The sequence below is a fragment of the Erithacus rubecula genome, assembly GCF_903797595.1.
Source record: "Erithacus rubecula genome assembly, contig: scaffold_612_arrow_ctg1, whole genome shotgun sequence".
Lineage (NCBI taxonomy): Eukaryota > Metazoa > Chordata > Aves > Passeriformes > Muscicapidae > Erithacus > Erithacus rubecula.
The window spans coordinates 1-57,835 of NW_027635726.1; the positions used below are offsets into that span (position 1 = coordinate 1).

General features: G+C 48.7%; 2 long non-coding RNA genes across 2 annotated transcripts; both read right to left on the reverse strand.

The window, feature by feature from the left end:
* Window positions 1-24,237: 24,237 nt before the first annotated feature.
* LOC306816465 lies at window positions 24,238-25,549 on the reverse strand. The gene is made up of 3 exons (XR_013777678.1): window positions 25,529-25,549; window positions 24,353-24,447; window positions 24,238-24,271 (listed from the first exon to the last, which is right to left on the reverse strand). It is a non-coding gene; the product is annotated as an uncharacterized lncRNA (long non-coding RNA).
* Window positions 25,550-28,217: 2,668 nt separating this feature from the next.
* Window positions 28,218-45,812, reverse strand: LOC306816464. The gene is made up of 3 exons (XR_013777677.1): window positions 45,553-45,812; window positions 44,607-44,677; window positions 28,218-28,928 (listed from the first exon to the last, which is right to left on the reverse strand). It is a non-coding gene; the product is annotated as an uncharacterized lncRNA (long non-coding RNA).
* Between the last annotated feature and the right edge of the window lie 12,023 nt (window positions 45,813-57,835).

Consider the following 57,835-nt stretch of genomic DNA (forward strand, 5'->3'; position numbering starts at 1 on the left):
GCTCAGACCTTCAGCAGCTCATAGAAAACAGGTGGCCAGGCATTGGGGGAAATACAGCCTTTTGGAAAAAGCTAATAAAATAAGCAGATGATTATAGAAAATGGAGATGAAATGGCTTCTCTTTCAAAAACAGAAAGTTGGAGAAAAATAAGTTTAGACTGAGCAAATGCTGGCTGAAAACACACCCTGCTACCACCTCTCTGAGTTTTAATAGCCAACAGAGTTTCCAAAGAAAATTAAAAAAAAAATTAGGAAAAGAGTAATCATCCCCTCAGGCTGACCATCCCCAAGCCACAAAGCTCAGCTTCCCTAGGCTAGCCTGGCTGTTGGCTTAACACCAAGCAGGCTGGGGGCTTGGGAAAGTCAGGTTTAAACAGACCTTAATCCTGCCTTAATCCTCATCTCCCCATCAGACAACAGCACGCAGCACTTACATGAAAGTTGAAATTTGGTTAAGTCCCAATCCTTTAACTTTCCATGGGGAGAATGTTAGGAGGTACCTCTCCTGCACACTCCAGGACCACTCTCTTAAACTGTTGGTTATTTCATGGTGGAGAGTCACCCAAAAAAAAAAAAAAAAAAAAAGAAAGGAGAAGGGGAAAAAAAAAAAAAAGCAAAAACCCACCCCAGAAAAATAAATGCCTGTATCCCTAACAGCAGGGTGGAGCCAGCACACCCTTATATTTAGCTGCAGGCAAAGCCTTAAAGTTGTAGTGCATTTATTTTCCATCAAGCACATCCATGTACAAGATTAAAAACTCCCCACACTCCTGCTATTTGCCCCGTTCTGTCTTTCATGGGGCACACTGGGATTGTTATCACTGTTTCATTTTTATTTTCTGAACTCAGGAGCCTTGGGATGGATCAGGGATTTCAACAAGCTCAGCTGAAGTTACCTCAAGCTCAAGTAAGTGCAATTTCCCACTACCCTGGGAAAATAAATTACCAATTTTACTCTTTTTTTTTTTTTTTTTTCCTTACAGTGGAAAAAGGTAGCTACCAGGCATAAATCAGAGCTCATATTTAGAAAATGCTCCACGGGCTGAGCAGTCTCCAAGGCTCTGAATCCATTCCCATCCCTACCTGCCCCAGCAGAGCTGGGTGGCAGCCAAGGTCAAAGCCCATCTGCAGAGGGCACAATTTGCCGGCACATCCAACACAAACACAGAGGAATAAGGGGAAAAAAAAAAGCCAGGAACATGCTCCCAAACCCCTCCCGAGTCTGCATCCAGCCCAGCTTGGCCTTGCAGCTCCCTTTCATGCCCTGCCAGCCCCCCGGGCGCTCCGGCAGATGCCGTGTGTGCGTGGAGCTGCAGCTTTCCTCTGCCAGAGCTGGGGAACAAGGCTGGGCCAGCTCGTAAAAAAAAACAACCCAGGAGCATCTGCACTTTGCCACTTGCACAGCTGTACTGTGACAGCAGGGCCTGGAGACCTGGAGGTGGTGGGGGGAAAGGGAAATGAGTCCATCACGCTACTGCAGGAGCTGCCACTGACCTTGCAGGGAGCTTTCCTCCAGCTCCAGGGAATGAGCTGAGAGGACTGAATAGGAAATTTCATCTTTCTCAGCATTTTCCTTTAAACTTGCCCAGCAAAGCTAAACACAGAGGAGCATGTGAAAGCCCTCAAGAGGAGAAATCAATCCTTTGCTTTCCAAGCAAGTGCCTACAGAACTTGTCTGGAGAGTCATCTGCTCATTTTCTCTTTATTCCATCAGAAGGGTTGTTCTCCCAGCAGCCCTAACCTCTGAGAGGACAACCCACAATCCCTTCCATGAGGATCCAAATGGGAGCCACCACTGGGTCTACCCTGCCTTGGATTAAAGCATGAAAGCACCCACCAAGCCCATGCTCCCCCATGAAATCCTGCCTCCACTTCCAGCAGTGCTCCCTGTCACTGATGCTTCAGCAATACTGACCCCAATGTCAGTTTTTATCATGCATTTTAAGAAAATTTGGAAAGTATTTCTCCTCAGGCATTCTGTGAACAGGAACTGCCATCCTTCCCACCCCTCTCACCAAGGGAGAGGGAGGTGCCCTGAATAAAGGCAAGATGCTGTTGTGGCTTTTCCCTCAAACACATCAATCCCTACAGAACATGAGTAGGTAGGAGTGAAAAGCCATTTACTCTATCCATCTGAAATTTCAGACTGAGAGGTCATCTGGGATCTTTTTTTCCCCTGCACTCTGTAATAGGAGCTGACATTTATCCAGTGGCAAAGAAGGAGCATCATCATGGATTTAAGGGCATCAGATCAGCCTTTGGAATTCTGTGCCCAACCCATCCCCAGGAACAAGCTGGCCAGAGAAAGGGTTCACATCCCACCATGGAAACACTCAAAGCCAGGCTGGATGGGCATTTGAGCAACCTGCTGTTGCTGAAGGTGTCCCTGCCCATGATTGAAACTACGTGGTCTTGAAGATTCCCTCAAACTCAACTGTTCCATGACTCTCCTCCAAAGCACTCCAGGAATTTTTGCAGGAGTTCCTTAGGTTTGGGTTGGGAGGGACCTTAAGGATGATCCAGTCCAAACTCCTGCCATGGGCAGGGACACCTTCCACTGTCCCAGGCTGCTCCAAGCCCCATCCAAACTGGCCTTGGACACTGCCAGGGATGGGGCAGCTGCAGCTGCTCTGGAAAACCCAGAACAATGAGCAAGTTCAGCCTTTTCACCAGTGACAGAGAGGACATGGCCTGTTAGACAGCCACACCAGATGTGATTAGAAGTTGGTAATTAACTCATGATGCACAGTGCAGAGCAGCTTCCCTTGCTGCACAGCTCAGCTCTGAAGGGACACCCTGAGGAAAAAACCTCACTCTGTCAATGTACAGGCATTTGGAGCCAACCCAAAAGCAGATCCCTGGACTGAAGGGCATATTTTTTGTTTGTTTGTTGTGAACCACTGGTTGCCAGTGCAGGACCTCCACTGGGCATCTGTCCTACCACACAATTTGCATGACAGATGCTCTTTCGTCTTTCTAATTGTTGAAACAAAGTGGGTACTGAATGAGGGCCTTTGAGGCCAGCAGGGGCTTCAAACAGTCAATGTTGAGCTAATTCTGCAGGGCAGTGTCTCCAGATTTCTACAGTCCCTCCATATTTATGTTACAGCCATTCAGATCCGTTTTTGCTGACTGTGTCCCTGCCCTCCCTCTGCCCTCTGCAGAGTTTCATTAATCCCGCTTTGCTGGCTAGGGGGGACAAACATTCTCTTATTTTTATTTAATTCCTCCCCTCTCTCCCCTTGACTTCAAAACACCTTCAGGGATCTCCCCCGAGTATCCACAGATAACATCCTACAGCATGACCCAGGGAGAGGCAACATTCTGGGGCCAAAAGCTTCTGCTGGATTTTAAGCCTTGTCACCACTCCAGCACCACTGGAGCACATTGAGCATTTGGTATCTGACTGCTGAGGACCAGGAGCCCAGCTGGAACCATCATTACCACAATACAAACCTCTTGTAGGGAAGACACAGCCCTTGCAGGCAGCAGGGTTAGGAGCCAGAGCTGCCAAAATAGAGTTCAAATCCTGCAGCCACCCTGGGGCGAGTCAGTTATCGAGGAAAGCTGGGGATAGATCTCATCATCTTCCTCCTCCAGCACCACCTTGCTCTGCACAGCACTGGCAAGATGACTTTTCCCAGCACATGGGCTCTGGGGTGATGCCTAAATGCTCCAAAGTATCAGCAAGAATGGCTGTGAGGAAGCCACCCAGGCTCCAGCTGCCTCCTCTCCCCACACAATCAACCATCAGCAGAGACACGCTCCAAGGAGTTAGTCAAAAAGGGAATTGGAAAGAATAACATGCTTAACTCTTATTTACCTGGGTGGGAGTTCGGCACTTCATGCCATCAGTCCTCTCAGAAATTCCAGCTTAACTGCTACAATGAAAAGGAAATATTTTTCTACACTGGGGTTATTAGATGTTGCCATAGTGGCATGCGTGGGTGTGCACTTCAATACTAGCTAAAGGCCCAGATCTGCAAAGATGCACATAAATCACTTGACTCCCATGCAAACAGCAAGAACAGTCATAAAATGACCCAAGCACTGAGATCAGATTCACCCAGACAACTTCAGTGTGTGCTACCGAGGCATAAAAGAGGGAGAAAGAAAAAGAAAAGACACATAAAAATTTTATTTCACCTCATGATGCTTCTGCATCAAGAATGTTTTTCTGTGCTGATGTAACACTTACTGAGCACTTACTAACACTTACTTACTCTCCTTGAGTCCTCACAGCTGTGATGGAGGCATGTGGATGCTGGCTGGGGCTCCCCATGCTCAGCCTGGTGTCCCTGTCTCCCCTCGGGGCAACAGCAGGGATCTGAACACTCACTCCAACAACTGTGATGCTTTTCCTACCCAAATCCTTCTCTCCTCTTTGCCTCTTCTCCCACCTTCCCAAATAGCTGCAAAACAAATCAGCAAGAAATGTACAAGCAAAGAGGTGAGGCTGGTCATGGAGACCAGGGGTTTAAGGCAGAGAAAGGTGGGAGGCACAAACACATCTTTTTATGGGATGGAGTGGTTGTGGGGAGGAGGGAAGTGGCTTTGTTGAGAGATTTAAAGGCTGCCCACCCCTCACCTCCCACCCCTGGGCTCTGCCACTGCAACCTGGTCTAGTGGCAGGTGTCCCTACCCATGGCAGGGGCATGGGACTAGGTGATCCTTAAGATCCCTTCCAACATAAACTATTGTAGGATTATAGGATGGCTGGAGAAAACAATGGGAAACTGCTGTAGGGAGGATGCTCTTGGCCTCCTCTGTGTCACTGCCCAACTTCCATGGCAGCCCTGGGGACCTGTGGCTCAGCCCATGTGTCCAGCAGCACTCAGCTGACATGGATCTGCAGGCACACAGACAAACCTCCCAGCCATCAGCACTGACACAGGGGCTCTGTGCCACATGGCACACAGCAAGATTGTCACCAGCACACGGTACCTCATTTGGCAAAAAATCCCCCTGTATAAAGCAAATGTGTTAAAAAAATTTTTTGAACCACAGCACCCCAGGCCAGCTACCTCCTGCAGCTGCTCTGGCACCAACAGCCCTTACAAAAAAAAGCTTCTTAGTTTTATATTTTTCCTAAAGTGATGCTGGCTTATCTACTCCCTCCCACCCCACAAGCACCCAAGCGTCACCTTACACACTCATCCCCTCCCATTGCCTCCACAGCTCCTCCATGAGCTCTTTAATGCAGGAACAATTAAGCTCTGCTCAACTTTTCCATTAACCCAAGCAGCCCTTAGTCATGTCTAACGAACTCACAAGTTGCTGTGTTTGTTAATTTGATTCTAGACTCGCGTTTGCCTGGCTCAGACACATGCAAAAGGTCCAGTCCTTCAGTGCCTTGCAGTCAAACACCCGTGAGGCTGCTGCCTGTCCCTGCTCTGCAGAAGCTGGATGACTACATGAGATGCCAGACAGCTCAGAATTAGGTCCAGGATTTATCCCAGGAGTGTCTGGCTGCACAGAGATTGCAGGCACCCTCAGGATTAATTTGTTTAAAAGCATCCACCCATCTGCAGTTGGGTGGCAACCACATGGCATGGCTCTACCATCACTGGTGTGTCTCATGTCACTGCAGATGTCTCCCCACTCAGGTCATTAGGGCCTCTGGAAAGATATTTATCCTCAAGAAATCTTCAAATTATTCCTAGTCCTCTAACAAATTTGACCCTCTCCACTTCATGGTTCAATAATTACTCATGGGATACAGAAAGAGCCACATCTCAGATTTGTTTCCTGGAGAAGCCAGATGAAAAATTTCACATGCAAACATGGCTTCAGTCAATTAATTGATGATGCAATCAGTGCAAACATGGAAAAGTATGGTGATGGCAGGCTTTGGGAGATTTAGAACCACAGAATCAGAGAATTGTGTGGGTTAAATGGAACCTTAAAAGTCACTTAGTTACAACCCCACACCACCCCTCAGTCCATTCTCTTTGTCACTTAAGACACCAAAATAACCATCAGAGAAAAAGTTACTTGAAACCAATCAAGGCAAAGTCACCAAGCTGAGCTTCCTGAAGCATCTGGTAAGAGGCAGAAGTGCTCACCCATTATTTTACTGTCTCAGGCTACCTGCAGACTCAGGAAGATGCTGCTACGCTTGGATTCATGGGCATAATTTTGCAGTCACAGTCGTTAGGGATTCATTTAGAGCCTACCTTTGTAAACCAGAAAGCTTAATAAAAAAAATGCATGCAAGTCTCTGCACCTACAATTTTCAGTACATCACCTGCCCAGGGCATCATCTCCACTGTAGTTTCAAAGGGAGGCATGATGATAGGAAAATATGAAGCTCATGAAGTCTTCATGAAAACAAGCGACCTCATCAAGCAAGAGCACCTAAGTGACACCACTGCAATGAAAGCTGGAATGGGAGCCTGACACCTGACAACACCAGGCAGGAACAGTCTTCTGAGAGCTGCTCCCAGCCCTAAGCCAGCTCCATCCCAGCACTCTGCTCAGCATGCCCCACATGGTATGAATCACCAGGCCAGAGCTTCAAAGTATTTGCTCCTTCAAGCACTGAACCCCATGTCCATGAGGATGCTTTACAGGAGGTTGCCTGAGTCTCATCCTCAGCCAGCAAAGCACAATCCAGCCCTTCATTAATGACCTGAGGCTGTATGGGAAACATCAGGGTATGAACTAGAATAAACTCAGGAGGAGATGGCAAAAAAGAGGTGACCAGCAGGTGTTGCACCACACAACCTGCCCAAACACATCTGGAACAAAGAGACTCTAAACCCTGAGTCTTCCCCCCCTTCCTCTGCCTTACCCCACTCTGATCCTCTCTCCCTTGGTCTCTCTCCAGTCTGCAGCATGTGGTGACTGTAATTATGGTTCACCTCACTGCTGCACAGCCACACCACCTCCAGGTACTTAACTTCTTTTAATCTTGCTTCATGTTTCAGTCCCTACAGCCCACTCGTGATGTCTGCTACTCTTCTTCCAACATCCTCAATTCATCAATAGCCATGTCAGGCTTTGACCTCCAATTTTCCAACTGCTCAGTTAAACCACTCTGCCACTGGCCCCGCTCCTGCCTTTGTTGAAAACGAGGGGGGAGCCTCATTTGCTTTCTTATTTGATCATCACTTCACTTTTGTGGTGTGCACTCTGTTTCCCTGTCTTGAAAACACATAAACCAGTCCCAGCCCAGACTGGTGCTGGGGCTGTTGTTACCTTTAATGAGAGGAAATTATGGTTAATGCCTAATTTTAATTTTTCCTCCTCCTTTAATTTTTTTTTCAATAGCTTTCCCAGAAAAAGCAGCTTTGGCAGAGTGCTGCACCTGAATGCTAATGAACGCCGAAGGGACCCGACGTGTCTGCCTGCCTGCCAGACATCAAATTGATTTTCAAATTGCTTTGATGACATAAGGTGGTTTCACAGTTTGGACCTGTGTGATTACCTGAGCATTTATCTCAGTGGGCTCTTCCACTTACCTGCTTTAAAATAACCCAGGCTGCAGGATTGGACCTTTGTGATGGAGGTTATCGTCCCACAGGCTGCAGCCAGATCACAGGAGCCCAGTCTGGATTTGGATAATTTAGATATTCCTGAGGCCCACAAATGAGTGTGGAGGCCAGTTTGTAGATGAACACTAATCAAACCTTTTGCCTTCCCGTTCTGGAGGACAAAGAAGACCCCAAAGAAGGTGGCTGTCCCATCCCTGGGAACACTCAAGTCCTGGTGGGATGGGGCTCTGAGCATCCTGATCTGATGGAAGATGTCCAGGCCCACTACAAGCAGCCTTCACAAACCATTTTATGATTCCAAAATATAAATTTGGTTCAGAATTAGGAAAAAGTTTTTTTATGTCTAATCAAATTTAAAAATTTATTTCACTTGGGGAATTTCAACTACTGTGCATGGGCAGCACCTGAGTTACTGATGTTCTCTCCCAGGCCAAAAGCATGAGGATAAGGATGACGAAGGAAGGACAATCCAGGAGCTAGAGGATGTTCTGAGCAGCCAGGAGCTCCCCGTGGAGACATTGAGAGCTCAGGCACACTCATCCCTCCTTCCAAAACACTCACCCTCTGAGTGGATACTGGATGGGGAGGAGCTGCGGCTGACAAGAGGGAAAACATGATTTAGGGATGGCTGAGACTCTCCTCCATGAGCAAAGACCCAAGCCCAGGAGGAGAGGAACAGTGCCTGCCAAAGGGAAACCTGAGCATCACATCACGCCAGGCAGCAGTTTTAAATCCATGGGACAAGGCAGCAAAGCAAGGCCTTCAAAAACATAACCCTGTCCCATTTTTTGGACAGCTGAACACCTGGGATTCCACTGAGCCTCAATCTACTGCCTGGTGAGCAGAGACCAGGTCACTGACTCTGCCAAGACCAGAGAGATGCAGGACAGCCACTGTGACAGCTGGTACTAGGACTCATCTGAGATAAAGGCATAAACTTGTGCAGGCTGAACTCAGCCTCCAGATCAACATGGATCAGAGACTGGATTAAGGGGGAGTGAAGGGAAATACAAACCACTTGCATTAACCTGTGGGTAACATCAGCAGTGACCCCAAAGGTAGTATTTCTTTTATTCCCACGCACGGCTGTGTCTCGGTACGCACAACAGCTGGAATGCAGGAGGCTGGAGTGCAATTTATGGAGTGCTTTGTGATGACAAGGGATGAGGGGAACAGCAGGACAGTATTTATTATTACTATTTTACATTAAAAGGAGCACAGTTCATCGGTGGTTTACATTTCTGGGGCACCTTTCATCTCAAAAGATAACAGAAGCATCCTGCTAACAAGGGATGGGGGATGGCAAAGCCAAAACCTCACCACTGGATCTATCCAGGCTAATAAATAAATATATATATTAAAAAAATATAAATAAGATATATATATATAGGGACTAGAGAAATTCAAATTACCACCTTTGAGTGCAGCCATTTACAGAATCACAAAAACACCATTCTCCCCAGACCTCTAAGTGAACCCTTGCTGTGCCCACATGAAGAAGTAATCAGCACTTAGCAGCATTTCTCCTCCTGCTTTGTACTGCCATACAGGCACCCCCCATTTGCACTGTATAAAGAAAATAATAAATCACAGGCACCCTAAATAGGCTCAAGGGTGGGTTGGGGATTTTTTTCAGCCAGGCAAGCATGTGCTGCTTTGGCACAGATACTGCTGGGTTTGGAGAAGGATAGCTATGGCACAGGTGGCAAGAGCAAGCACTGACCAACCTGAAGACATTGACTCAGAGCACAAGCTGATGGATGGGAGATCCCAGTGTCCATGAGGGCTTCACACCTGCCTGTGGGTGTGGGGTAGAAAATGCTCTTACCCAGATTTATCTGGTTTGTGTGGCCAGGCTTTGGTAGTTGCAGGGGTGGCTTCTGTGAGAAGCTGCCAGCAGCTTCCCCCATGTCCAGCAGAGCCAAGGCCAGCCAGCTCCAGGATAGGGACCAAGGCCAAGCCCATCAGGAAAGATGGTGATAGCAGACTTAAGGAGAAAAAAATTGTTTCCCAGTTTTAATTGTGGCCAGAGAAGAGAGGGGTGAGAAGATGTGAGACGAACAACTCTGCAGACACCAAGGGCAGTGGAGAAGGAGAGCAGGAGCTGCTCCAGGTACAAGAGCTGCGTTAACCCTGAAGCTGTGGAGGGCACAGGGATGCTGAGATGCACCTGCAGCCCCTGGAGGAGCCCACACAGCCTGAGAGGAGACTGTGACCACACTGAAAGCCTGTGGAGAGGGAAGCACATGCTGGGGAGCTGAATCTGTTTTGCCCATGATGGTATTTGGTGAGGCACTTCTCACGGTTCTTAACTCATGAATTCTTCATTATATTTTCTCTCCCCAGTTCAGCTATGGAGGGGAGTGAGAGAGCTGCTTTGATGGGTGCCTGAAATGCAGCCAGGGTCAACCCACAACACCAGAGGATATCTGAAGAGATATTACCAGCAGCTCTAGGGAGAGGACTCTGTCCCTCTGTTCTGGTACAACTCCATCTGGAGTCAGCACTGGAAAGACATGGACCTGCTGGAATGAGTCCAAAGGAGGCCACAGAGATGCTGCAGGACTGGAGCCCCTCTGCTCTGGAGCCAGGCTGGCAGAGCTGGGGGTGCTCAGCTGCACAGAGAAGGCTCCAGGGAGAGCTCAGAGCCCCTGGCAGGGCCTGAAGGGGCTCCAGGAGAGCTGCACAGGGACTGGGGACAAGGCAGGGACAGGACACAGGCAATGGCTTCCAGTGCCAGAGGGCAGGGCTGGCTGGGATATTGGGGAGGAATTGCTGGCTGGGAGGGTGGGCAGGGCTGGCACAGGGTGCCCAGAGCAGCTGTGGCTGCCCCTGCATCCCTGGCAGTGCCCAGGGCCAGTTGGATGGGAATTGGAGCAGCCTGGGACAGTGGAAGGTGTCCCTGCCCATGGCAGGGGGTGGAATTAGATGGGCTTTAAGTTGATTTTTGCATCCCTTTCAATCTAAATCATTCTAGAGGTCTATGATATCTCCCCACTGTGCAAAGTGGAGACATCTCCACCAGCAATCAGCTGCAAGCTGTATTGCAGGAGAGACCTGCACAAAATAGCCCAAGAGTGACAATTCAGCCTTGTTTTGGCATTAGGGCCACAGCAGCTAAAACAAAACAAAAGCCACCATACAGAGCAGGAATAGTTTCACACCATCAGCTATTCAAAATATTTCTAGACCCCATCTAAAGTTTGCCACTACCACAGAAAATGAATTTGCCTTGCACCCTGTAGTAAAGAGAGCTGCAGGTTGCCTTTTCCAGACACAGCTGCTTGCAGTATGAGTAACTGAAAATGTGTTTTCTCCACATATGGGCAACCATCTGAAAGCCCTGCTACACCAACCTGACGGCAGAACCAAGCAAATGTTTGGTGACATTTCCCTATTGCTGTCTCACAGTTAAATAAGTTTAAAAAAAAAACCAAAAAAACAAACCCTTTGCTTTGGTGCTGGCTAATTCTATCTTAACAGCATGAAAATCCTCCAGAGCTCAGCAGCAGAGACTGAAGCAAGCCAGGTAAAAGTAATAGAAGAAGAGAAATATAAACCAGAGCATCTCCCCTCTCCTCCAGAGAACAGCAGTGCCTAGCTGTTAGCAATTAAAGAAACAAAAGCTACGGGGCTGCTGCCATCCCCCTGTACACAGCTCTTCCCAAACCTCAGATGTGGATGACAGCTACTGGATCCACTCTGTGCAGAATGTTCCTCCAGAGGTTTGTGACCTCCATCTCGCGCGCCGCAGCGCTGACAGCTCCCAGTCGCCAGTGGGCACGGGAATTCTCCAGCAATTCCAGAGGGATCACTCACCCCTCCATGCATCCCAACTCCCTCTGCCTCCCCCACCACCACGCACTTGCTTTTGGGCTGCATTTGGAAGCTTAGCCTGTTAATTAGGGTAAAGGAAGTCAGCGTGTCCAGCCCTGACCTCCAGTGTCCTCAGCTCCTCTGCTGGGTGGTGCTGCCTCTGCAGAAATCCTGCCAGTCTCCTGGCAGGAGAGGGCTGCTCTCTGCTTCCTGGGAGCAAATGACAGCACAGCAGAGAATTACAGCCCCTAGACTGCTGAGAGATGGTTCAAACAGGGGAGCAAGGTGCAAAGGATTTCATGCTCCGGTCTGAAAAATCAGCAGCTTTTTCAGAGTAATTTCTGGACAACCCTGTGATTTTTATTTTTTTTTTCCCCCAATTTTCCTGCCTATTGAATATCACACAGTTTCCTCCAAAACACAGAATAAAATTAGTTGAGACTCACTGCGATGGAAAACTCTTTTTTTCATACCAATTCTTCAGACCCAAGGGAACGACTACAGTGGAAAGGAGCTGAAGACAGAAACGAGCTGGGGGCTGGTCCTCAAAGACCAATTAAGCCTCTGGCATCCTTCATTTTGATGATGCTCCTCCCTGGGCTCCAGCAGGCAGCATGATGCATCTCCTGCCCAAAATGCTAAGGAAAGAACACACATTACTGCCTGCAAAGAGGGTACATCAAGATCAATGGCTGACTGCAGACCCCAGCGTGGGAATGATGTCACTCCAACGCCAGACGTGGGGGAACCAGCCCTACAAAGGAAAACATTTTGCATCACTGAGATGTCTGTTGAGCTTAACCTCCAAAATAAAAAAGAGCATTGACCTGAAAAAAGAATCACAGACTTTGCTTTTAGGAAGGTGGGAAGATGGTGCTGAGAGAGAAGGGCAGCACAGCAGCTCAGGATTGTAAAATAGGAACAGTTTGGGTTGGAAAGACCATCCTGTTCCACCCCCTGCCATGGGCAGGGACACCTCCCACTATCCCAGGCTGCTCCAAGCCCCATCCAACCTGGCCTTGGACACTGCCAGGGATGGGGAATCCACCACCACCCTGTGCCTGGTGGGCTCAGTCAGGACAATGCTCCCCAAGCTGTGGTGCCAACTGTCCAAGGTGTCTCATCATCTCCTCCAGCCCTGGAATGATCCCTCAGTAACTCCTGCCAGTGGATTAATCAGAGCCTCACCTGCTTTACTGTGGAGTCCAGGATGGCCAGCAAGGGCTGGGATGCCACCCTAGGCATCATGGACAGCCCTACAGCTCTGCCATGAAATTCAGAATTTAGGATCACCACACATAATGGGCTGGTTTACATATTCCTGCATGAGTTTGCCACCAGTTGTTTTCAAAAATTCCAATCCAGGACGCTCCAGGAGCTGGAAAAGGTGAATTAATTTTTTTTTTTCCTGTTAATCTAATGACATCTCCTACTTGTACAAAAAGTAGGAGGAAAATGTCTTGAGTCAATGAGAAATAGATCTGGGCAGAAGTGTAAGAGGTTCAGAGACACAGAAAGAAAAGCTCATCATCCCTCCACGTTCTGCTTGAATCAAAACTAAATGTCTTAGTCCACTACTACCAACTCTTGTTTAATCTTTCCTTCTTCTAACTGTTAACTGTAATTCCCAAACAGAAAGTTGAAAAGCTTCATTGAGAAGCTGTCAAAAAGAAAATGTTTTGGCATTTCCAAAATGACACATTTCATTCTGACATTTCACTTGAAATGCCTGGACATTAAAAATAAATTAGCTCCCCCTGGGGATTTTCAACATATCCAGTTGCCAAATTCAATTTAAGCTTATGAATAGTCCAGGCTTTCTGAAATCCAACTTTTGAATCCACAGAATCCCAGAATGGTTTAGATTGGAATAAGCCTTAAAGCTCATCCCACCCCACCTCCTGCCATGGGCAGGGACACCTTCCACCATCCCAGGCTGCTCCAAGCCCTGTTCTTGGACACTGCCAGGGATTTAGGGACAGCCAGCTGCTCTGCAAAACCTGTGCCAGGGCCTCACCACACATTATGAAATTTCTTCTTAATATCCAATCTAAATCTTCTTTAATTAACTTACACTGGAAGTTCAGTTCAGTTTTGGTCCAGACAGTGATGCTGATACCCAAAACTTGATCTCCAGCCAACATCTCAAGCCTAGAAATATTTACACCTTATGAAAATATTATATATTAAAAGAATGAGTTAGCCTGTGACCCAACAACAGCCTCTCAAATTATTTTAACATGTGTTTTGCTCCTAATATACTGCTGTCATTCATGGGGATTAATGGTTGTTATTAATCACCTCATTTGAAGGCACAGGAGAAAACCATCTCCCTGTGCACAAGCCAGAGGGGAACATTATTTATCTGCTATCACCAACACATAATAAAAACAATTTCTGAGTAGATCTCACTTCTCATACACAGACGACCATGTCACACCGTGAGTGATTTGCAAGGCTTTGGAGGCATGACAAAAGCAGCAATGACAACCAAGGGTATCATCTCACAGCCCCTCCTCAGATGAGTAAAACTCATGCAGATAAGCACATCCATCAGCCTGAGGCCTTGGTGAAGACTTGTGGGGTCACCAGGGTGGTCACATCCCCTCTGGTTTTCCAGGAGGCTGCTGGTGGGACTCAGCAGGGACTCCAGAGCAGCTGCAAAGCTCACCTGGGCTGCCCAGCCTGGTGGAGCTGTCCTACAGCTGTGTTTCCAGAAGATGTCACACAGAATCACAGAAGGGTTTGGGTTGGAAGGGTCATTAAAGATACTTTTGTTCCAATGCCAAGCACCATGGGAATGATATCCACAGTGCCAGGCTGCTCCAGGCCTCATCCAGCTGGCCTTGGACACTTCCAGGGATCCAGAGCAGTCACAGCTTCTCTGGGAAACCTGAGCCAGGATCTCACCACCTTCACAGCCACAAATTCCCTCCCAATATCTATTCTAAATCTCTCCTCTTTTAGTTTAAGACTAAAACTGTTCTCCTCTGGTCATACTCAGTGGCTCCAATCCAGACAATGGCTAAGGGAAACTTGCAGTATTAGGCTTAAATCCAACACCATGCTGGTGTCACCTCACTGGGTGACTGAGGGACCAAAGTCAGTCTAGCCCAAAAGAACCTGTCCCAAGCCTCCACCAACAAGGTTTAAACTTTTTCCAACAGCAAGGAATCAGAACACAGGATCAGCATCTTGTCCCACTTTGCTATAGTGGCTCCAGGGGCCTGCTTTCCCTGTTTTTACTTTTTAGTATTGCAGTTTACTCATACTGAAAGCACTTAGCACCAAAGACACATCTGAGAACGGGACAGACAACAAACCTCCACTGTCCTGGATGTCTGTAATACCAGGTCTAAGCCAAAATATCCATGCACTCTCCTGAGCAGGGCTACGGTGGGTGTGAAATGCTGACTGCTCCAGCAGATGCTTCAATTGAACTGCACACTTAAGAAAAACTTACATGTTTATACACCTTGTTTGCACAGCACGGTGCTTGTAGGCTAGAGGCTCGAGTTCCTTCTTTTGATTCACTCCTTGAGTGAGTCAAACTATTTATTTGAACTCAAATCCACATGAGGTGCAGAACAGCTCCGGCTTCGGCTCAGTGCCAGCTGCACTCCCATTGTCCACCATATAAAAGCAGGTATCCTGGTATGGACACAGGAGGTATGAAATACAGAACATGACAAAACACTGCTTTTGTAAGACACCTGCAGAAAAAAAGAACTACTGCAATAGGAAAAAAAAAAAAAAAGGAAAAAATAAAATAAAGAGAAAGATCTATATTTTCCTTTTCTCTCCTGTTGTCCTTTCTCTGGATCCCTTTACCTCTTGGTTAGTTGGGTTTTTTTTTTTTTTTGAGGTTAGGGACAGAAGAACCAGCCTCTTTGCATTCAGCCTTTTCTCCATTCCCCACACACTGCTGTATTTAATCCATGCCCTGAAGCTCAGCCAACATCCCTTATTAAATGAAGTTGGCTCTTCATCTGCTGAACTACAAAAAAAAAATTAAAAAGCAATCTTATGAGAAATACAGGGCTTCTGGGAATCCTAAAATGATTTGTGTTGGAAGGGACCTTAAAGCTCATCCAGTGCCACCTTCTGCCATGGCAGGGACACCTTCCACTGTCCCAGGCTGCTCCAAGCCCTGTCCAGCCTGGCCTTGGGCACTGCCAGGGATGCAGGGGCAGCCACAGCTGCTCTGGGCACCCTGTGCCAGGGCCTGCCCACCCTCCCAGCCAGCAATTCCTCCCCAGTATCCCACCCAGCCCTGCCCTCTGGCAGTTTAAATATTCCTAAGGAGCCTATTCCTTTTCTCTGGACTCCTAAACTAAAAACCTGTTGGTATAAAGTCAATCTGGGCTTTTCATCAACTCAAATCCTCCAGCTGAAAACCAAGGGCACAAAGGAAATTCTCTTGAGCACACCAGGTGTGTTAGTACTGGAGCAGTGCACTAAGGTGGCACATCCAAGGCTTGATGCACATACACTCTTCCAGGCAAGCTGCTTTAAAGGTTCCTTGACTCTCTTCTGCAAGAAGAAGCCCTGGCCTTGTTGATTGGCACAGCAGATAATTTTGGTAACTATTTTGCTCAGGTAGAAGTTCTCTGTCATTCCAGGTGAGTGGAGTATCCCCTGCATCCTACTGCACCAGGGGATTTCTCCCACCAATCCCACATCCAGAAGCACCCCGTGCATGAGCAGTGGCTCACCTAAAGGAGTAATGGCAAGGGAGAGCTCCAGGCTTTGGAAAAGGGGTCCTGGACACACATTTTTGACATTTAAGGAATAACACAAATGCATTTTCTCACAAGCAGTAAGTGATGAGCTCTGCTCAAGATCACATCCAAGGAACAGCCCCTGGAGTACAGCAGAGTACAAATGGTCTCTAAGAGAGTATTTGGCTGTTACATCAGTATTAATCCCCCCAGCAGCTAAATTGTGGGAGGCTCATGAAATCTCTCTCTTTTCCCCACTGTACCAGTGAAAGGTCTTCAGCAATTTCTATCCAAACAACTGTCCTTTGTGAATAACAGGACCATTCATGGAGTGTAATTTTATGACCTCATTCAAGCAATTTTAGCCAAATTGTGCTTCCTCTTTTGAAGAGCTGCCTTTGGTGAGGAGAGATTGTTCACAACCACAGAAGCAACAAAAATACACATTCTTTACTTCCACAACCTGGTCTTTTTTTTTTTTTTTCCTGTCATTTATTTTCAAAATACCTGCTGCCTGTCAGAATGATGCTTCTCCTCTGACAGAGCCTATAACCATCACTCAAAGATCACAGCATCTCACAAAAGTTCAGTGGAAAACAAGAGGAAAAACTCCCTGGGTACATAACTGAAGTCTTCATTTGAGGATAGGGGGTGGATTAACTGCAAGAAAATTAAATCAGCTCTAAGGTCTCAGGTCTCTGCTGGCAGGAGCAGGTGCAAATTCCTACACAGAGCCAAAGCCACACCCATCTCTCTGAAAGCAGCAGGAATGTCACTGCAGGAAATAACATCACAGAGTGCTTTGGGTTGGAGGGGACCTCAAAGCTCATCCACTCCCACCCCCTGCCATGGCAGGGACACCTTCCACTGTCCCAGGCTGCTCCAATTCCCATCCAGCCTGGCCTTGGACACTGCCAGGGATGCAGGGGCAGCCACAGCTGCTCTGGGCACCCTGTGCCAATGTCTAAGTGCACACCAGGATGCAGGGAAGAGTGCTTTAATCACTAGGCTGACAAGGGACAAAATATACTTTGAAATTAAGGTGGGACAGGTGGTTTGACAGGAAGATGAAGAAACAGCTATCTTGGATCTATGCCCCATTGCTTTCCCAGTGTTCTCCCACATCTGCATCCTCTCACATGCTGAACTCTTCAGGATTTTGCATTCTCTCAGCCTGGAATCCCACCTACTGCCAGGACTTATCTACAGGGAAGAGGCTTGCCCCCCACCTTCTATCCCCTTTCCATCCCCAAATTTAACACTGGGTTTTACTTTACACCAAGGTCTGTATCTTAAGTCATTCCATGTCATCCCATTCCACTTACACAAATACTGTCACAATCAAAGCACAAAAAACAAGGGAGAAATAGAGGTGGAGAGAGAGATCCCCTCCAGCATATATCTCTGACAGGAACCATTTCTGTGCCTGTAGACCAGCAAAATAAAAAATAAACCTACTAGCTGAAGAAGGGACACCAAAATGACAGCATGAGGGATTTTTAAGAACAAAAAGGAGAGGAAAACCATGGCCACGATACAAGCCACCATTTTCCAGGCTACTGAAGACAGAACAAAACACAAGAACAGCTTCTTGTCTGGCCTCTGCCTGCAGTAGGCCAGCAACAGACTTGAACAAAACCCTGGTTGCATTCCAGGTCTGATGCATTTAGGGAAGATGTGTGCTGTCCCTAAAAGACCCTGCCACCCCAGGCACAGCACACACTGTCACAGACACCCTTTGGCTCTCACTGTTACTAAATTTACTCAAAAGACTAAGCAAAACTGCACTTCCCAGCAATAAAACCCCTTCTCTGATAGCATCACTGGAGACCTTACTTGTGCATTAATTCAGAGGCTGCCCATTACCTATTAATTAGAGGACACTCTTATGCAAATAATGACAATTAATTAAACCTTCACTTATTAATCTAAGGCAGTCTCTTCCTTGCTGATCTCAAATATACCCCAGGCAAGCAGCTACAATTTTTTAACTGCAAAAGTGACAGTCTATGGGCTGACACTTCTTTAAAGAATGTCTTTAATATCAAAATAAAGTGAAACTGCCTCGTCTCCTGAGTGCAACTGCAATAATGAGATGTTAAACCCAATCTCTCCCAGCCTGCTGGGTTGAGGGAGATGGGATGTTTCCCTCCTAAAAACCTCATCCTTCTCCTAGGAGACTGCTTCTCCCCACTGAGTGTATCTGGGCACACACACTCCTAGCTTGATATTTCTCTGGCTTTCACCCAAATCAGCTTTATGGGAAACACAAAGCTCCTGGGAATCACAGAATCATTGCATTTCAGGTTGGAAGGCATCTTTAAAGGTTATCTAGTCCAACATCCCTGCCATGGGCAGGGACATCTTCAACTGCATCAGGCTCAGAGAGTCCTGCTTGAATTGTCTTGAGTATTTTCAGGGATGGGGCATCCACCACTCCTCCAAGCAGCACTGGGAGGCAACACTGCATCCCTCCTCTTCCTCCTCCAACAGCCACATATTTGCACTGCCTAACAGCAACCCATTTAGCAGGGAGCAGAAGGTACCTCCTGCACCACAGCCTCCTTCCTACATGCTCACCTCCTCTGACTGCCACGTGTCTCATCATGATTTCGTGTGTGCGCTCTACACCACACCTTGACCTGCAACACCACCCTGAGACAATTTTCAAGAGCCACCCTTACTGTCACCGTGGCAAATATCCCTTTGGCTTGCATTTTACCCCTGGAATTTCTTTTTCCTACCAGACAGGGCCCTCGTTTTTGCCCGGGTTGTGTGTGCAGAGCCAGGGCTGGGAGTGCTCTTCCTCGCCGATGTCATCGTCCGCCAGCGCCAGGGACGGTTCTGCAGCTCCTGGTGTGACTCAGAACAGCCTGGGAATTACACTTGGAATAAATGATTAAAAACCCTGACTTACTCCTCCTTTACCAAGCAGGGGCAAGGCTCTCAGCAGCACCCATCAGAGCTGTGCCCTTCTGAATGGGAGCAAAATGAGGAGAACCGAGAGCTGGTACACCTCCAGACTGGTCTCTGGGTATGTGGAGTGAGAATAAGGGCTTGGAAAACCCTCAGAAGGGAATCACCAGCAAACATTTCATCACCCTCTGAACCCCAGCACGGAGTCATCTTCAAAAAAAGCCTCGTCCTCCTGCCCAGTGACTGCAGGCAGTAACTCTTTGGAAAAAACAAAGAGGCACTGCAGTCATTTTGAAATGGAGGTGCCCAGACCCTCAATCATATGCTATATCTACCTCAAACATTAAAATAAGCAGCTTGGATTTTCTTGGTAGGGAGTGAATCCTGGTGGGAAGAAGGAAACAGGATTTCAGAGGAGGAAATGCAGAGCAAAGGGAGGGTTTGAAGGGAAGGGAGGAGGCTGCTTGACCAGAAGCAAAAAACTAAAGCAAAATAAAGTTGCTCAGATGGTCTCCTGGGGATTTGTGACCTGAAATTCCAGCCACCTCCACCCACAGACAAACTAAGAGCTGGAGCAGCAGAGACCTGAAAGATCCACCCTTGGCAGTCTGTGATCAGGGGCATCAGCTGGCCTTACAAATCTCAATCACAAGGAGTACCTTGGCCAATCCCCTCTATTTTTCCTGAAAACCTCCACACTATTGCAGCCCCGTATTTCCAGGTGCTTCATAAACCTCCCAGAGCTTGGGAGAAATGTCCTGTCTCTGCTTTCCCCAGTTGGAAAAAAGAGCTCAGGAATTCAATTAGCATCTAAGAATGCTCAAGCCTATGTGCTTGAGTCTCCCACAAGGAATTAACTTATGGGGCTCACAGCTGAGGACCAGGTAAACAAGAGATTCCAGCCCTTTATTTAGGTACCCACCAAAATTAATTTCATGTAGCTCAGCCTAGAGTGGTTTGCATGGAGCAAGGTCATGCATGGAGCTTGAGCAGAAATTAATTGTGAAGAACCCAAAGAAGATTTAAAAGGGAGAATAAAAGCACTCTCCTTTCCAGAACTGAATTACTTTGCATTAACCCAAGCCTGTTCTGTCCTGAAGCACCAACCTACCCATGGAGCAGCTGGACCTCAAGCCTTGCTCTTTGCTCACCAGCAGAAATGAGCCCAGCACAAAATTCAGCTCCAGCCTCCTGGCAGAACAGAATGAGCTGTGTGTCCCTGCCTTGGCTGCAAATTCCACAGCCCAACCCTCTCTTTGTGGAGCCACTCCCATGTTCCACCAGCTACACTGTGTGCAGTGATGGTACCACAATCCAGTGGGATCACAGAATCCCAGGAGAATTCGGGCTGGGGAAGAGTTCACAGACCACTCAGTGCAACCTGTGCCTGACCCTCATCTTCTCACCAGCCCAGAGCACTCAATGCCATGTCCAGGCATTCCCTGGACACCTCCAGGGATGGGGACTCCAAACCTCCCTGGGCAGCTCCTTCCATGGCCTGACCACCCTTTCCATGAAGATGGACACTTTGGCTATAGTTAGGTTAACTGGATGACCAGCAGTCTAAGGCTCCCCATCTCCTTTCCCCAGCCCAAAAACTCCTTCATTTACCTCTTCCCTTCCAGGTGACTGTCACACCCATTCCAATCCATCACTGCCTTCTATGCGTTTTCAAGGATGAAAGTAACAAGCTTTGGGGCTCCTTATATTTGAAAAAAAATGGAGAAGAATCCAAGCCATTTGTTATTTTGAATTTGGTATTTTGTGTAAGCTTTATGAGGCAACTATCTAAAGGTTTGCATAGTTAGTGTAATTCAGGATTATATCCCTGCTGACCTTAACATCCTCCACCTACTTAAGGACAGAGACATCAGAAGAATGACAGGTACTGGCTTTGGGCATTGCCTGGATGTTGTATCCTTACAATTCCCTGACCATATCACAGAGCGATCCACAGACCTTGCCAGGAGGGCACATTACCATGCTAGGATAGCAACTATTGCTTCACTTGCAACATCAAAAACAATCCCTGCCCTGGAAAAGGAGAGAGATGCTCCACAAGCAAGGCAGTGGAAACACAAAACGTGGAGTGACCTGTTGTGGTCACATAGGCAGGGAGTGGCCAAAGAAGGGGAACACCCCAGTGTCCCCCACAAGGGAATCCTCACCTCCAGGGATGAATTACAGCCCTCAACATCAGCTTTCTGCCATTTGCCCTCATCTTACCTGTCTGTAGTTACCTGTTCTGCAGCAGTGTGGAGATCAGCAGCATTCCCAGCTGCAAGTGAGAGCTGACTGATCTAGGAGGATTCATACACAGGTTAGAGGTGGAAGGGGCTTTTAAAGGTCATCTAATCCAACCCCCTGCCATGAACAGGGACATCTTCAACTAGACCTTGTGGCTCAGAGCCCCTTACAGTATAGCCTTGAATAGTTTCAGGGATGGAGCAAGCATCACCTCTCTGAGAAACCTGTGCCAGTGTTTCACCAGCCTCACTGTAAAAACCTTTCTCATTTTGCCTGCTTTACACAGTCTCTCTTAGTTTAAAACTGTCACTCCTTGTCCTATTGCAAAAGGCCCTGCTAAGCACTCTGTCCCCATCTTTCACACAGACCCTCTGGGCAGTGGAAGGGGCTCTAAGGTCTCCCTGGAGAGAGGCTGAACACTCCCAGCTCTCCCAGCCTTCTCCCAGAGCAGAGATGCTCCATCTTATCCCAGTCCCCTGCATGCCAAGGTGATCTCAGCAAGCTCCAGCACGTGGCAGAGGGACACATTGTGGTCCCACATAAATATAAAAATGTGTGCAGTGGTGCTTGTGTGTGCCTTTGTGACTGTGAGAGCACAGACTGTGCAGACATCTCCTCCCAGTCTCACACCAACACCTCCCCAGCTCCTCCAACACCAAGCACAGCCCTGCCAGGATGTAAATCCACACCAACTCCAACGCCTTCACTCCTCAGCCCTGTCCTGCCTAACACAAAATGGGAAACAGCCTTGAAATAATGACTATAATTACACTTTGGTAACTCTTAAAAGTAGCAGAGAAAGACAGCCCTCCTCTTCATGACATTCCCAGTATAACACGTCACAACAAATAGCCCAAGGGAAATCTGTGGAGCTGGATGTAAATATTTTGATGTGCTCATGATAAAGCTTCTTGGTACTTACTGTCCACTGCCAAAAAATTGGGTTGTTCCCCATGTTTGCATCTCAACCCAGGCGTGCACCCTCATCTGCTGCACACCAGGGGCCCCACAAAATCCACCTGCTCCTAGGAGTATTTATGACTACCCACTGAAGGAGGGATAGGTTCCTTTTCTGTTTCATTTAAAATAAAATAAAAAATTAGAGAGTGGACAGGCAGCTAGGCATTTCTGAGGTTTGACAGCCCATAATCAGAGACGAACTCGCCTGAAATAGAAGGAAACAAGAAGGAAACAAGCCCCTGAACTGCTCCCCGTTCATTTTTAGCAAGAAAACCAGGTGAGCACAGCAACTGCTATTTACCCTCTGAGTCACGGGAAACAGCACCCAGAACAAATGCTTTCCAAAGCTTTGCAAGGCTTAAAAAAAAAAAAAAAAAAAAAAAAAAAAAATTATACAAACGATTTGAGTCAAGTCTCAGAGCTTGCAAATTCCCTGTGAAATCCAGGCTTGGGATAACGAAGAGCTCCAGGGCTGAGGTCAGGCTGCTGCTGAGCACCTGCACTTAGGAATGCATCATTGACCGAATTCTGCTCGGGGCATCAAAGCCCCACAGACGTCACTGGCTGCACAGGCTGGCCCAGTAACCCGTAATTTCCCTGTAATCAGAAGCAACAGGGTGAGAGTTTTAGTGGCCATGCATAATGCATGTCCTCTGGCACGGCTGGGGGAGCAGGAGATGAGCACCACAGCTGGCAGCACCAGCCACAATTCACAGTGGAGAACTGGACATCACAAAATCCACAGAGCAGCTCCAAGTGCCCTGTAACAGCCCAAAGGCTCACCCCTCTCTCTGCTCCCAGCTTTTTTCCCTTTATTCCCCATGCAGCAGCCACACACAGATGTTTTCACTGTGGCTGGTACCTACCTGCTCATGGGCACCTGCTTCTAATCCTGGATGAGGGCTGAGCATGTTGCTCAAACACATTACCCTTCTCTCCCAGAGTATGGAAAAAGCCAGTGCATACCTTATCAGTGCAAGCACCACTCACTTTTCCAGGTATTACACGCCCCACACAGACAAGTCTGTGGTGGTTTGACAGCACTCTGTAGAACTGCTCCCTTGCAGCCTGTTGCTGCTACTTTCCTTCCCATTCCTCCTTCCAACCCACCATCAACCTCAGCAGCAGCAGCACAGACATGTTCCTGCCATCCAGCCTCCAGTACACATCCCCAGACATCAAGATCCAGCCCTCACCCCAGCTGTGGCCTCCCCATCCTTATCCCCACATGAAGGAATTTTATTCTGCTTTTTCCTTTATTTTCCCTCATATATTCTTCCCCAGCCTTCTAATCCCTTGTTTGCTGTACCACTGGTCCTTCCCTAAAAATCCCAGTATGTTTAGGCATACCTGGAAACCCCTGAGAGTATCTTACAACAGCAAGTTTTACATAACCCCAAAACACTCTTCTCCCTAAATCTATAATAAACTCATCCCACCCCACCAAGGCAAACCATGCCCTTTGGCTTTCCAGAAAGAGATTTCCTCACCTGGACACCCACAGTGGGTTTCATTCCATGGTTCTACCAGGTCCCTTTCCCATGTAGAGTCACAACTCCACTGACACAGAAGCCAAACTGGGAGCACATACCAGGGACTCCCTCCTGAGTTTTATATCAAAAAGGCACAGGACTGAGCCCAGAAATCATTCAGGTCCACCTGTCTGGGACTCCAGCTGCAGTGCCACACTTGGCCACACCACAGTGAGGCAGAAACTCCTTCAAAAGCCTCCTGCAAATCAAGGATGCTCACTGTGGCAGCTGCAAGCAGCAGGAACCTTCTGCTGGAAAAGGGCAGGCAATAAAACTCCCCAGGAGTGGTGGTCAGGTCCTGCTGCTGCCAAAAGATCTGGGTTTGTCTGGCAGGAGGGCTTTCCCTGATCACAGAATTACCAGCCCTTCATTTATCATCAGGGTGCGACCTTTAAATACACCTCCTTCAAGTGATCAGTGCTGAGCACACCCCGTGCCTCCTGGAAGAGGACCAAGAGAAATCATGACAGACCTACCAAAAAACCACAGGAGCAGAGCACCTGGAGAGCACTGGGTGCTTCTCAGCCCAACCTCGAGCCAAGACCAGCAGTGGGAGCGAGGAAAGAACCAAGATTTGAGGTTGCTGAAGCAGAGCAGACCAGGCAGTCAGCATCAAGTGATGTTTGCTACTTTAAACCTGCCAGCAAAGAAAGGGAAATCCCACCTGATGAACACCTAGGGCTGTGAGACTCAGCACATCTGGGGAAGGTCAGCAGACAGCCAGCAAGAGAGAGGAGGGCAGATGGCACAAACTGGGACCTATTGGAAAATGTCTTCAAGAACTGGTTTCCTATAGAAAACAGGGTGTCTAAGAACAGTCCTCTTTGTAAAGACAGCTCTAAGTTCTGCTCAGGAGATCTGTTTTCAAAAATTATACTCGAAGTCAAGGTTTGCTGTTGGGAAGGAAGACTGATGTATCTTGTATCTCTGCCCTTGATCAGGAGACATCCCTCTGTTCAGAGAATGGGACACAAGAACCTTTCCACACCACCATCAGCATCTTGCTCTCTCTGCCTTTCTCTATTCTGAACTTGTGCTACCTATCTGGCAGGTATCACATATTTCTTCCACCCCACTCCCCCATACCCAAGCTGCAGTAAGAGGTGAGCCCCATCCACCAACTGGGTTGCAAGACCCTGGAATGACCCTGTGGCATTGCCTGTGTGGTTTGTATAAATAAATTGATGGGGACCCAAGGAGTAGAAGGGGATTTCAGAGAGGAAAAAACCCCATGACAGATCTACAGCTTGAGTAATCTTTACCAGGCTCTGCCACTATCACCAGCCAAGAACCTTCTCTCTGGATATGGGACCACCAAAAGCTCTCCCCTCCCTTGTTCCTCTCCATTTCAGGAGCAGAGAGGTTTACAGTCACAAACACCTCTGGCTCCCCAGAAAATAAATGCATTTTGGGAAGTGCACCACACCTCCAAAAGACCCCCATCCTTCACCCCACTCCATGTCCTGGCATGCCAGCACCCAACACGCACAAAATACAACCTCAAGTCCCAAAACCACATAATTACCAAAACCCTCCATCCCCGCCCCACACACACTGAGCAGATCACAGGCATCACTCTCCAGGGCATGTCTAGTACTGGGTTAAACTTCATGGCCTCAAAACCAACATTTTAAACCCAAAAGAGGAAGCAGAGGGGTGTGACAACATGCCATGCACCAAGCTGTGCGCTCCTACACTCAGGGAAATCTCACCTGAATTCTTACATAAACCCAGCCAAGCCCCGCAGGTGCACCAAGGAAATTAAAACAAAAACCGAGAAAGTGAAAATAAAACCAGAGAAAACGAAAATTAAACCTAAGAAAATTAAAATGCAAACTACCTCCTGCAATATGACGGTTCCCTGGATCAGTTGCTGTACGTCCTCGGGAGTTTTTGAGGAGGACACCTCCACATCAGCAAACCAACAGTACCAAAATGACTGCACCCCATCTTCTGCCTGCAAAAGCTCCAGCTGGTGGGAATTTTTTATTTTTTTTTTCCTACAGCAGTTTGACTCGGAGGTCTGGCCAGACTCACAGCTCTCAAATTCGTTTAATAAATCATCTCCTAACCCCGCCCAGAAGCAAAAGGCAAATCTCTGTCTCCCAGGCACCTCCTGATTGGACTAACGTGCCTCTTGCTAATGACCCTGCGAGGAATAGCACGGCTCGAGTGACGTGTTTATGAAGATAAATATTTTAACTTCACAGTTTAGCGCTGTAAACTCGTTCCAGCCAGAGAGCCTCTTTAAGTTGGTTCCAGGAGAAAAATGCCTCGATAATTAAATTTTTATTTTTTTTAATTCTCTCTCTTTTTATTTTTTTTAAGCTATGAAATATTAATTGCAGTGAAATACGTGGCGTGTCTTTCAGGTGCAATTACTAGCTGCTGGTGGATGAAAAAAAAAAAAAAAACCTGGCTGGTGAAGCCCAGGGAAGGGATGGGAGTGATTTCTCCCCTCGGCAGAGGGAATGCAGCGCTCTGCCCTATCTAATCTCACTATAGCAACGGGAAGACCTTGGCAACCCTGATCTTTACAGTTATTAAGATGGGAGAGCGGGAAGAGTCGGGAGCAGGGTGCCGAGGGATGCTCGGCTGAGAGCCCGAATGCCAAGGAAATAAAGCATCCTGTCTGCCTCGGGGGATGCAGGGTCTGCCAAGCTCCCAGGGTGGGGCAGTAGCCCAAGGCTGGCTCCCCAAAACTTTTTTTTTTTTTTTTGAGGTGGCTTTTTATGCCAAAGAAGAGACATGCATCTCCTCATCACACCCTGGAGAAGGAGCTCCAGCTCCTGCTGCTTGGACCTGCTGGAGGAAGCCACGGAGATGTTCCAAGGGCTGGAGCAACTCAGCTCTGGAGACAGGCTGGGAGAGCTGGGGGTGTTCTGCACAAGACAGCCCCTTTTGCTCTCTCAGAGCATCTGCCTGTAGCTAATGGAGGTTCCTAAGAAAGATGGGGACAAACTTTTAGCAGAGCCTATCGTAATGATGATTTTAAATTTAAATAAGGTAGGTTTCGACTAGGTGGAAGGATAGAATTTTTATGCTGAGGATGGTGAGGTCCTGGCACGGGCTGCCCAGGGAAGTTGTGGCTACTCCATCCCTGCAAGTGTTCAAGGTCAGGCTGGGTGCTGCTCTGAGCAACCTGATCTTTTTCAAGACATCTCTCCTCATTGCAGGGGGTTGGAGAAGATAATCTTCCAACCCAGCTATTCAATTATTCCCTAATTCCCCCAAAGATCTAAGAAGATGCTGCTCTTAAGACCAGGGGTCAAGTCTGCATGTAGCTGCTGCCCCTCAGCCCCATATTCAGCCACAAGGACATGCCCAGAAAGGATGGGGACAAAGAGGCTCCCCCACAAATGCCACCCAGCCTGGGGCTGCCAGCAACCTGCCCCACTGCCATCTCCAGAGATTGCTCACTCTCAGTTCCAGCCAGGATGATTCACACCCAAATGCAAAGGCACAAAGTGCTCAGATCAGTTTATTGCAAAATAGTACATCCTGGTGACTGCCTGGCCCAGAGCCACTTCAGTCCCAGGCTCCCAGACAGCAGGGACAGCCCCAGGGCTAACCTGAAGGCCACCAGCTCCTGCCCACAGCTTGGTCCCACCTGGACAGAACAGAGAGCTGTAGGACTCCTCCCCTAACCAAAAGGGACAATTCACTAAGACCTCATTAGTCCTGCATCCCCCTAAAAGGGGAATTCAGGCTGCTAGAATCTGGAAAACCAGACCCTACAGCTCACTGACCAGCCCTGAGTATCTCCCACCCGTTCTGCTGCACCAGCTCACCATGACAGATACTCACCAGAACAGCTGCTGACTCAGGGAGGGCTGCCTGGGGACCCTCCAAGGCTCAGCAGCTTCCACTGCCATTCACACTGCCAGTAAAAAAGAGCTAATAACCCATTACAAACTTCCAAGGCAGCATGAGTCAGTTTTTTTGATGGCAGAAGTTGTGCTTGTCTCTAGCACTGCTCTTCTTGGCACCTCAAAATCCTGGGATCATGTTCTTCCCACAGCTTCCTCCACTGTCAATTTCCACATAAATTTCCACACAAATTCCTTCCTTCCCAGCAGCCTGATTAGCCCAAAGTTTCTGCACCAGGCTCTAAAGAGCTGCCCCACAACCCAGCCCTAGCAGAGGTGCATGTCCCCAGCTCAGAGCAGCTGGGACAGCCCTTGGTGCTCCATGATGCCTTCTACTCCCCAGCCAGAACTTTTCACACCACCAATGTCCCCAGCTGACTGTTCCAGCCACATTCCTCATGATCCCAGTGTTAACTCCTCCAGGGTTTTACCAGCATTACAACATAGAACAGGCAACTGGGCCAAATCCAGGCAGAGCTACATGCTGCTGGTCATTTTTTCCAAGGAGAAGAAAGAGAGGAAGCCCCCACTTAGCTCTGTTGGGTGAAAAACATCAAGGCAGGCAGTGTTAAAATACCATTATGAATGGAGAAGCAGCAGAAAAAAAACTCACTAAATTAGACAAGCAATCTGATTCCCATTCAAGAAGGTGTAGAAAACTTTAGTCTATGATTTCCACTCCACAGCCAGCTCTTCAGATGGTGAATACTGACCAAATCCCATGGAGCTCTTCAGATGGTGAATACTGACCAAACCCCATGGAGCTGACAGTCACCTACACATCCAACCCCTTAGGACTCTTCTGAGTGTACAAAAGAGGTTTTGCTCACTTTTATATTTTATTTTTGACTGGGCTGGAAAGTACCTCAGTCAAAACACACAGCACCCTCTGTGCACATTAAAACCAAAAGCTCTCAGAGATAAATGTCAAGATTTTAATAACTTGACCTTATCAGGCCAAAACCAGCACACTGCCACACTCCCTGTGTGCCCCCCATCCAGGCAGGAACCAGGGCTGCCAGCAGACTGCCAGGCCATGTCCCAGCAGTGGGAATGCTGCTGGGTAGGGCAGAGGAGGTGAATCAAGAGACAGTGTGTCATCCCAGGCCCGTTCCAGCCTCAGACACCCCCCAGCACCAGGGACCAGCAGGCTCTTGTCACCAGTGACTAAGAGCAACCCTGGCATGGAAGTACCACAAAAACACAGGTGATGTGAAATGGCCCTTTTCCAAGGAGGGAAGGATCCTTTATTACATCCTGTTTATCTCCCATATTACTGAAGGGAAAGCCATGAAGCATGCGATCCTTTCAGGTTCTCTGAATCCACTTAGATTTTATCTCAGGAGCTGGAGCTTTCCAGGAGTGAAATAGCTGCAAGACACAATGTGGATGAAACGAAATCAAATGGAGAGTCTCCAACATGAAAGGCAAACTAAAAGGATGACAGCACTAGTTATACGGAAGGAGAAATAAGGAGGAAAGGAAATTAAAAGCAATTAAAGGGAATTAATTAGAAGGTATGATGGAGCTATGAAAGAGGAAAAACAGCTATGCAGAGTTCACTAAATACCCCCAAACTTTTAATTGTCACACTTGGAACTGCAAGCCCTGGAGGTTCAAAACCCCCCTGGCAGTTTCCAAATGAAAAAAATTCCCATGGCTTAAACAAATTACTTCTTTGCCTCTAAGTCTGAATGGCAGACAAGATTCCAAGCTTCTACTCCAAATCACGAAGACAGAATTGCATCCTGCTCTCCCCTTCAATCCACTGACCAAGGTGGACAGCCCACTCCATCACCTGATAACAGAAATTGGGGCTTCATGCAGAATATTGATGCTGCAGTCCCAAGATTTGGGCTGAATCATTTGCATCTACCCAATGTTCCTGGTAGGGTTTTCAAAAGGCCCTAGGGGTTTTGGGGCCAATGTCTGTGCTTGAAGTCACCAGGATGAGACTTGCTGCTGGGTTAGTCCTGGGGGAGATGGCTGGCACCTGGAGCATCTCACCTCTCATCAAAATGCACTGTTTGCATTTCCACTAAACCTAACAGTCCCTTCCACAGGAACACAGCATGGCTTGGGTTGGAAGGGACCTTACACACCACCTCAACCATCAGCAAGGACATCTTCCACTGTCCCAGGTTGCTCCAAGCCCCATCCAACCTGGCTGGAACTCTTCCAGGGGCAGCCACAGCTTCTCTGGGCAACCTGTGCCAGGGCCTGCCCACCCAAAAAAGAATTTCTTCCCAATATTCCTTTTAACCTTGCCCTCTGGAAGTTAAAAGCCCGATCCTCCCCAGTTCTGAACCATAATGAGGTTCTAAATCAAAACACTGCCATGCAAAGGGCTGCAGAGAGCAGGAGTCCCCTGTTTCTGCAGACCTTCCCTTTGCCAACCACTTTGGTTTTAACCCTGAGAAGTGAGGAAGTTCCCTCTGGAGATCAAAAATTCCTCTTACTAAGGGAATAGTGGTGACAGCTGGGAGGAGCAACAAGAGCTCGTAAAAAAAGCAGGCAGACACTGTTTGTCTTGGCCTTCTGGACATGTATTATTTTCCTGGGATGCAAGCTCCAGCCCAACACTGAAGGCAAGGATGCATGAAACAGAGCCGGGGCTGCCTTGCCAACGTGGAGTTTGTTTCGGAAGAAACTCACCCGGCATTTCTGTGCAGGAAGGAGACAGTGGGGCTGCACAGCCAGGGCTGCTGGATGGTGCCTGGAGAGCACCAGCCAGATCCTCCAGGCTTGGGGAGCCTGCAGAGACCAGGCAGCACCTCAAAAAAACCCACACGGGGAGGTGGGTAAAGCTTAAAGCTCCCTGTGATCTTCCCATGTTCTGCGTCCATCCGTCCATGCCCGATTCCATCAGCTACAAGGCAGATGATGTAGAGGGACAAAGGGACTGTGCCAAAGGCTCTGTCCCCAGCCCTGCCACCCCCTGTGCTTCAGCCACCACTCCACTGGCCTCTTCAGAGACCCACAGAGCCCTGGCTGCGTTTAATTAAGTGACCTCACAGTGATTTACACAACAATAACCCTGTTTCCTAACATACCAGCTTCAGGCAGCTCCCTCCAGTGACAGAACCACACCACTCCAAGGAAAGGGAGAACTTAATTATCAGCTACCCATTACAATTCAGAATTTTTGAAAATCTTCTCTATATTAAAGGCACAGCTAACGTGACACAAAAAATCAACTAATTTTTAACACAAATCAAGGGAGGAATTTTTTCTTCTTTTTTTCTGCTTGAACTGTTTTTGCTTGGACTGCTTCATGCTTTGAAGTTAATTACAACTATTTAGCTTTATACATCACCTGCTCAGAAAGTTACAAGCCTCTCAGGGAGACCTGGTTTATTTGGGACCAGGGTTTGAAAGTCACAGCTGTCACTAGCCCAGCTTCCATTAGGGAGATTAATTTTCCCCAAGATCTTCGGGAAGGTCTGAATCACAGGGTTGGATCCTGATCTTGGTTACACGAGGAAGGGGAGAAAAAACAAAGCTGAGCTGGACTGGCGAGCATCAAACTTCCTGCTGTGGGACTGGACAGGGACATTTGGGACTTTTGAGCAGAATATTTATGCCCTATGTAGAAAAGCAGAGCCCTGACCCAGTGCCAGGAACAGGAACAAGTTAGTAAAATTAATAGCAATAAGCAAATTGTGCTTGGGAAAGTCAGCAGAGCATCAACCAGTGGCCTTGCCTACATGCTGGATGGAAAAGTTTTAGCTGCAGGTCCCTGATGATGCTCATGGGGACCTCTTCTGCTCTGGGGTGTGCCATGGATGACATTCCTCACTCCTAAATTAGGGGAACCTCCTATTCCTCAGCGCCAAATTAACTTAAATTAAAGCAGTGAGAGAACAGCCCAACCCATGGCAAACACCAGGCACTGCTGGGATAACTAGCTTGAGAAAAAACCCCTGCAAACAGCCTGCACCTCCTTCGTCCCCATCCCTCCCAGCTGCTTATCCATCACAGGAGCAAAATTAAACTTTGGGCTTTTAGTAAAAAAGAGAAGAGCACCAAATCAGAGTGTTGCCATCCACACTGAGAACACAGGCAGCACCTACAAGGAAGAAGTAAGTTTAAGCCACCAGATATCAGGCCAATTCCAAGCAAACCCTGAAGAGTCACCAGATAGTTCTTCCATACTCCTACAGATACAGACACCAAAGGGACAAAAGAACTGCCTGGCAGGGCAGGAGCTGGAACAGCTTCAAGAGGAGGGCTGCACTCACAGGGGAGTTGGTACAAACAGGTACCAGTGAACAGTGCCTCCTTCCTGGCTCTCCTTCCTGAAACACACAGGGAAACACAAATCAAGAGCACGTTTTGTGCTGGAACAGAATCTGCTGAAGGATTTTGTCAATGCATCTCAAAGGTAGAGGACTTTCAGTAATTGCCACGCTGAAAATTCAGGAGTGAATTGTGTGTGGTGAGGTCCTGATGCAGGTTAGTGCAAGGAGAGCATCACCACTGGCCTGGAACCAGGTATGGAATGGGCTGGTGGTGTTCAACCAGATATCCACCACTGCAACAAGGTTTTGAGGAGCTGAGCATTTAATTCAGGTTGGGTTTTCTGCCTGCCAAGTCAGCTGCTTTGTGAGTTAGCCCATTTCTTGCAGGGACTCAAGACATGGGCCCAAGAGATGCAGCTCAGCTACACCTCCAGCAAACACCACTGGAGTCAGAAGGCACAGGGAGATGCTCACCTTAAATTTGGGGAACCTGCAATGGAACAACATCACTTTTTCCTTATGACAGCAGCAGAATCCAGCTTACAAATTAAAAGGCTGCAGCCTGTAAGCAATTAGCATACACTTCCCTCTGCATAAGGCTGTCATTGCCAAAATAACTGTAAACCTCTTCTTTAAAGCACAGTCTTGCAGAATTATTCTGCCTCGGGCTCCATTGAGCTTGCAGGGCCCCTGTATTTGCTCCTCAGCTGAGACAGTTGCAAGTTAAGTGCTGAATGGCAGTGTTGCTGCTACAGGGATTGTGCAGCTAAATAATTCAGTAACCAATTACTGTTTAACAATATCCCTCCCCATCATCCCAGCCTCGATCCATCATCCCAGGCCAAGAGAACCCGGCAGAAAGGAGGCAGTGAGAAGCCTCCCCTTGTGATGTAAACACATTGACTCGTGTATAATATACAACTTATTGATCAGAAGACAAGGTATACGGCACATTTTACTGCATGCTAAATGAGGGCTGTAATGAATTGCTGCTTGCCTCCAGGTCATTTGTTTGATTGCCACCTAAGCAAACTGGTGAGGGCGAAAGGTCCTGCCTCTGGGACAGGTCATTGGTGAAATGAGCTGCTGATCAAGAGAAACAAGAGAAGCAGAAAGCAGGACAGTCTAATGCTCTTTCTGTGCACGAGGAACAGGAAAGCTGGTCTTCTCCCTCATCCCCAAAAATGTACGAGACACAACTGTGCTGATGATTTCACCAGGAGCATCAGGGCCAATGAACCCAACCAGGACTTCAGCAATGCTGCCCAACTCAGATTCACCCTGCTCAGGACCTGTCATTGCTCCTGGATCTGAAAACACAGCTGACTTCACATTTAAAGGGTCAGGGATACAGAGCACACACAGCCAGCTGCCCCCTTGGCTATAAGACAAGGGCTGAACCTATTCTTGGTGCTGGGCATGGCCAGAGCTCACCCAGCTTTTCTCCACCGCTGAGGCTCCGCAGAGAAACACGCCTGGTTTTTAAAGATATCCCTCCTGCCCACTTGGTTCCTCCTTTGTGTGGCCTTAAAGCTTTCTTCTGCGCAGCTATAAAAGGGTGTGAGAAAACTTGGAAAGGAAACCCTGGGTGGTACAGACAACTGGAACAAGGAGCAATCTGTGCCCGGGGCAGGGGAGGGGGTGGCAGAGCCCACACGGTGCCAGGCTGAATGGCTGCCGGGGAGGAAATGACACACCACACTATCCTGCTTTTGTCCAGGGGCGAGACCAAAACGCTCCAGAGGAAAAAAGAAAAGCCAGAAAGGGATTATTCTGCCTTGTGTTCTCCCTCCCCTCGCCTCCCTGCCACCCCCAGGCAGGCTACAGGTGACTGCCTCCACATCCTCGCTCCACTGGACCGTGGGGCGTCGTGATCCGAGCAGCGTCTGGCTTGCTTTAGCACTGGGCTTATACCTCCATGATCCTCAGGTTCCTCCCCACTTTTTTATTAGGAGTCAAGACCACCAGGCCCCCCATTGCTGGTTCTGGCTGGGCAGCAGAGATCAGGTGCAGGAACACCCTGTTTTGCTGCTCCCACCATGAGCTGCCAGGGAGATGCTGTGGGCAGGGGGGAATGGCAGTGTCCCCCAGCTCTGCCTGTGTGCAAGGTGACACCCAGCACACACTGGTGGCCTCCTCAAACCCTGTGTCCCAAAGGGTTTGTGACTCCGGCAGCGTACTGGCTGCACTCTCTGGAAAAATGAAGACTTAAAAACTTTTTTGACCTAGTTTTTCCAAGTTTAAGCTCAAAACTTGAGTGTTTTCCAATCCCTCCACTCTCACCTGTCCTGCTCCCACATCAGAGGTCCTCTTCCTTCACCACAGCTGTGGGATTTCCCCAGCAGCCATCACTGGGATAATCCTGTCCCCAAAGGCTTCTCTCCTCCTTGCACACAACTGAGGCTTGTACCAGGGTCAGATCCTTCACCCGCAGCTCATGAACCATCTCTCAAATGCCCAAACAACTTCTGAAGCTTCAACCCACCACATCACATGTTTTTTCTCAATCTCTTCTCTTTTTCCCAGTGTTACAGTATCTTATCTATTGTGTCATTCCTTGTAAAGGACCAGAACTGACGACTTCAATACTCAGCCAAAACTCACTCTCTGGGCCACTTCTCACTCCTCACTTCAAGCTTAACGAAAACAAACATGGCAGAAATCAATTTTCATATAAATTAAGAAGCCCACCCTGAAAGGAACCAAAACATGTACTGCACATACCCATACTGATGGTGCATTTCATTAAAAACAAAAACCCCACGGGAACCCAACTAAACAACTGTCCACAGACACAAGCTCTCCTTCTGCATCACATGAGCATTTCAAAAGGCCAATACTAGGAACAAATTCCTCCTTCTCAGGGTGGGGAGGGACAGGCTATTCAGAGCAGCTGTGGCTGCCCCTGGATCCCTGGCAGTGTCCCAGGCCAGGCTGGACAGGGTTTGGAGCAGCCTGGGACAGTGGAAGGTGTCCCTGCCCATGAGATTCCCTCCACTTTCACCTGGTAAAAATCATCACAGCAGCTCTTCAGCCCAGCTCTCACTCTTAAACACACCAGGAGTTCTTTGACTACAGGAGCTATAAAACCTTCTGTCCATCCCACAGCTGGCTAGGGCCCTCAGTGCTAGAAGCTCTAAGCAACAAAAAACCCAAAATTATCAAGTGCAGAAGACATATCCAGGTCATATTTTTCTACTTCTGCATGCCAGAGCTTTTTCCTCTTTAAGGAAAACCCAGTGCTTCTCCTTTTATTCCTCTTTCAACGAACAACTTCCAAACTTTAAAGTCAAAACAATAAAAACAAACCAGCTCTTCACTCCTATCATTAATTTAATATCAGGTGCAGGACAGTGGGCCTTACAAAGCTGGACAGTGAGTTGGTTGATAGAAATAGTCTGGCTTTTTCCCATTAAATTCACTTTTGTAGCGTTAATGTGCAATCCCACCACTGCCACCAACCAAGAGGAGGATGGGCAGGGAGCAAGCACGTGGCTTGGGGATTTTGGTGCCTTGTCAGGTCTCAGTGAGCCTCAGTGAGCTACAGCCCCTCTGCATAAACAAAAACTAGAGGCAGAAGAGGGTCAGAAATGGTGCAGGTGTCTCAGCTGACACCACACCAGGCATCACGAAGTCACCTTGCTGAGTACAACTCAGTGAGGAACACCCCAAGACTGAAGGTCTGCCACTTCTACATGGATCCAACCTTGAACAAGAAGGGCTGCAAACCTCCCTCAAGGGGCTCTGCAGTGCTCAGTCTTGGCTCAGGAGGATTCTCTTTTCCTTTTGCCCTCCACGAAGACTCATCTTGAGCACGTCCAGCTCCGAGGAAGAGAAAAACCTGAGCACTGTCCCTCTGGAAAACAGCATCCAGTACCAGCACAAACCTTCCCAAGCCCAACCATGTACCAGCCACCCACCACAGTCTCCTCATCACCACCCGTCCCTAATCCAAAGAGAAAAGCTGCTCCATGCACATACATGACCTTGTTACACTCTTAATTAATTAATTGATTGATAACCTATAGGTCTGGCTGGCCAGCCAACTTGCCACACCTGCAGCAGAGCCTTCTCTTGCCCAGCTGATGAAGGACCTGACCTGGATGGGGCTGGACTGTGAGCTCTGCCTCTGGGAAGGGAAGAGCCCATGGGAAGGTGGGGAAAGGATCATCCTGGTGATGGACTCTGGGAAGACCAAGCACAAGGTCAGAGTGATGGAGACACTTGGGATGGGGGAGCAGGAGAGGACAATGCCCAGCATGAAGCACAAAGGGAAGGAAGATTTACCCCTCTGGGTCATCTCAATCACCTGGGTGTCCCCAGGACATGAGTCAGCAGACACTCCTTAGCCAGCCCAGCCACCCAAGGCACCAGCAGCCCCGGGGCCAGAGCAGTGTGGGGAGCCCTGAGGAAGCACTGAAAGGAGCCACCAGCCTCAGGGCACACTGTCTGAACGTCTGCATATTGGAAACCACTTAAAAACACCCCCTAATACCAACAAAAATAGCACAAGAGATGCAAACCCACAACTGCAAATACACCAGGGGTGCACACCCCACACCAAACCCACCAGAGTGGCTGCCAAAACCCCCAAAGATGTTCCCATCCCCAGGAGCTCACGGTGGAGCATCAGATGAGGCAGAGGGTGAGAGGAAAAGGTGTTCAGTGTGGCAGAAAAATGGTCTGTGGGTTGGGGTTTGTTGGTTTGGGGTTTTTTTTAAACCACACCTGCACATCATCCACTCATTTGTGCCCCTCCAGACTCATCCACGCACTCACCACTTGCAAAGCTGCTTCCCAACAAGGACCAACTTTGTTAAGAAAAAGTACAGGGCCGGAGGCAAAATTAGCTTTTTTGTCTCCCAAACAGGCAATTATCTCTTGCACAACCATGCAAGTCTAAAACGCAGGAGAGACAATACTAAGATTTACTAAAATGGTGCCTTTAAAGTACAAATTGTTGCAACATGTGAAAATAACATGGGAGAACTGCAGTTGTGGAAAATTTGGAGTACTTTTTATTTTATAGTTTTCAGGCATACCAGGCTCCCAATCGAGGTGACCCAAAAAAAAACCCACTACTTTCAGCTGTGCTACGCACAACACCCCATTTTTAGACTATTTTAGAGGAGGAAAAATGATCTGCTTCTCTGCTCCTACTGAAGATCCACAGATATGTTCCTTTAAATATTTAAAGGGAGCTTATAAAAAAGATGGAAAGGGACTTTTTACATGGGCATGCAGTGATAGGATAAGGGAGAAGTGTTTTAAACTCAGAGTTTTAAATTTAGATTAGATGTTACTGTGAGGGTGGAGAGGCCCTGGCACAGGTTTCCCAGAGAAGCTGTGGCTGTCCCATCCTTGGAAGTGTCCAAGGCCAGGCTGGACAAGGCTTGGAGCAGCCTGGGATAGTGGAAGGTGTCCTGGATGAGCTTTAAGAACCCTCCCAACCCAAACCATTCTATAGAAGACATTTAAAAAGGCATCAAAACATAACAGAGACTGTGCTGCAGGAGTCTGTATGTACATGTACAGACAAATCTGCTTAAATTGGATACTCAAGTTACATCAGATCAAAAAACTTAAGTTAACACTCTATTTCATATTTTGAAGACAAACCTAAAATGGGTCATTTCTAACCTGGTATCATTAATTTACATGTCAATGTTTGTTTAGTGAAGCCTATCTATCCTGGGTCACTGTAACCTTAAAACCTGAACACGGGAAATTAATGCATCACAGTATTAATTACATGTTACAAAACGACTAATTTTACAGCCTAATAGTTTGAAACAGTTAAAAGAAACCCTGCTGCTTGTGTCCTGCTTGCAATTCACATGACAACTCTGCGCTTCTGATCAGGCTGACCAAGATGTATTTATCTTCTTGTGGGGAAAACAAACAACTGCATATCAGACATTAATTTAATTAATCTAGGGCGCCAGCCAGCACCAGCTCTGCACCAGTCATAGAAGAACAGAATAAATACCCTGACCTGGAAAGACCCACAAGGACCATCAAAGCCCAGCTTCTGGCCCTGCACAGGACAGCCCAAATAATCACAATTCCTGGTGCCTTTGGATCAGAGAGAAGATCAAGGTCTCCAGTACAGAATTCCAGCCTCAAAAAAGAAAATCTGAAGTGGAAACATCCAAAGAAGAGGACAACTCACAAAAGGTTGACCAGTAGCAGCACTGGCCACAAATCCCTGCTGAGCAACCTCAGTGACTACCAACAGCCATCTCCTCTCCCCTGTCTAATTCATAATCAAGATGCTCAAAAGTGAAGTTAATACCCCAAATACGTTCTCTCACATCTCCTGGACTCCAACCCGAGCTGCCTGCTGAGCTGGCTGAGGTCACCATGCTCCTGCCCACCCTTCCCTCGGCTCCACTTTGATCGCGCGCTCACCGCAGAGCAAGGCAACCTAAAAACAAAGGCCCCAAAGGGATCCATATTTCAAACTTGCCAGTGGCTTCTGACTCGTGCCCCTGTGCCAAGGCACAACAGGCTCTACAGAAGGGCTCATCTCCGTGGCAGTCATGGAGTTCATCTCCTGCCAGTTAGCTTGAGGACCCTACATTTGCTAATGCTGATTTGGTTACTGCCGTGAGACTGGATCAGGCATGCAAATCCTCAGGTCCCAGGCTAGACAAAGCCTGGAGAAAGGAGAAGGCTGGAGCAAACCAATATGTAAAAATAGGATTTCTTTATTAAAATGAAAAAAAAAAAAGAGGGAGGCAAGAAGGAAACTTTTCTTCTCCCTCCCAACCTCCTTCTCTGATGTTTGTTGTTAAACATGATGCAATGAGGGCTCCCACAGCACTGGAAAGGTTCCTGCCACCAGGAACGGAGTCCAAGAGGTCCCACAGGACAAAGGCCACCTTGTAGGCTGGTAGATGTTGTACCCACTAGACAGAAAGTCTGCAAAAAGCAGCAGCAGCAGGTTGAGAAGCTTCACTTCTCTCAGCAAATCAGCAACTCATAAGGCTACTTAGGGCTTGACTGGCAGGTCAAGGGAGAGAATTCTGCTCTTTCTACTCTGTTCAGGTAATGACTCACCTGCAGAGCTGCTTCAGCCCTGGGCTCCAGCAGCACAAGGAGGTGGAGCTGCTGCAGCCAGTGCAGAGGAGGCAGGAGATGCTGCAGGGCTGGAGCCCCTCTGCTCTGGAGCCAGGCTGGCAGAGCTGGGGGTGCTCAGCTGCACAGAGAAGGCTCCAGGGAGAGCTCAGAGCCCCTGGCAGGGCCTGAAGGGGCTCCAGGAGAGCTGCACAGGGACTGGGGACAAGGCAGGGACAGGACACAGGCAATGGCTCCCAGTGCCAGAGGGCAGGGCTGGCTGGGATATTGGGGAGGAATTGCTGGCTGGGAGGGTGGGCAGGGCTGGCACAGGGTGCCCAGAGCAGCTGTGGCTGCCCCTGCATCCCTGGCAGTGCCCAGGGCCAGGCTGGATGGGAATTGGAGCAGCCTGGGACAGTGGAAGGTGTCTCTGCCCATGGCAGAGGGTGGAATTGGATGAGTTTTAAGGTCCTTTCCAGCCCAAACCATTCTGTAACTTTCCAGAGCATCATGCACCCCATAACCCAAAGGATCCCATATTTCTTGGTTAGCAAAGGCAACGACTTTCAGATAAGCCATAGAGCTGCTGATTTTACCCACTGAAGGACATAAATAAAATGTCCACATCATGTTCATAGGGGTGTCCAATAATTTCCAATAGGGTTCATGCTATTTGTGGACCCAAATTTTCCCTGCAGCTACGAGCAGAAGAAGTAATTTTGCATTTAGGGTCCTGAACCATGATGCAGCTTTGTTATTAAACAGCTGACACTACCCTGAAGCCTGGGAGCAGGGTTTTATGTGCATGTGAGAGTTTACAGAGCATTTGTGTGTCATTTCTGATGAATGGTGCTGCATAAATGTTAGATCTTCAACCCATTGCTCTCGCAAATACTATTTCTTCCCTTATTTATTTGTATTGCTGTAATTCATTCAGGTGCCAACCATGACTGAGGCCGTGCCATCAATATGCAGCCTGACAACAGCAGCAGGAGACAACAGCAGCTCTGCAGATCACACAGGAGAACAGGAAGAATCTTGGCTGGTGCTGGTGGGGAATGGTTGTAAAGCCAGAGAATGTCCTCAAATCCCAAGGAAAACCCCAGCAAAGCAAGCCAAGCTCTGAGGCACAGAGCACTCACCAAAGGGTTTAACCAGAAGAGAAACCCCATCTCTGGCACAACATGGGGTCCCAGACAGCCCTTTCCAATGGAGGTGTGTGTGCCCCCAAAACACCTAGACCATGAGGAACTAACAGGCCAGCAGATCAGGCTTCTGCAAAGCTGGTCCCAGATCAGAGAACCACAGAATTTTTAAGGCTGGAAAAGCTCTCTAAAACTGAGTCCTACCATTCCCCCAGCACTGGCAAGCCCAACACCAACACATTGGTCTCCAGCTGCCATATCCACATGGCTTCTAAATCCCTGAAGGAATGAGGACTCCACCACCACCCTGGGAAGACCATGGCAATATTTGCCAACACTTTCCATGAAAAAATTTTCACTAATATCAAATTTGAACTGCCTTGGTGCAACTTGAGGCCATTTCATCTTGTCCCTGTGGTTTGTCCTGGCTGTGAGAGCCTCCCTAGCTGCCCTGGAGACCTGTTTTCCCACAGGAGCAATAAACACACACCCCAGCACTGGTTTGTATGGACCAGCAGGATCAGATGCTATCAGCCCACAGCTCTCCTCTGCTCCAAAAGCACCCTGAGGCAGCGTGCAAGCCCTGCTGCTGGTGCACTGGATTTGCAATACCCCAGCTCTGGCCTGGCAAGGTGTGTCCTGCACTGCCCCTGATGAAGCCAACACAATGTGCAGAAGCAGGATGATGTGGTCCACCAGCACCCCTGGGAATCTGGGATAGCTCATGCCAGCCACTGTGCCACCTCCTGTGCCTGTGCCAGGTGTTCATCCCGTGAAGCACCTGCATGTGGACATCCTCCAAGCTGCTGCCACCCCCAGCCACACCTGACAAAGTGTCACCAGGGTGGGCAGGACCTCCAAGCCATGAAGGTCTGCCAATATCCCAGTCCTGCTCCCTAGGAATTGTACCAGAGCCTCCCAGCAGCAACAGAGCTGCCCCCTGATTGTCCTTGCCCAGGTGGCAGCTCTGTTGCCCCCACAGTTTTAATTCTTCTGAGCCCTGCTCTGGAGCAACTCCCTTTGGTCCTGCAGAACTGCTGGACAGGGAGCCAGCAGCCTGACAAGGACCTCCACTCTCCACCTGTCTTTTCCTTGCTCCTCCAAAAAACCCCATGCAAAGCCTTACCAACCAGCCAGGCACCTCCCAGTGACAGTAATGGAGAACTAATGTCTCATTAAATAAATGAAGCAGATTAATGAGAAGAGTGACTGTTGTTTCTTTGAGCTGGTCATGGTGAGATAAAAGGCAAAGCAAGACTCGGATCCCTTTTCATAGGAGTGCTGTAAAATGAGTGGCACAGACTCAGCAGAGCTGAAAATACAGGGCACGACACACTTCTCCCTCCAAACACACCTGACACTTCCTTCTCTGCACTTCTTTTTTTCTCCCATACCCTCTCTGGAAAAACCAAACTTCATTCATAACAGAATCAAACTATTTCCTTTTTTATTCTAATGTTTCCTTGTTTTTTTAATAGACGACCATCTGGGAGTGGGGGAGTAGAAAGGAAGCCCTGAAGCTTTTCAGACACAATAAATAAATTATATTTAAAAAAAAAAGAAGTATGATTAAAACCAAAAAGCATAAACAAACAAGCCATGTTACCCAGAATAATGACTTCGGGGAAAAGCGCCAAAAAAATTGTATAAGCTTCTGGAGCGTGGCAAGAGAAGAGAAGAGAACAGAAAGTCCTCACTGCTGAAGAGAATGTGCCACTGCAGTGGGACAGAGGTTGGGACTACAGGGATGCCCTGGGCAAGCCAGGAGGGAGAAGGGTTTCACATAGACTTAGACCTCAAGTTTGTCTTCAGGCACCTGATTTTGGTAACTGCAAAGCTCCAGTCTAGGCACTCTCAGACCTTTTCAGTGCATTGTAATTTAATCTGCTCCTCTCTCGTGAGACCCCACCTGGAGTCAAGCTCGGGAACCCTCAGCAAATGAAGGAAGTAGAGCTGCTGGAGTGAATCCAGAGGAGGCAGGAGATGCTGCAGGGCTGGAGCCCCTCTGCTCTGGAGCCAGGCTGGCAGAGCTGGGGGTGCTCAGCTGCACAGAGAAGGCTCCAGGGAGAGCTCAGAGCCCCTGGCAGGGCCTGAAGGGGCTCCAGGAGAGCTGCACAGGGACTGGGGACAAGGCAGGGACAGGACACAGGCAATGGCTCCCAGTGCCAGAGGGAAGGGCTGGCTGGGATATTGGGAAGGAATATTGGATGTGAAGGTGGGGAGATTGCCCAGAGCAGCTGTGGCTGCCCCTGGATCCCTGGCAGTGCCCAAGGCCAGGCTGGACAGGGCTTGGAACAACCAGATCTAGCTGAAGATGGCCCTGCTGATTAAGGTTCCCTTGGGCTCACTTCTCAAGCTTGTCCAGGTCCCTCTGGAATCCATCCCATCACTCAGGCACGTCAACTACGCTCAGTTCAGTGTCATCTGCAAACACAAACCCCTCTGAGCTATTCTTGTCCTACAGCTCCATCATTTTCAGCAGCAGCATGCCGTATTCTGCAGGAATGACAAACTTGGGGCACACAGGGTGGATGGCATTACCCAGAACAAATCTGATTTCTTCGTGAGGGCAGCACAGAGGGATGCACCCATTACTCCTGCACATTTTGGGGGGGATACTTTGAAGTCAGGAGTCTCCAGCCTGATGCAGTGCATTAAAAAAGTAACAGGGTTCCTCATGAAATCTGCGGTGAGGAGGAGAGGGACAGCATGCAGCATTGAGACAGGACTAGCAGAAAATGGGCCAGCACAGGCAGCCATGCTCCTGAGATACTGACACTGCAGCAGAGAAGATAAATGACTGGCCCAAGGCCACGCAGCCAGGCAGTGTCCCCTCTACATGACTTTCAATCCCCGCTCCAGCACAGGATTGCTGAGGGATCCTTCAACAAAATGTTATATTGGCTTCGAAATCATGAGATTTATTTTACACCTGAACACACTCACACATATAAATGTGCTTTTTTTTTCTGCCTCTTTCTCTTGCCTCTACTCAGATGTACCCAAGCACGTCTTAAAACCTCTCTGAATAACCAGAAAAAGTAAAAACTTTGTGTTTCCCTGCTAAAGGACTCATAGGGTTTAACTTGACTCCAGGAGCTTCACAATAAAGCAGGATGCTGCCAGCAGTCCCACCTGGCAAATCAGTGCCTGTATTCACAATTGCACACCCGGAGACTCTGCAAATATTTCCTAGAAGCTATAAACCCCATCCCAACAATTGCAACAGGAGCAGGGATAAATTAGCTGAAGCCTGTCACTTGGTGAAGTCACGCTGGAGGAGATCCATCCAGGTAATCCATCTTTCTGCTGTGTTATACAATGACACAGTAATGGCCAGCCCAGAGGGATTTCCTTCAGGAAAACTCAACTGTTACTAAAATGGTAAGTTAATACCAAGCAAGAACTCAGCCGTCATTAGACCGAAGGATAGAGATGACAGGGAGTAAAATATTACAATCCCTATTCAAATATTTTTATTTACAAGAGGGCAAATAAATAGACCTATCTGTAGGCTGCAAAGAGAGGAGGCTAGGATTAAAGGAGAGAAGAAAAAAAAGACCTGCACACATCGATTCCATCTTTGCCATTTTTCCTAATAAATAGCCTGGCATGGCTGTGCTGATGGGTAGCTGGGGTGGAGGAGGGCACGCTGCCCAGCTCTCACAGGGACACAGGACACAAATCTGAGCTCAGGCTCTGCCCTTTTGTGTTGATTAAAAAAAAAAACCTAAGAAGAAAGGAAGAAAGCAAGAAAAGTTATGTGGCTAATAAAGGGCTCTATTGTGCCATCAATTTTTTAAGCTTTAATGATTTCGGGAGGAAGTTCAGCTCAGCAATCAATAGCACAATATGGGCAGGAGGGCTCGGAGGAAATTCAGCGCCGGAGCTGCGGCGAGGGCTGGAGGAAAGGGGGGCTCAGAGGAAGGGGGTTCCCCTCCTTCGGGGGGTAGGGGGGCTCCCAGGACCCTGTACAGGCTGGAGACCCTGTCCCCTCCTGTTCAGTGTGAGCTCCCTCTCCTGATGCACAGAGCATGCAGCCAGGGGACAGCGGGGACATTTGGGGATACCGCGGCAGCTGCCACGGCAAGGGAAGTGGGAAAGCACCCACGCCAGCTGGGATGGTCACCCCACACCTGAGGGGACTGAGCACATTCCAGGGACACTCACAGCACACCAGGGACAGCCCAGGGAGCATCACCCCACACCAAGCATATCCCAGAAATTATCACCCCACACCAAGCATATCCCAGAAATTATCACCCCACACTCCCCACACTGGGATTGAGCACAGCTCTGGGATGGTCACCCCACACTAGGCACATCCCAGGGACGATCACCCCATGCTGAGCATATCCCAGAGACGATCACCCCACACTCCCCGCATCTGGGTTTAGCACATCCCAGAGATGCTCGCCCCACTCCATGCCCATCCATCCCCGGGATGCTCGCTGCACACTCCCCACACCCGGGCTGTGCCCATCCCAGGGACACTCTCCCGCAGCCCCACCTGTCCCTAAATCCCACAGCCCGGGGCACAAAGACAGTCCCCCCACACCCCCGGCTCCGGGCAGCCCCGCTCCTGCCCGCAGCGGCGGACGTACCTCATGGCCGAGGCTCGGTGCTGCCGCCGGGGTGCGGGGCTGTCCGGGGGATGATCCTGCGCCAGGCAAACCTAAAAGACACGGTGACACAGCGTCAGGCTCTCCAGCATCAGCGGGGACAGCGCCTCGCCCCAAGTGCCACCCTGGACAGGAGCCACAGCCGGCTCACAGTTGTCACAGGCACTGGAAGCATCTGGGTAAAAAAAAACAGGGTAAAAACCTACAGAGGGATTCCCAGCAATGGGGAGATCCCGAGCTGCAGAGGTGCAATGGAGAAAGAATGGGACGGGACGGGACGGGATGGGACGGGGTCACCCCGCGCATCCCGTCCTTCGCTGGAAGGAAAAGCCGATCCTTGTAAGTTGATCCTAAGCGTCAGCGAGCGCTTGGCGGAGCGGGACCGCATCGGCTCCACCGCCAGCCGCAGCAGGCAGCAGGAACTCGGGCGAAACTTTTGCCACGATCCAGGGGATAATAATAAAAAATTACTAATAGCAATTAATCAGAAAAAAAAAATAAAAATAAAAACAATTCACCGATAAAAATAACTAAGGACCGTTAGCAAAGAAGAACGGGGGAAATATCCGACCTGGGAGCCAGGAGCGCCGGTGACAGCAGCGCTGGCTCTGCGTGATGCTGCCGCAGCTCGGGGACTCAGCGGGAGGAACGGGCACGGTCCCCGGGCACCGGGAGGGACGGAGGGAGGGACGGGAGGGGAGGGGAGATGGAGGAGGGGGGCTGCCACCGCCTCCCCCGCAGGAGGGTCCTGGCAGGGCTGGGCATTCAGGGACCCCTCGTTCCACCCCCGTCGGTGAAGCAGTTCCCACCCGGGAATGCCGACAGGGAGGAAACAGAGCGTTATTTTAAAAACAGCGAACAAAATGGGGGGGGGGGGGGGGGGGATAATAATAATAATAATAATAAAATAAACAAAATCAGAACTTACCGTCTAAAACGAATCAGCAGGGAGGGATCCGAGGGCAGCGCAGCGTGGGGGGGAGCATCGCCCCCGCCGTGGGACGCGACGGGACGGGGCGGGGCGGCTCCGCGCACCTCGAGGGGGCAGCGGCGGGGGATGGCGACGGACACAGCACCGCGACGGGCACCGCGGCACCGCCCGCCCCGTCCGGCGGCGCTGGCCCGCGGCTGCGGGCGGCTCGGCGGCGGTGGCGAGCGAAGGGCCCGGATGTCGCTGGCCCCGCGCCGGGGGGGCCACTCGGGACGCGTGAGGGTGGGGGGGGGGGGGGTCCTGCCCGCCCCGTCGGGGCACCGGGCGCTGCCACGTGGGACCGCCGGGGGGGGGCGCCCCACCCTTCTCGCTCTCGCTCCCGCTCTCTCTGTCTCCCCCCCGCCTCCCCCCCCCCGTCCCCGCCGGGCTTGACAGGTCCACGCGACCAAACAAACCGCGGCGGACGGGCGGGCGGTGCGGCCAATGAGAGCGCGCGGCGGGGAGGGTCAGCCAATGGGAGAGCGCCAGGGGCGGGACAGCCTGAGGGGAGCGCGGTGGAGGCGCCGCCCCGGGGTCAGAGCGCCGCCCGCTGCCCTCGGTGTGCGGGGCTGGCAGGGTGCGAGGGCTGGGGTAATAGGGAGGGGGAATGGCCTGAGTGGGAATGAGCCCGAGAGATCATCCACTCTCATCTCCTGCCATGGGCAGGAACGCCTTCCGCTATCCCAGCTTGCTCCTAGCCCCGTCCATTCTGGCCCTGGACCCTTCAGAGATCCTGGGGCAGCCGCGGTTTCTCTGGGAAACCTGTGCCAGGGCCTCACCACCAGCATCCTCAAGTCATTCTCCCAGAGCTTCTCCTCCTCCCCAGCTTGGATTGATCCCGGGGGTCGCCTCACTTCAAGCACAGCATCAGCTCTTGGTCTTGTTAAACCTCACAGGTTCCCATGGTCCCATGTGCCACAGTGTTTGATGATACCAGACTCTAGCATGGGGATAAAAAAAAAAAAGCAATACCTGGAGCAGAGTGGTACTCCAGCATCATGATCCTGCTGTGAGACCCCCAATCCCTGTCACTGGCTTTGTGAACTCTTGGAATTCCTTGTCCCTGCTGGGATCCAGCGCCTCTGGATCCTCTCTGCAGCCCTTTCCTGGTTGCCTCTCTCTGCCTGCATTCTCCTTTGAGGAAGAAACCTTCCTGACATGTTTGGTTTCCATGCTTGTGTGGATCACAACTTCAGGTGCCACCAGCTGCCCTGTGTGTTGTTAGACAACCATCCCTCAAGCCAACCTGACAAAACCTGCGGGTGATCCTTTATCACTCCTCAGCCTTTCAAGGATTTGCAGGGAAAATGATTTGCAGGGAAAATAGGCAAAGAACACACCTAAATCTAAGAAATCTCTGAAATTTGGATATCAGTAAGCCCCCCTTACATCTTTAGTGATGTTGGCGCAAAACTGGTATTCTAAAAGGCGCCATTTTTTTTCTTTTTGGCAGTTTTCTTTGGCAGGGTGTTTCGGAAATTCAGGATTTTTGTCTTCCTTTTTTGTTTCTTTTTTATTTTTTTTTTTTAAGTCAGACATAGCCAGCAATCACAATTTGTTTTTATTTCATCTGCTATCCTACCCTGTCATCAGGCTCCCGTGCTTTCCCACTGGATCCCTGAGTGCAGTCAGCACTATGCTGAGTCACGGAACAACATTGTCAGCTTAAACTCGGAGCAGTTGAGGCTTCCCCCTCAATATCAGCTACTCAAGGAGAGCCTCCCTGTGTGCATTTAGAACATTTCCAACGTACTTGCACTCTATTTTTTAAGATTCTCATCAAATGTTTCCAGTGAAACAGGATGTTCCCTTGGAGATTGTTGTTCTGCAATCCCTCTATTTCAGGTGGAGGAGCTCAGCACAGGAATCCAGCCAGGGATCTCTGCTCTAATATCCAGTAAAACTATTGCTAACAGCTGATCCAAGCTGGGATCTGATTCTGAATGCCTTAATTAATCAAAAGTCCTCAGTTTCAGTCAAAATCCATCACTAGTAGTGTGTTTTTAGATGTAAAAGGTTTAAATTAGGAGCAGTAGGAGCAGCTGCTATGAGTTTGCTGGTAGAGGAATGTTCCTAACAAAAGGTAGAGGCAGGATTTGGAATCTTCTTCATCCAGAGAAAGGATAACATCCAGCTACAAAGTTCTCCATAAGGGGCAGAGGGGATTTTCTGCCCCCTCTCTGCCTCCTAAAAAACACTCCTAAGCTTCTTCTCATTCTCTAGATCCAGACCTAGCACCTGATTATTTTTAAAACAACAAGCTTGTGTAAAACACACTGACAGGAACAACGTGATGCTGCTGCCTGATCTCCCCTCTACATCTCCTGCCCTCAAAAACACACCGAGGTGGAATCAAGCGTCCGAACCCACTGCAGCCAAAAGCACCTTGGAGAGAGTGAGTGACACAAGACTGACATGTCCTAAGGATTCCCTCGTGCCTTTGTCTGGCAAACACTCACCAGCACAGCAGGCGAGGGGCTGGGAGGCATGGGAGCTTTGGATGGAGGTGTCACAAGACAGAAAGTGATGCTTGTGTCTGCTTGTGGTTGTTTTCTCCTCCTGCCCAGCCACAGGCAAACGAAATGGGATGAAACCGGGGAAGTTCTTAGTGTGAGATTGGATATGGATGAAATAGGAATATAACTTTTCCTGCTCCACTTTGTATTTGGTTGTTTTCATGGTCCTAAGTGCGTTAATTGGTATTAATTACTCTGACCAACTTCATCTCCACCCATGCACCCACCACTCATTAGTCCAGAGGCTCTAATTAGGCTCTGGGCACATTTCTGAGCTGTGTTGTTATAGTACTTGGTTGTAGTCCTGCCTGGGGTTCCATGTCTTGCGTGAGCATCATGCTCATGTTGTCACCTTGTTTTCATTCTTACTCCTGCTGTTTCCAAGTGGACCCTGAATCCAGTTTCTGCCCTCACCTTGCCTGGGATGCTTGATAGTTCCTTTTTACCAGAACCTGTCCCTGAGTTTTCTCTTCAGATCCAATGGGACTACATCCCTGCCTGTGCAGGAAGGATCACTGAACCTCAATGCCCCACATTCATCTGGGAACCATAAACCCACTGTTCCTAGACCACATTCCCTTCCTAGCTCTCCAAGGCACACCTGGCTGTCTTGTGTCTGTAGGACTTGGCTTGTCAGGAAGATGTGGGCACCTCTCTCTTACTGCCATGTTTGTTCCACTTGTACTTAAGGAGGTCTGTGGTCAAGTACTCTCAGGAATTTCCCAACAGATTTCTGATGCATCACGTTTATCCCCTCCTGAGAGCAGTAACTCAGCTCTGTTAGAAATGGCTCAACTCCGGCACCCGTTTGTAATGTAATTGAGTGTGGAAATTGGCAGGAGAGGTAGGGAGCTACCTCATCTTCATGCACATAATCAATAGCAAATCATTACTTAAAAAGTAAAGTGGTTGATGGTGTTTCTGTAGGGCAAGACATGCCCTGCATTTTCAGTCTTTGATTCATACTGCTTAGCATGCCATGAGATGGGGCTCGTCGAGTGACTCACATTGTAAAAGCTCCCCAGTTAGCTCCTGGTGCTCCCTCTCAGCAAGTGTGTCATGGTTGCTTCAGCATGTCTGCATCTGCTCTCCATCCCAGCTCCCAAAGCCTTCAAGGCCCTTTTAGGGATTTCCCTAAGTCCAGACGCTGGAGGGGTGGCACCAAAGCACGCATGGGGCTCTTGCCAGGATCAAGGCACTCTCACTCTGGATTAGGTCCAGCCTGCATCAAGCAGAGTATGATACAGCTCAGTCCAGCTGCAGGCACTTGGATGGCTGAGGGAGCTGGGAAGGGGCTCAGCCTGGAGAAAAGGAGGCTTGGGGGGACCTTGTAGCTCTGCACAGCTCCTGACAGGAGGGGACAGCCAGGGGGATTTGGGATCTTATCCCAGGGAACAGGGACAGGAGGAGAGGGAACAGTCTTAAGTTGCACCAGGGGACATTTGGTTTGAATATTAGAGAAAATTTTTTCACTGGAAGGGTTGTCCAGCCCTGGCACTGCTTCTCAGGGCAGTGATGGAGTCCCCATTCCTGGAGGAATTTGAAAGCCATGTGGATTTGGGGACATGGGTCAGTGATGGCCTTGGCAGTGCTGGGGAAATGTTTGCACTCAATGGTCTGAATGATTCTGTTGTTCTCTGACAGGAAACCTGTGGCTTGGGAAGCACATACTGTGGCAACCCACTCCACATTGCAGGAGAAAGGAACCTTGCTCCTGACTTCCAGCATCTGTGAGGATCAGGCCCTCATTCGGTTCCAAAATGAAAAAAGTGGCATGCTGAAAGTGTATAAAACTCTGTATTAGTATTGTCACATCCATTGCAGATACACCATGGTGCTTCTGAGTGAACTGCCCACCCAGGTGCTCCTACTCCAGTGAGGGATCCAGCCAAGGAATCCAGAGATCCTCCTCTTACCACTGCAAGTTGTTTGCTGACTTCAATAACCTTATCACTGATATTTGTCTGGAGCTGCCTCTTCAACAAGTGACAAAGCTTGGTAGGATTCTTTATTTATACACTGAGGACTCAGGGAGTGTTCCTTCACTGTTGCTCCCTGTTCTCTCCTTGCACTGACACCCAACTGACTCCCCTTTGGTTCCCTGGAGCTTCACTGGGGTTTTTGTACATTTAGGTGGGTTCTTAGACAAGAGGTGGGAGTTGGAAGACCCTGGAATCAGTCTGCTTAGGCTGAGAAGAAGGCTGCACAGAGGAAGGGTGGCAGCAGTGGGACAGAAACCCTGGCATGTTGACCATATCACAGAATCACAGAGTAATTTAGACTGGGAGGGACCTTAAAGCTCATGTCATTCACACCCATGCCCCATGTGCAGGGACTCCTTCCACTATCCCAGGTTGCTCCAAGCCCTGTCCAACCTGGCCTTGGACACTTCCAGGGATGGGACAGCCACAGCTGCTCTGGGCAACCTGTGCCAGGGTCTCACCTTCCTCACAGTCAGGAATTTCTTACGAATATCTAATTTAAATCTCAATTCTTTGAGGTCATTAATCCTCCTGAGGATGCTGCTCTTTTTCTCTGGGCTCCTAAACCAAATGCAGTGACAGAATTCCAGCTGAGCTCTGGAGGAGCAGGAAGGGTTACGGAGAGCTGTGCGGTGACAGGCGGTCCTGGGCAAGGCTGAGCACGTCCTGTGGAGGCCAGCCAGCAGGGCTGACCTGATGTAACTGGGAGCTGGCACTGGATGCTTAACTTCAAATGGCCCAGGGATTGAACAGATGGCTCCTCTTTATTTGCATGCTACTTGGATTTGTGAGTCAAACAGAAGAATAACTTAATTTTTGACATTTGCTTCTCCTCAGAGCCCGGCACAATTTATGTTATACTGGCATTTGCGTGAAGGATGTTGCTTTAGGCACAAAACTCATCCTGGCTTTAACCCTAAAAGGAGCCAAATAGGCAGGAATCGTATTCCTCCCCAGCTCTTTTGTAGGCACTGCCAAGGGATATCACACTTACACAGTGACCAAAGAATCAGGAGAAAACAGTCATTTGGGGCTTGTGGAAGGAAGGGGCAGGGTTGGAGTTAAACTGGACTGGAAAATATCTCATTTGTAGGCCTGAAATGAGAGACTGTTTGTGGATGAGGTTTACCTCCTATTAAAAATACCCTTCAAGGCCTGTGCAGTTAGTCTTGAGCACAGGGGATAAATTTAGTAGAGTCTTGTTCCTGCTGACATAAACTTAAGTGAAAATAATATATATAGCCAGGGCACAACATCTGCAAGCCAATTAAAAACCTGGCTGATCGCACCCCAGATGACAGTTGCCATGACTAGTGTGTCTGCGTGCCACCCCTTCGAGAGGGAAAAAACAGATCCTGCTTGGCTCTGCAGCAGTCTCTATACATCTTCCAAAGCTCACGACAGCTTATGGTGATTATTTGATATCTGGAGTCCCAGCAGCGTGTCCTCCTCACCCTAACGCCTGTGCCTGCTGTCCCCAGTAATGCTGTGTGGTCACATATGTGATATTCATGGGTTTGACTGTACATCAATTATAAAAGTCACAGGATAAGAGAATAAAGCTCATTTTCTGGCCTGATTGTAAGGACATGAGAACCTGGGTAAGGATGTGTGTGCTTTGACCAATGCAAACACACATTTTTCAAAGGCTGTATTTGAAATACTTAGTACAAAGAGATGGTCCTTGTTTTCCAGCAGACAAAGTGTAGTTCTCATTCACTTGTAATTTTAAGTGAAATATCAAGTGGTGTTTTTGTGGACGGGAGATAAAGTGGGCAGAGCAGGAAGACCCATACCCTTGAATTCTGGGGCTACAATATGTTTTCCAGACTGTTTTTAGCATCTCTTGCATTCACTGTGATCCCCCTCTTGTGGTTAGTCCAGTGCCTGCAAAATTTTCATGTCCATGCCTGTCAAGACTAAGTGGCTTTGGGTTCCCCAAAATATGGTGGCTTTATGGTCAGCTGTCCCTCAGCTGAGCTTCTGTGACCATCCTGCTGTTTTCTAAAAGACAACCTCAGCAGGGACACAAAGAGCATTGTCCCATACCTCTCCTTTAGATTGTTCCCCCAGCAGCCCCAGTTGCCAATCTGTTGAGAAGCTGCTGGCCTTGTGTAATTCTTGAGATGCTCCTACTGGGAAGTAAAATGTGTTTTAAACACATGCAAATCCTACAGAGACATTTTCCTCTGCCACATGGACTGGCCATGAGCACATAGGGGAAGGATTTAACAGCCCAGCTCATGGGCCATAATGTGTTATATTAAAATAACTTGGTCCCATCTGATGGCATGTTTCATATTTGGCCTCATAAAACATGTCCAGAGCACACAGCAATTGCAGTGTTGCTTGGATGCAAATAAATCGCGTGTATCATCTCCTCTACATCCCATGTGAAGCATGGATTGGATCTTAAATGGGATATTGGGGAAAATTTCTTCACTGGAAGGGTGGTCAGGCATTGGCACTGGCTGTCCAGGGCAGTAGTGGAGTTCTTATCCCAGCAGGGATTTCAAAGCTTTGTAGATGTGGCACTTGACATTGCTGAGGGAGCAGCTGGACTAGACAAAAGGTCTTTTCCAGTCTGTGATTCTCTGAAAAAACTCCATTTCAGTTCTGACACATTGAGTTTTTCAGCTTGAAAATGAGACTGACCCCAGCATTCATGTAGAAGTACTTGGGCTGGGAACCATGTGAGGTTCTGATTCCCCTGAATTGGCCCATCACCTCTCTTGTGTCTTCAGGGAGGCCAGGATTGTTGTGGATTGAATTCTGCTTCTGTCTATCAAGTGGCATTTCAAGACTTGTTCTTTCCCTTTCCTTTGGTGCTGCAAGGACCTGGGACAGACACTCTGTGCCCTGTGTCCTCTTTAGGATCCATCCTTGGCTTCAATCCAATCTACAGATATCCAGCAACAAGACCTCTTCGAATCTCCTCATAACTTTCCATCTCCTGGGTTTGGGGGGTTTTTTTGTTGTTTTTTGGTATTTCTTGGTTTTGGGTTTTTTTGGTTGTTTTTTTTTTTTTTTTTGTTTCAGAAGCAAGATATCCAGTGTTGAACTTGCCTGACATTTCATGTGGGCCCTTTGTGAGATGTGACACAAGCGTATCGCGATTCTTTGTCATTTTCTCCATCACTCTCACCGTGTGGGACTCTTCCCAGCCCCAGACCCACACACAGCTGAAAAGCTGCTCATAGCCAGAGGGCTGCTGTGATTAGGAGCAGCAGGGCTGTGCTGCGTGGGGAGAATAAGGAACTGCACTCCCTCTCGTGGCTGTGCCCTCCCCTACCTTTTCCTGCAGCAGAAGACCCTAAAACTTCACTTAGACAGCCAGTGCAATATCCTCAGCATATCCAGAGCTAGCAGCATGGCACAGCCCAGCACTCAAGACACTGGTAATTCAGCTAAAAGTTTTGTCTATTAATTGTTTAGGAAAAAAAAATATAAAAAAAATTCCATGCCAGATGTCCGCCTTAGGCTGAAGTTTTCTGGAAAGCTTCAGCCAAGTATTATGTCCATTTCCAGGAATGAGGGGAAAGCACAGTGTTTTGCCCAGTTTTGAAAGGAATAATTCCATGAAATTGTAATAACAGAGAAAAGCCTCCATCTATTGAAGAAAGAGCATGAAATTTGGCCCCGCTGTCAAAAAAGTGCCATTTGCTACTTCCAGGAAAGTTTGTTTAATTTTGAGTTAGTTATAAGCTCTGAAAATCATGGCTTGCATGTGCTCGACAGATCCGGTCACAGATTAACAACTCAGTTCTCTGAAGACTGTCTGCAGCAGGCACACTCCAGCCTGAAAAGGCTGGAGTATGGAATGGCTGCTTCCAGCACTGGAAATAAGAACTGGGGAAGTCAGGAAAGCTGGAGAGAAGGTTTGGAAGTGAAGGTTGTGATGGGGTCAGAAACAAGTAGGTGCTATTGGAGGGCTCTTTATGAGGGGGGCAACACAAGCTGGCCTAGAAAAAAAAAAAAAAACCAGGGAGAAAACTCCTGTGAGAGTTAGCCCAGGCACCCTCTTCCTGCTCCTCCAGAAAAGCTTGGTGGTAGAGAAAGGAAGGATAGATTCCAGCAGGTCTAGGAAGGTGATTTTTCCCCTGTGCCCCTGTGCTCAGGTGAGACCCCACCTGCAGAGCTGCTCCTGCCCTGGGCTCCAGCAGCACAAGGACGTGGAGCTGCTGCAGCCAGTGCAGAGGAGGCAGGAGATGCTGCAGGGCTGGAGCCCCTCTGCTCTGGAGCCAGGCTGGCAGAGCTGGGGGTGCTCAGCTGCACAGAGAAGGCTCCAGGGAGAGTTCAGAGCCCCTGGCAGGGCCTGAAGGGGCTCCAGGAGAGCTGCACAGGGACTGGGGACAAGGCATGCAGGGTGGGCAGGCCCTGGCACAAGGTGCCCAGAGCAGCTGTGTCTGTCCCTGGATCCCTGGCAATGTCCAAGGCCAGGCTGGACAGGGCTTGGAGCAGCTTGGGATAGTGGAAGGTGTCCCTACCCATGGCAGGGGGTCAAACAAGGTGAGCTTTAACCCTTCCGAGCCAAAGCATTTTGTGATTCTAAGATCCTACACCCCCAACATTGGGTCACCTCCTGAACTGAGCCACCTTCCCATGCAGGGAGAGTTTCTTCTCAGAGTTTGGTTGCCGCACCGTCATCCCAAAGGCAATTTCTGAGGGAAAGCAGGAGTGCCTCAGGAGCATGTCTAGGGTACTGTCAGTTGGTATGTGATGGAGATGTGCTGACTGATCCAGGGTGTCCATGGGAGCATTTTCCATCCAGCAGCATGGCATTGCAGAGACTTGGGGCAAACTGACTGGAGCTCTGGGCTGCTCCTCCCGGCACCCTGACTCTGACATCTAAAGCTTGCACTGGGTGTCTGGACACAGCCCTACAGCATGCCCTGTGGACTCGAGTGCAGATAGCATCTGACTCCCTTGTCCTGGCAAGAAGATTGTCTTGCTTTATAATGCTGCCATCCAGATGCCAAAAACACACTTTTGCCATCCAGTGGGGGGAAGGTTGTTAAGAATGAAGGCGTTGACACAACCTGCCTTTGGGGGAAATGGCACGGAGCAGCATCCCTAGTTCAAGAGGCTGTCTGAGTTTAGCAATAGTCTCTTGTTCCCAGGCTCTGGGCCAGGATAAAAGGGCTGCAGTGTACTTTGGGAGGATGGTTTTGCCTCCAGGAGAAAAAGAGCTGAGCACAGCTCTGCCGGGAGTCCCTCTTAAGCTCATCCACACAAAGGGTTGGGTGCCAGCCTCAGATGGGTTTGTTATTGGCCTTCCCTGGGTGTAGCATAAGCTGCTGTTAGCAGGTACAATGAGAAGGGGATTGAGAAGCAAAAGGGGCCCATAACTTAATTTGCTTTTATGAATTAGCCTGAGTTGATGGAATGCCCTCTCCACCATGGGAAGGAGAGGAAGGCAGAGATTAGGATGGCTCCTGTCTCTGTCTCTGAGCTTTGCACACACACGAGCGCGTGTTCCCCACCGTGCCAAGTATTTTAATGCCTCATGTGGTATCTGGGAACAATCAGAGAACAAAGAGCACCAGCCCTACTCCCTGCCCAGCCCCTGCTGCCCTGGATGCAGCCCTGCCCCTGGGTCTGGGTGGTGGATGAGGCAGGAGCCAGGCAGGACCTGATCAGTCGAGAGGTCCTGGGGGCTTCTCCATGGGCTCCACACAGCTGCTTTGCCCTGGAAACCTTCATGTTTCAGGACTGTTTGCCCTGCAAGGGAATTGGAACAGGCACAGCTGGAGTCTCATGACCGACATGGTTCCCATCCTCACTGGATAGGAGCATAGTTGTAGCTCAGATCTCTGTGTCACCTATAAAATGATCTTTCCTATTAACTGAGATGTTGGAGGCATCTCTGGTCTTGCCTTCAGCCACCACTCCATGACAAGTCTCCTCTGAGCCACGTGTCGTGCCCACCAGTCTCCATGTCAGTGCCTAAAGCATCTCACATGTCATGGGACACCAACCCACAGGTACCTGAAGTGAGTCCTCGGTGTTCATGCAACTCTGGTTATCCTGGGATGGGCCATTTCTGCTGCCCAGCTCAGGTGCTCTGTTCAGCCCCCCTGGATGGATGGGAGAGTGGTGGGGTGTTCAGTCACCTCTTCCCAGAGGGTTGCCACATGGCTCCAGGAGAGATGTCCCCAAAATCTGTGTCAGGGAGCAGAAAAAGATTCATTACCCCACCCTAGACTTCAACCTTCCATGCACACAGAAACAAAGTCACCATTTCCTATTTGAGATGCAGTAGGATGGAAACGAAAGATGATGTCTTTTAATGGTTTTTACCTAGAGCAGATTTTTGTATTAAAATTACATACACCTTTAAAAATAAAGGGTAACAGCTTCTTGAAAGTCTTAGGCTTATTACACTCTACTGAATTTCCTTAATTACTGAATTTGCAAATGTTACCAGAGCTGTGGAGCAGTCATAGTCAAGGTGAAGCCCTGGTTTATTGAGGTACTGCTGCACCTTTTGACAGAAGCCAACTTTTCCACAGGTACAGGAAGACTATTTATTTCATTTGCCTACCTAGCCCAGCTCAATGGCTTCTTCATCCAAGGCTCTGGAGAGAATTGGCCACTGAAACAAATAGCAAACGGGCTTTAAATAAGAAACATAGTATGTATTAATCCTCCAAGGATGAAAAAATGAGGTGTGAAAAGCCACTAGTTCTAAAAATCTTGTTCGTGGTCACTGCATACATCTGTCAATTGGGTCACGGACAACAAGATTTTCTTCATTTAAGTTGATTTTTTTAAAAATGGGTGTTTCCTTTTCTATTTATCTGACACATTTAGGATTCATCCCTGAAAGTTCTGGCTGGGAGCAGCTCATGTCCATTGCTGTTTGGCTTTCTCATCCATCAAAACAGGGTGGTTCCCTACAAAGTGCCTGCTGGGGCATGGGTCTCATGGGTCCATGAGAATAAGTTTGAATAAACTCATCAATAACCCATTTGTCCACTGTATTAAATTACACTAAATACTGTGATTTGGGACAAATGGGTAAATACATGTGCAGCTTCCATTGTTCCATAATGCAAAACATTTATGTTTTAAAATCCTGAAAAATGGATACTCATTTATATGGTGACCCAAATATGTGTTTCTGTCCCAGAGTCATTGCAAGACAGACCTCAGCTATTCAGCTCATTCATTCCCTATACCTCAGACAAGCTTTGCTGTGATTCTTGCCCATTTTCTTATTTGTTATTACTCATCTCTGGTGATGGATATTGCATGATCTCCACTTTGATGACATACCATCTACTAGCCAAAATGTACTAAAATATAGTTAGCCAGAAAATCATCATGTTTTAATAGTTACTAGTAAATATACTAGAAAAAAATTCTCATAGCAAAACAAGATTTAAAATAATGTTTCTAACATATTTGAACTGTATTTGAAAATTTACATAATTTGATTAAACTGTTTTTGGCACCAGATTTCCCTGCCCACCCAAACTCCCTGTGCCTCTCCCCCTGCCCAGCCCCTTCATTCTTTATTTTTCACCTGGATCAGTTCAGTGATCTGCCTAGGACAATAGAAAAGCACAGGGTGATGCAGTGAGCAGTCAGGGTGGGGAGAGAAGCAATTCTTTAAGCTGGCATTGCTGAAAGGGAGACAGTCCTTGCTTTGAACCATCCTGCTGCTGGTTCAATGCGCCTGCTTGGCTCACCTTCCCCTTAACCCAGCAGGTTGCCTGTCTTCACCAGCAAGTTAAAGCA